This window comes from Camelina sativa, chromosome 7 (assembly GCF_030686135.1).
Source record: "Camelina sativa cultivar CO46 ecotype springtype chromosome 7, ASM3068613v1".
NCBI classification, from domain to species: domain Eukaryota; kingdom Viridiplantae; phylum Streptophyta; class Magnoliopsida; order Brassicales; family Brassicaceae; genus Camelina; species Camelina sativa.
The window spans coordinates 12,133,741-12,205,829 of NC_141886.1; positions in this window are offsets into that span (position 1 = coordinate 12,133,741).

Genomic DNA, 72,089 nt, shown 5'->3' on the forward strand with positions numbered 1-72,089 from the left:
AATTGTAAGAGTTCGGGATAAATTTGGAGTGTTTAGAATTATACCCATTTTGTCCCGAAACAGGCTAAACCCGAGAAAACATTGATTTATAGCAGTAAACAGCTATGTTACTCTTTCTAGGGTGAAAATATGTAACAATCTAATGCGTTTGACTAATTATAAGAGTTCGGGTTTAATTTGAAGTGTTTAGACAACACTTATACCAATTTTGTTCCAAAACAGGCATAAAACGAGAAAAGAGGCTAAAACCGAGTAAACATTAATTCGAAGTAGTAAACAGATTTGTTTGTGTTTCTAGTGTAAAAATGTGTGACAATCCAATGCATTTAACTATTTGTAAGAGTTCGGAAGGAATTTGGAGTGTTTAGACAACAATTATACCCATTTTGTCCCAAAACAGTCTAAAACAGAGAAAACATTGATTTAAAGCAGTAAGCAGCTATGTTACTCTTTCTAGGGTAAAAGTATGCAACAATCTAATGCGTTTGACTAATTATAAGAGTTCGGGTTTAATTTGGAGTGTTTAGACAACACTTATACCTATTTTGTTCCAAAACAGGCTTAAACCGAGAAAACCGGCTAAAACCGCGAAAACATTGATTAAAAGAAGTAAACAGCTTTGTTTGTGTTTCTGGGGTCAACATGTGTGACAATCGAATGCATTTGACTAATTGTAAGAGTTCGGGATGAATTTGGAGTGTTTAGACAACAATTATACCCATTTTGTCCCGAAACACGCTAAACCCAAGAAAACATTGATTTAAAGCAGTAAACAGCTATGTTACTCTTTCTAGGGTGAAAATATGCAACAATCTAATGCGTTTGACTAATTATAAGAGTTCAGGTTTAATTTGGAGTGTTTAGACAACACTAATACCTATTTTGTTCCAAAAACAGGCTTAAAACGAGAAAACAGGCTAAAACCGCAAAAACATTGATTAAAAGCAGTAAACAGCTTTGTTTGTGTTTCTGGGATCAACATGTGTGACAATCGAATGCATTTGACTAATTGTAAGAGTTCGGGATGAATTTGGAGTGTTTAGACAACAATTATACTCATTTTGTCCCGAAACAGGCTTAAAACAAGAAAACAGGCGAAAAACAAGAAAACATTAATTCGACGAAATATACAGCTTTGTTTACTGTTCCTAGGGTCAAAATATGTAATAATCCAATGCATTTGACTAATTGTAAGAGCTCGGGATGAAGTTGGAGTGTTTAGACAACAATTATACCAATTTTGTCCCAAAACAGGCTAAACCCGAGAAAACATTGATTTAAAGCAGTAAACAGCTATGTTACTCTTTCTATGGTCAAAATATGTAACAATCCAATGCATTTGACTAATTATAAGAGTTCGGGTTGAATTTGGAGTGTTTAGACAACACTTATACCTATTTCGTTCCAAAACAGGCATAAAACGAGAAAACAGGCTAAAACCGAGTAAACATTAATTCGAAGCAGTTAAAAGCTTTGTTTGTGTGTCTAGTGTCAAAATGTGTGACAATCCAATGCCTTTAACTATTTGTAAGAGTTCGGGAGGAATTTGGAGTGTTTACACAACAATTATACCCATTTTGTCTCAAAACAGGCTAAAACCGAGAAAACATTGATTTAAAGCAGTAAACAGTTATGTTACTCTTTCTAGGGTGAAAATATGCAACAATCTTATGCGTTTGACTAATTATAAGAGTTCGGGTTTAATTTGGAGTGTTTAGACAACACTTATACCCATTTTGTCCCAAAACAGGCTAAACCCGAGAAAACAGGCTAAAACCAAGTAAACATTAATTCGAAGTAGTAAACAGATTTTTTTGTGTTTCTAGTGTAAAAATGTGTGACAATCCAATGCATTTAACTATTTGTAAGAGTTCGGAAGGAATTTGGAGTGTTTAGACAACAATTATACCCATTTTGTCCCAAAACAGGCTAAAACAGAGAAAACATTGGTTTAAAGCAGTAAACAGCTATGTTACTCTTTCTAGGGTGAAAGTATGCAACAATCTAATGCGTTTGACTAATTATAAGAGTTCGGGTTTAATTTGGAGTGTTTAGACAACACTTATACCTATTTTGTTCCAAAAAAGGCTTAAACCGAGAAAACAGGCTAATACCGCGAAAACATTGATTAAAAGCAGTAAACAGCTTTGTTTGTGTTTCTGGGGTCAACATGTGTGACAATCGAATGCATTTGACTAATTGTAAGAGTTCGGGATGAATTTGTAGTGTTTAGACAACAATTATACTCATTTTGTCCCGAAACAGGCTAAACCCAAGAAAACATTGATTTAAAGCATTAAACAGCTATGTTACTCTTTCTAGGGTGAAAATATGAAACAATCTAATGTGTTTGACTAATTATAAGAGTTCAGGTTTAATTTGGAGTTTTTAGACAACACTAATACCTATTTTGTTCCAAAAACAGGCTTAAAACGAGAAAACAGGCTAAAATCGCAAAAACATTGATTAAAAGCAGTAAATATTAGTATATATGAAGGAGAAGAGAGAGTGAGGCCGGTGAGGCCGAGCTGCACAAGGAAGAAGAGAGTGGCCGGTAAGGCTGCTAGTACAAGAAGTGTGGCCGGTAAGGCCATGAGTGGTGTGGGAGCGGCCAGTAAGGCCGTGAGCACAATAAGAGTGGCCAATAAGGCCATGTGGGCCGTGAGCACAATGAGAGTGGTTAGCAAGGCCATAGGTGCAATGTGAGAAGAATTGTGAAGTAAAGGCCTTATAAGAAGAAGAGGCCCAAGAAGAAGTTAAATATCTCACAAGGAAAAGGAAGAAGGATCTAATGGCCACAAAGAAAGGAAAGAAGGGAGGATCTAACGGTCACAAGGAATGGAAGGGAAGGAGAATCTCGTGCCTTTGGTAGGAGAAAGAAAGAAGGAGTCGCTTTCACCATCCTTTACTCGAGACAAACGGCTACAAGTCTCTATCACCTTCTTCTTCTCTCTAACGGTCATATGACCTTGTATTCTCCTATATTAAGCTTTGTATTTCACCTCATATGTAACACAACACAACATTATTCAATAAGAGAAACCGATTCCCTCTCTACACCTCTTGTTCTTGTTCTTATCAACAATGTAGAGTGGTGTAGGATTAGCGGTTAGAGGCTGCCCTTAAGGCAGCCTATTCTCTTATCAAATCCCACCTAAACTCTTCTTATTTACTCTTTACTAAGCCTAGATTATGGGGAGTTCATCACAAGTTGATGTCCTCTCCTCCCCCTTGATAATGAGTTAGTTTGTTGTGGGTAAAGGGGGATTCATTCACCAAGTGTTTGTCTACCCTCTCTTATGAGCTTTGTCTCATAAATCCCAACATGGTATCAGAGCAGGCTCTGTTCTTGGTGACTCAAACTCGTTCTCAAGTTGGTTCTCTTAGGAGTTAGCTTAATTAAAGTTTTAATCCTAGCCTAGGTGTTAAATCGCTTAGCTTAGTTTCTTTAAAACTTTAATTTTGCCTTTGTTGTTAAATCGATTCTCTAGCAGCTCAATGTTGAGTAAGCTTGGTCTTGGGTCTTTGTAGAGTTCATAGACCAAGTGTGTGAAAGAAATCGATTTTAAAACCTCATCCTTAGGCTTCACCGATTGGGTAAAAGCTTGGGTTTAAATTGAGGTGGTGATGAACCAAGGAGCAAATTGTTCTTGTTCTTGGTAAGGATTCACGTGTTTTTAGGCTTGTATAGAGCCACGAAATCCTTAGGATTTTTCCTAGGATTCTCTTAAGATTTAGTTAATTTTCCTTTAAAGGTTTAATTTTGCTTTTGTTAAATTTCCTTTAAAGTTTAATTACTAAATCACTTCTTCTTCTTCTCAAGGTTGAGAAAGCTTTGTTTCTGGTCATATGGTGTGTCCAGGTTCGAGTTTGAGGAAGAGAGAGACTTTATTTTAGCATGTAGAGCCCGCTTGGTCAAATAGATTCAAGTTGGTCCAAGATGCATTCTTTTAACCGTTGGACAATAGGCTGTTCCAAAGGCTTTTGTTGTTTCTTCTTTGCTTGGGACCACGAAAAACATCTTCTATATGTTATCTTCGTGGATCTAAAGCCTTAATCTCTTGAAGAACACTTGTTTAAGTGATTCTACAAGGAGTTTTGTTGTTAAACCTTTGGAGAAACTAATTTTCCATAAGGTCCATTGTGTTTCAGCCATTAAAGCACCAAAAAAGATTGTCTTCTTGGATGTTCTTGGCTGTCAAAGCTTCTTTCAACTCAAGAAAACAGAGTTAAACTCTGTCCATAAGAATTCTTGAGCAGATTCTCTATTCTACTCTCCATTCATCTTATACTACCGCCAATACTCTCCCTTATACTCTCACTTTCTATTCTCCATATATACTCTTATTAATTCTCTAAATTCTCTATTTAATTTCAGTATTATTCTCTATACTCTAATCTCTAACAATCTCTTGTTTAGAATCTGTTCCATTGATTTTTGGTTTCAGTTTCAGCATTGAAGATTGTGTGGAGCTCGCTCACTATCTCAAGGAGAAGAAGTGGCGAGGTTGAAGGCTACAAGATAGCCATGTAAGAGCGCAGCACAATGCCTGGAGTTAGAACCAAGGGCCACCAAGTCTTTGTTAAGCTGGTGGAAGGTGATGAATCAGTCCAAGAGCATGTGTGTTAGTGCCAAGTTGTTGATCGGATGTGCACAATGGTCTTTAGGAAAGGTGATGCACAAGGTTTCAACTGTTGATTGGATGTGCACAAGAACGGTGATGCACAAGGCTTCAACTGAGGTGATGAGGTTTCAGCCCATCATCATGTAAAGGTTACGGGGGAGATCAAGTGACTTCAGACCGTACCTCACAGATTCTGCTCGGCCACAAGCAAAAGTCTTTACTTAAAGCTCAGCCGAAGCGTCTCAAAGATCGACTCGGACGAAACCCTTCCACTGCGATTCGGCTTCCGCGTTCTTCATTAAAGTTCGAGACCACAGAGTCATCTTGCCAGTGGAAGTGGAATCATACCAATCCGAGCAGCCGTTCGAAAGTTATGTCCGATTCAGTGGGCATGTGTCAGTCTGACAAATAAAACTGACCGGGTTTAAAACCATGGTTAGAGGAGCGGTCTCAAGGAGGAATTCCAAACCGCAACTGTGATCAACTCTCTCCTTCCTATCCATCAAAACACCATAAAGGCTGTGCTCTAAACCCTTCTCTATTTTAATTCATAAATTCATTACCTTAGCTTCATTACTAGTCTTTAGTCTTTAATATGATTCTTCTTAAATTGTCACACTTTTAGAATTTTTCTTTGATATTCCTCATAGCAAACACTTATTCTTTTCTTCTTTATCACTTGTTTAAGGGTAAAGGAGACTATGAGAGCCTCAAAGGAATTCTAAAGGAACAAGGATGGAGATCATAAGGAATGTGCTAAAGGCAAGGAGGGCTAAGGAAGTGTAGCGGTTCAAAGGCTTAAAGAGAAGAGAGCTGGTTCTTGACAAACCAAGATCATTGCGACATCAAGGAACGTGGAGACTACACTCTTTTTACTTAACAAAGTTTTCTCCCAAGTGGTTTTCTTTGTTAAGGTTTTTAATGAGGTAGTCTCACGTGTCCACGCTTGATCTTTGGTCCCCATGGTGCCCTGCAGATCAAACGTGCGGGGGAGTATTAGTATATATGAAGGAGAAGAGAGAGTGAGGCCGGTGAGGCCGAGCTGCACAAGGAAGAAGAGAGTGGCCGGTAAGGCTGCTAGTACAAGAAGTGTGGCCGGTAAGGCCATGAGTGGTGTGGGAGCGGCCAGTAAGGCCGTGAGCACAATAAGAGTGGCCAATAAGGCCATGTGGGCCGTGAGCACAATGAGAGTGGTTAGCAAGGCCATAGGTGCAATGTGAGAAGAATTGTGAAGTAAAGGCCTTATAAGAAGAAGAGGCCCAAGAAGAAGTTAAATATCTCACAAGGAAAAGGAAGAAGGATCTAATGGCCACAAAGAAAGGAAAGAAGGGAGGATCTAACGGTCACAAGGAATGGAAGGGAAGGAGAATCTCGTGCCTTTGGTAGGAGAAAGAAAGAAGGAGTCGCTTTCACCATCCTTTACTCGAGACAAACGGCTACAAGTCTCTATCACCTTCTTCTTCTCTCTAACGGTCATATGACCTTGTATTCTCCTATATTAAGCTTTGTATTTCACCTCATATGTAACACAACACAACATTATTCAATAAGAGAAACCGATTCCCTCTCTACACCTCTTGTTCTTGTTCTTATCAACAATGTAGAGTGGTGTAGGATTAGCGGTTAGAGGCTGCCCTTAAGGCAGCCTATTCTCTTATCAAATCCCACCTAAACTCTTCTTATTTACTCTTTACTAAGCCTAGATTATGGGGAGTTCATCACAAGTTGATGTCCTCTCCTCCCCCTTGATAATGAGTTAGTTTGTTGTGGGTAAAGGGGGATTCATTCACCAAGTGTTTGTCTACCCTCTCTTATGAGCTTTGTCTCATAAATCCCAACAGTAAACAGCTTTGTTTGTGTTTCTGGGGTCAACATGTGTGACAATCGAATGCATTTGACTAATTGTAAGAGTTCGGGATGAATTTGGAGTGTTTAGACAACAATTATACTCATTTTGTCCCGAAACAGGCTTAAAACAAGAAAACAGGCTAAAAACAAGAAAACATTAATTCGAAGAAATAGACAGCTTTGTTTACTGTTCCTAGGGTCAAAATATGTAATAATCCAATACATTTGACTAATTGTAAGAGCTCGGGATGAATTTGGAGTGTTTAGACAACAATTATACCAATTTTGTCCCGAAACAGGCTAAACCCGAGAAAACATTGATTTTAAGCAGTAAACAGCTATGTTACTCTTTCTATGGTCAAAATATGTAACAATCCAATGCATTTGACTAATTATAAGAGTTCGGGTTGAATTTGGAGTGTTTAGACAACACTTATACCTATTTCGTTCCAAAACAGGCATAAAACGAGAAAACAGGCTAAAACCGAGTAAACATTAATTCGAAGCAGTTAAAAGCTTTGTTTGTGTGTCTAGTGTCAAAATGTGTGACAATCCAATGCCTTTAACTATTTGTAAGAGTTCGGGAGGAATTTGGAGTGTTTACACAACAATTATACCCATTTTGTCCCAAAACAGGCTAAAACCGAGAAAACATTGATTTAAAGCAGTAAACAGTTATGTTACTCTTTCTAGGGTGAAAATATGCAACAATCTTATGCGTTTGACTAATTATAAGAGTTCGGGTTTAATTTGGAGTGTTTAGACAACACTTATGTTAGAATTTAGAGAGAGTGAGCTGCAAGATACACTCTACTCCAATATAAACTCACAAGAACACTTAAAGTGGAATTTGTGTGTTCATGTGTAAAGCCTTTAAGATACAACTAAATGAGAGTGTTCTTAAGGTAAAGAAGGAGTTATACACGCCAATATAAGCTGTGCATACTCAAGAATAAGTATGAGAGGCAACAGCACTCTCACATCAAAGATAACCCAATAACCCTTTAGAATAGTTTAGAGAATAGTGTAGAGAATGGAATGAAAGAAAGGTGGAGACCAAGCATTGCCAAAGCTTGGTCTCTCCATGAGATTATCAAGACTAGATTCTACCCATTTGAGTGTAAAGAGACGAGTTTAGTAAAGCGAAAAACTCCCCATTGGAGAGCTTAATATTATTAGTGATATGTGTTACATATTTATATAAGGAGTGAATGGAGTATGTGTCTCCCTTCTAAACCTAATTGAAACGGCCACATATACATACACATATACACATTTGGTAGTGTGGAAAGTGACATGAAGAGAGAGGGGAGCTGGTCCCAAGCATGTAGATAGTGACAGCTCCAAAGTGACCTCTTAAGCCAACATGTGGCTCTTCCACTTGTTGCTTCTCTCTCTAATACCAACTTGTGATCTTTGAATGTTGTTGGACGCCCAAGAGTGATAGGGACACCTCCTAAACGGATCTTTAGGTCACATGTGACTCCTTGCAACTTGCATTGACTCCAAACTCACATGGGACCACCTTTTGCCGCCCAAACTCTATTTGAATCCTAGGGCCTTCTTCACTCCATTCATTGGCCCTAGGTTTGTACATCTTTATCAGCATATCTTGACCCTATATTTGCACAACTTCATCTTCGATACTGACCCGAGGTTTGCACATTCTTCTTTGGTAGTTTAACCTCGGTTTAGCACAACTTGATCTTGATAACTTATGACCCGGATTATGCACACGCTGTGGTCTTGATAACTTGACCCGGACTTTGCACATGTGTTTCTTGATGGAGAGTGGCGAGTGAACTCCCGGGTGTGTGACTTCTTCATCCGGTTCAATACTCCCCCTCAAGCTTAAGTGTAGAGAGATCGGAGGTTAAGCTTGAAGCTTCATGAGCCTTCTTTGAACTCCATCATTCCCATTGCATCTTCCTCTCTAATACTCCCCCTCAAGCTTGGGCGGTGGGGACCAAAGACCAAGCTTGCAACACACAAAGAACTACCTCATTAAAAACCTTAGCAAAGAAAACCACTTGGGATAAAACTTTGCCAAGGGAAAAAGAGTATAGCCTTTATGGTTGAATGGTGTAGCTTTGGCCTTGGTTTGAATGTGGGATGGCTTTGGCTTCTTGCTTATTTTGCTCACACACCATTGCTTCATTATCGAAGTGAACCTCTTCTTCTCATCTAGCTTACAAATGGCTTTGTTTCTTTTACACCTTCAACAAAAGATGTAAAGAGATTCTTAAGTATATTTGCCATGAGAATAATATTAAGCTTAGATTGAGACATGAGAAAATAAATTGGAAAATGAGCTAGCAATTACCCAGTCTAAATTCATTTTAATATATATCTAAAACTCAGATTTTAAACATGAAATAAATTCCAAATTTCAATTCTTAAAATGACAAATTAAACATTAATAAACTGTTTTAACACAAGGCAATTCTCTAAAACCACAACCTAATATTTGTTCTCTAAATTCAGATTCTAAGAATGACAAATTCACTATATGCATGACTAATCTGATTCAAATGAGGTTAATGAATTAGATATATTGAAAAAGTTTAAGGGTTTAGAGATAGCCTTTGATCTTCTTTGTTGGTTGAGACAGTCTTTGCACCACCACTTGAGTTTCTGCCCCATGGGTCTCCTCTTTATGGTTCTCTTGATCCCAATTATCTTTATCTTCAAACTGCTTCTATAGCTCCATGAGGGAATTTTACACCTTTCCCCCCCTCAATATTGACTTGAATGGTGAATGAAAGCCAATCTTGAAGGGTTTTGTAAATCCTACTTCAGCTCAAACAATGGACCGACCAGTCCAGTAAGCACTTCAATGTAGCTTCTTTTGAAGCTTTGTTCGTGTCCATTCAATGGCCACTCGACCCTCAAATTATCTCAATGGTCGAGTGCTTCTTCTCAGTCGCGCCAGACTGATATATCTCCATTTAATCGAGTATAACTCGTGAACGGTTGCTCCGATTGGAATGATCTCACCTCCGGTGAACAGACAACTCAATTGTCTACAATATTTGTGAAGAGCGCGGAAGCTGGAAAAGAGTGGAAGACCTCCGTATGTGTCGAGAACCAATCCTGAACATTTGTCCACACCCTTCTTGTCACTTCTTTACTGCTCATAAGAACCAAACGTTTTGGAGCTTCTTTGTAGTATCCTTAGAGCTTCTCCACAGCTCCACACACTTCATAAAAAAAAATTGGCTCCTTCCTCTAAGTGTTTCTATTCATTGTAGTCCTTCATGACTTGATTTCTTTTCTTATGGATCCCTTTGCTTTATCTTGTGTTTCTCATTAGAGTGTTCACACATGTCTCCTCTCCTTTAAACCTTCATCATAAGATTTAAAGAAAAATTTTAAAGCACATGTTGTGGGGTTTTAAGAAAACACTTAACAAAACTTGAGAAACCAAATAAAGAATTAAGATAACTAAGGTAATGAAAAATACTATATTTATTAGAAAAATATTTAAAAACGAATTTAAAATATTTTTAAAAATATTTTTAAAAAAACGAATTTAAAATATTTTTAGATAAATATAGATATAAATAAATTCAAACATGAAATTCAAATTTTAAAACTTGAATTAAGATGAATTTAAATAAACTAAAAGATAAGAGTTTAGAGGGTAGCCTTTTAAAGTAGAGATGTGGTTTGAATCATCTTTGGGACCACTATCTTGACTTGGTCATGGCTTGGGCCATGTCTTGAGTCTTGAGTCTTGAAACCTTGTGCCTAGAAGATCTCAACTAATGCACATTCAATCAGCTCTTAACAACTTTGACACTACCACACATGCTTTGGAGCTGATTCATCACCTTCCACCAGCTTTCCTCTCCACTAGATCTTCCACCATAGTCAACTCCGGTCTGCTTCCTCCGGTCAGCCTCTCTGGACTGCCATTTTCAAGTCATCCGGCTTAGTACTATGGTTGGGCTTGTCTGTGGTCTCTGAAGCTTGATGGTCATTGGTTCTAACTCCAAGCATTGATGATGCGCCGGAATGATATATGCCCACTGAATCGGGCATAACTTTTTATCGGTTGCTCGGATTGATAAGATTTCACTTCCACTGTAACGATGACTCTATCGTCTAGAACTTTTGTGAAGAAAGCGGAAGCTGAATCGCAGTGGAAGGCTTTCGTAGGAGTCGATCTTTGAGACGTTTCGGCAGAGATTTTACTTGTTGCCGAGAATGGAGTAACCAGAACTTGTAACTTAGTAACCGAAAGTATTTGTAACCAGAATGAGAGTTTAGTAACCAGAATGAGAGTTTAGTAACCAGAATGAGAGTTTTAGTAACCAAGAGTGAAAGATTTTAGTAACCAAGAATAAGAGTTTAGTAACCAAGAAGAGTGTATGAGTGTTTGAGTGTTTAGTGTTTAGTAAACAGAATGAGCAAAGGAATTGAAGCAGCTTTAAGGACTGACTTCAAGACACCATAAACCTCCAACAAGTAGATTCACTGTTCTCCCTTGTGGATTTCATGGCTTCTCCAAACTGAAACTTCAAACTGCCTTGATAACCTCCATATAGAGTATCTACTCCAATGGCTCCAAGAACAGCTTCAAAACGCCATCTTTGTGGCTTCTTTTGCAGAATTCAAAACTAGCAGCTCAGATCTTGAGCCTGCTCTGATACCATGTTAGAATTTAGAGAGAGTGAGCTGCAAGATACATTCTACTCCAATATAAACTCACAAGAACACTTAAAGTGGAATTTGTGTGTTCATGTGTAAAGCCTTTAAGATACAACTCAATGAGAGTGTTCTTAAGGTAAAGAAGGAGTTATACACGCCAATATAAGCTGTGCATACTCAAGAATAAGTATGAGAGGCAATAGCACTCTCACATCAAAGATAACCCAATAACCCTTTAGAATAGTTTAGAGAATAGTGTAGAGAATGGAATGAAAGAAAGGTGGAGACCAAGCATTGCCAAAGCTTGGTCTCTCCATGAGATTATCAAGACTAGATTCTACCCATTTGAGTGTAAAAAGACGAGTTTAGTAAAGGGAAAAACTCCCCATTGGAGAGCTTAATATTATTAGTGATATGTGTTACATATTTATATAAGGAGTGAATGGAGTATGTGTCTCCCTTCTAAACCTAATTGAAACGGCCACATATACATACACATATACACATTTGGTAGTGTGGAAAGTGACATGAAGAGAGAGGGGAGCTGGTCCCAAGCATGTAGATAGTGACAACTCCAAAGTGACCTCTTAAGCCAACATGTGACTCTTCCACTTGTTGCTTCTCTCTCTAATACCAACTTGTGATCTTTGAATGTTGTTGGACGCCCAAGAGTGATAGGGACACCTCCTAAACGGATCTTTAGGTCACATGTGACTCCTTGCAACTTGCATTGACTCCAAACTCACATGGGACCACCTTTTGCCGCCCAAACTCTATTTGAATCCTAGGGCCTTCTTCACTCCATTCATTGGCCCTAGGTTTGTACATCTTTATCAGCATATCTTGACCCTATATTTGCACAACTTCATCTTCGATACTGACCCGAGGTTTGCACATTCTTCTTTGGTAGTTTAACCTCGGTTTAGCACAACTTGATCTTGATAACTTATGATCCGGATTATGCACACGCTATGGTCTTGATAACTTGACCCGGACTTTGCACATGTGTTTCTTGATGGAGAGTGGCGAGTGAACTCCCGGGTGTGTGACTTTTTCATCCGGTTCAATAACTTATACCTATTTTGTTCCAAAATAGGCTTAAAACGAGAAAACAGGCTAAAATCGAGAAAACATTAATTCAAAGCAGAAAAAAGCTTTGTTTGTGTTTCTAGTGTCAAAATGTGTGACAATCCAATGCATTTAACTAATTGTAAAGGTTCGGGAGGAATTTGGAGTGTTTAGACAACAATTATACCCATTTTATCCCAAAACAAGCTAAAACTGAGAAAACATTGATTTAAAGCAGTAAACAGCTATGTTACTCTTTCTAGGGTGAAAATATGCAACAATCTAATGCGTTTGACTAATGATAAGAGTTCGGGTTTAATTTGGAGTGTTTAGACAACACTTATACCTATTTTGTTCCAAAACAGGCATAAAACGAGAAAACAGGCTAAAACCGCGAAAACATTGATTAAAAGCAATAAACAGCTTTGTTTGTGTTTCTGGGGTCAACATGTGTGACAATCGAATGCATTTGACTAATTGTAAGAGTTCGGGATGAATTTGGAGTGTTTAGACAACAATTATACCCATTTTGTCCCGAAACAGGCTAAACCCGAGAAAACATTGATTTATAGCAGTAAACAGCTATGTTACTCTTTCTAGGGTGAAAATATGTAACAATCTAATGCGTTTGAATAATTATAAGAGTTCGGGTTTAATTTGGAGTGTTTAGACAACACTTATACCAATTTTGTTCCAAAACAGGCATAAAACGAGAAAAGAGGCTAAAACCGAGTAAACATTAATTCGAAGTAGTAAACAGATTTGTTTGTGTTTCTAGTGTAAAAATGTGTGACAATCCAATGCATTTAACTATTTGTAAGAGTTCGGAAGGAATTTGGAGTGTTTAGACAACAATTATACCCATTTTGTCCCAAAACAGGCTAAAACAGAGAAAACATTGATTTAAAGCAGTAAACAGCTATGTTACTCTTTCTAGGGTGAAAGTATGCAACAATCTAATGCGTTTGACTAATTATAAGAGTTCGGGTTTAATTTGGAGTGTTTAGACAACACTTATACCTATTTTGTTCCAAAACAGGCTTAAACCGAGAAAACAGGCTAAAACCGCGAAAACATTGATTAAAAGCAGTAAACAGCTTTGATTGTGTTTCTGGGGTCAACATGTGTGACAATCGAATGCATTTGACTAATTGTAAGAGTTCGGGATGAATTTGTAGTGTTTAGACAACAATTATACTCATTTTGTCCCGAAACAGGCTAAACCCAAGAAAACATTGATTTAAAGCAGTAAACAGCTATGTTACTCTTTCTAGAGTGAAAATATGCAACAATCTAATGCGTTTGACTAATTATAAGAGTTCAGGTTTAATTTGGAGTGTTTAGACAACACTAATACCTATTTTGTTCCAAAAACAGGCTAAAACCGCAAAAACATTGATTAAAAGCAGTAAACAGCTTTGTTTGTGTTTCTGGGGTCAACATGTGTGACAATCGAATGCATTTGACTAATTGTAAGAGTTCGGGATGAATTTGGAGTGTTTAGACAACAATTATACTCATTTTGTCCCGAAACAGGCTTAAAACAAGAAAACAGGCTAAAAACAAGAAAACATTAATTCGACGAAGTAGACAGCTTTATTTACTGTTCCTAGGGTCAAAATATGTAATAATTCAATGCATTTGACTAATTGTAAGAGCTCGGGATGAATTTTATGAGAACTCACACACACAAGCACCATCCGTACCATACCGTCTGTACAAGCACCGTCCGTACAATGAGATGGGCCGTCCGTACCATGAGGCGCCTAAACAAGTCCAGCCCATGTTGAGAAGCTTTCCAAAGCAAAGGAACATCTAGATCCTTCTCCTATTAGCCGTTGGCGAGTTTGAGGCAAGTGGGAGGTGTTAAGTCAAACATATATCACATGTATAGGTTAAGGAAGGAGATGTCACTATCCTTGTGTAAAATCGTGTACAGCATCTTAGTAGAATATCCCCTTTGTAAATGACTATAAGTAGGTTGTATCTAGGTACCATATCAAGTAAGAAGCTATTTTCTTCTTCTATACTTCTTTCTCTACTCTCTTACACTCCTATCCAATTACTAAACCTAAAACCGCAAACTAACTTACTCTCAATACACTTTGTCTCTCTCTCTCACTTCTTGAACCTAAAACTTACATGGTATCAGAGCAAGGTGGCTCCTAGTTCTCAATCTCTCACCCATTCATCACTTCCGCTCCTAATACTTCCCTTCATTTCTGTTTCAATCGCAAGAAGCGATTTCTTTTAACCGTTGGATAAAGCTATTGACCAGCGGACAAAACACCATGGAAGGTACCAAGACCTTGATCGTTCCAGTTACTCTCAAAGGAGAGAACTACCTGTTGTGGGCAAGGACCACAAAGACGACGCTATGCGGCCGAGGGCTTTGGACCCATATTACCACGAGTGAGGCTCCAAAGGAAGAGTCCACCATAGACGGCAAAGAAGCGGTCACAAGTGGTGGAGACAAATGATTTCAAGAAGACCAAAGTGTTCTTGCCATCATTCAAAACTCTCTTGATGCTCCAATACTAGAAGCCTATTCATACTGCGAGACGGCCAAGGATCTGTGGGACACATTACAAAATGTGTTCGGCAACACCACCAACTTAAACCGAGTATTTGAAATCAAGAGGGCCATTAGCAACCTAAGCCAAAAAGACATGGAGTTCACCAAACACTTTGGGAAGTTTAGGTCCCTTTGGGCTGAGCTTGAGATGCTTAGGCCGGCCACACTTGATCCTGCCATACTAAACGAGAGGCGAGAGCAGGACAAGGTGTTCGGCCTACTTCTCACACTAAATCCTTCTTACAATGATCTCATCAAACACATCTTGAGGTTAGATAAGCTCCCTAGTCTAGATGATGTGTGTAGCCAGATCCAAAAGGAGCATGGCTCCATGGGGTTGTTTGGGAGCAAAGGAGAGCTTGTAACGGCCAACAAAGTGGAGATAGCTTCCGCAAATAAAGGTTACTTCAAACATGATGACAAAAACCCACCTATTTGTGACCACTGTAAGAAGGTTGGCCACTTCAAGAGCAGGTGCTGGATCCTCCACCCTCGTCTCTGAGTCAATCGGTCAATGAACAACCGAGGAGGGCCACCACGAGCGCATCAAGCAACAATGGTGGGAGAAGCAACGACCTCCGATTCAGGCCACCAAGTCTCCGGAGGTAATGGAGTTGCTCTTGCTGCCTCCTCTGAATTGGTAAAGAAATCAGACCTTGATGCTCTCATCAAAACCCTCAAGGAGGCCTCCGGTAACTCATTTCTTGCTCTTAAACCGAATAAACCTCTCATTGTAGATTCTGGTGCATCACATCATATGATTAGTGACCCTAAGTTAATTAGTGACATTAAATCTGCCATAGGGAATGTGACTATAGCTAATGGTGAGAAGGTACCTGTTAGGGGAATAGAAAACTTAAAATTATTTAATAAATCCTCTAATGCATTTTATATGCCTAACTTTACCTCCAATCTATTATCAGTTAAAAGAGCCACCACTGATTTAAATTGTTATGCTATATTTGGTCCTAATAATGTGTATTTTCAGGATATTGAAACAAGTAAAGTTCTTGGCCAAGGAGTCACTCAAGATGACCTCTACTTGCTTAAAGACCTAAATCTATCTTCAAATTCTTCCTGTTTTAGTTCAGTTAATGTTCAAGAAAACAATGTTATGTGGCATGCTAGACTAGGACATCCTCACTCTAGAGCTCTAGAATTAATATTTCCAAATATTTCTTTTAAAAATGATGAGTGTGAGGCTTGTATCCTTGGTAAACATTGCAAATCTGTTTTTCCTAAATCATTGACTATTTATGAAAATTGTTTTGATTTGGTTCACTCTGATGTGTGGACATCACCTTGCTTGTCTAGAGAAAATCAAAAGTATTTTGTTACACTCATTGATGAGAAATCTAAATATACATGGCTCACACTTCTTCCTACTAAAGATAGAGTTCTTGAAGCATTTATTAGCTTTCAAAATTATGTAACTAACCACTATAATGCAAAAATAAAGATTTTGAGATCAGATAATGGTGGAGAATACACAAGCCATACCTTCAAACAACACCTCACCAACCATGGCATAATTCATCAAACAAGCTGCCCATATACTCCACAACAAAATGGTGTAGCTGAACGAAAGAATAGACACTTAATGGAGGTGGCTCGCTCAATGATGTTTCATACAAATGTTCCAAAATGCTTTTGGGGAGATGCAGTTCTTGCGGCATGTTACCTCATCAACCGCATTCCAACAAAAATCCTACAAGATCAATCACCGTTTGAGGTACTAAACAAAGAGAAACCCATTGTTGATCACTTACGTGTGTTTGGTTGTGTGTGTTTTGTGTTAAAACCAGGAGAATTACGCAACAAGCTTGACACCAAGAGTACCAAGAGCATGTTTCTTGGTTACTCTACCACACAAAAGGGCTATAAATGCTATGATCCTGAGACTAGACGAGTGCTGGTGTCTCATGATGTGAAGTTTGTGGAAACTCGAGGATATTATGACCAGAAAAATTGGGATGAACTTAGAGAAATATCAACCTCACCGTCCGATCGTGCCAAGAACCTTCGGATCATACTTGAAAGGCTAGGGGTCGAAACCAATCGGGACGGTGACAATCCCTCCGGGCCAAACGCACCAGAAGAAGGTGTTCCACCTACTGACTCCACCCCAACTGGTTCAGATACAGTCCCTACTCAGCCCACGTCAGGTAACCCGTCCGCACCCAATGACGAACTCTCACAAAGCCTCGAGGAGGAAATGCATCGTGAGGAACCAACCGGCCAAAACGAGGACGCCCATGAAGATAATGATCATGAGGAAGTCATACCACTACGACGGAGCCAGCGTCTCAAGTTTGACCCATCTCACTGGAAGAAAACTCGAGTGTAATACAACAACATGGCCGTTGCCCATCCCATTCAAGCAGTGTGCACTCTTACTCATTTTCCTATGGAACACCAAGCCTTTCTTGGCCAAATTGATAAGCATTGGGTTCCACAAACTTATGATGAGGCTAAGGAACACAAGGTATGGCGCGATGCGGTACATGCGGAGAAACTGGCCATGGAGAAAAATCACACATGGGATGAAGCTGACTTACCCAAAGGGAAGAAGGCAGTCACATCACGCTGGATCTTTACTATCAAATACAAGAGTGATGGGGAGATTGAACGCCATAAGGCCCGCCTAGTCGCACGTGGGTTCACGCAAACGTACGGGGAGGACTATCTTGATACGTTTGCTCCGGTGGCCAAACTACACACTGTTCGAGTTGTTCTATCACTGGCCACCAACTTGGACTGGGAGCTTTGGCAAATGGACGTTAAAAATGCGTTCTTACAAGGGGAACTTGAAGATGAGGTCTACATGCGACCACCACCTGGTCTGGAAGACACCATTGGCCCGGGAAAAGTCTTTAAGCTCCACAAGGCCATCTACGGTTTAAAACAGTCACCAAGAGCATGGTACCACAAACTGAGCACTACCCTACTTAGAAGAGGTTTTTGCAAATCGGAAGCTGACCATACTCTCTTCACACTACCAAGTGATAAAGGTATTGTAGTCATTCTAGTATATGTTGATGATATCATCATAACTGGAAATGACAAGGTAGTATTAAAGAGACTAAAGATTTCCTTAAATCAGTTTTTGACATTAAAGACCTTGGAGAGCTCAAATATTTTCTTGGGATAGAGGTATATAGGACTAATGAGGGATTATTCTTATCACAAAGAAAATATGCACTTGATCTTTTAAGTGAAGCAGGAAAGCTTGGTTCAAAGGCTGTGACAACACCACTTGAAGAAAACTATAAGGCAGGAGGCAAGGGGGAGCTTGAGGCGGCTCCATTTGAAGATGTCACGAGATATCGGAGATTAGTGGGTAAGCTTATATACCTTACCATTACTCGACCTGATTTTTATTTTGCTGTGAACCAGGCTAGCCAACACATGCAAAACCCTACTGTCCATCATTGGAACATGGTGAATCGCATCCTCAAATATATCAAAGGAACACCAGGACAAGGAATTTGGATGGGACGCAATGAAAACACGGAGTTGGTGGGATATTGTGATGCGGATTATGCCGGAGACCGTGACGATCGTCGATCAACCACAGGATATTGCACGTTCCTAGGAGGAAACCTTGTCACCTGGAAGAGCAAGAAGCAAAAGGTGGTATCCCTTTCAAGTGCAGAAGCCGAGTATAGGGCCATGAGAAAACTGACTACTGAACTGATGTGGCTTAAAGCTTTACTCAAGGATCTTGGAGTAAAGTCATCAAGACCTATCACAATGCATTGTGATAATGAGGCAGCCATTCACATAGCCACTAATTCTGTGTTTCACGAAAGGACAAAACACATAGAGGTTGATTTTCACAAGGTAAGGGAGCAAATTCAACTTGGTGTCACTCTCCCTTGCCACACTAAAAGTTCTGAACAGCTAGCTGACATTCTCACCAAGGCAGCCAGTCCACAAGTGTGTGAGTATATTCACTCTAAACTTGGTCTTATAGACCTCACTCGGCCATGAGCATTCTCACATGGCACCTACACTCTTTTTCCCTTAAGTATAGTTTTTTTCCCAAGTGGTTTTCTATACTAAGGTTTTTAATGAGGTAGGTGTTCGTGATCTTCAAGCTTTATCGACAATAAGTCGCTTAAGCTTGAGGGGGAGTATGAGAACTCACACACACAAGCACCATCCGTACCACACCGGCCGTACAAGCACCATCCGTACCATACCGTCCGTACAAGCACCGTCTGTACAATGAGATGGGCCGTCCGTACCATGAGGCGCCTAAACAAGTCCAGCCCATGTTGAGAAGCCTTCCAAAGCAAAGGAACATCTAGATCCTTCTCCTATTAGCCGTTGGCGAGTTTGAGGCAAGTGGGAGGTCTTAAGTCAAACATATATCACATGTATAGGTTAAGGAAGGAGATTTCACTATCCTTGTGTAAAATCGTGTACAGCATCTTAGTAGAATATCCCCTTTGTAAATGACTATAAGTAGGTTGTATCTAGGTACCATATCAAGTAAGAAGCTATTTTCTTCTTCTATACTTCTTTCTCTACTCTCTTACACTCCTATCCAATTACTAAACCTAAAACCGCAAACTAACTTACTCTCAATACACTTTGTCTCTCTCTCTCTCACTTCTTGAACCTAAAACTTACAAATTTGGAGTGTTTAGACAACAATTATACCAATTTTGTCCCGAAACAGGCTAAACCCGAGAAAACATTGATTTAAAACAGTAAACAGCTATGTTACTCTTTCTATGGTCAAAATATGTAACAATCCAATGCATTTGACTAATTATAAGAGTTCGGGTTGAAATTGGAGTGTTTAGACAACACTTATACCTATTTCGTTCCAAAACAGGCATAAAACGAGAAAACAGGCTAAAATCGAGAAAACATTAATTCAAAGCAGAAAAAAGCTTTGTTTGTGTTTCTAGTGTCAACATGTGTGACAATCCAATGCATTTAACTAATTGTAAAGGTTCGGGAGGAATTTGGAGTGTTTAGACAACAATTATACCCATTTTATCCCAAAACAAGCTAAAACTGAGAAAACATTGATTTAAAGCAGTAAACAGCTATGTTACTCTTTCTAGGGTGAAAATATGCAACAATCTAATGCGTATGACTAATTATAAGAGTTCGGGTTTAATTTGGAGTGTTTAGACAACACTTATACCTATTTTGTTCCAAAACAGGCATAAAACGAGAAAACAGGCTAAAACCGAGTAAACATTAATTCGAAGCAGTAAACAGATTTGTTTGTGTTTCTAGTGTCAACATGTGTGACAATCCAATGCATTTAACTATTTGTAAGAGTTCGGAAGGAATTTGGAGTGTTTAGACAACAATTATACCCATTTTGTCCCAAAACAGGCTAAAACCGAGAAAACATTGATTTAAAGCAGTAAACAGTTATGTTACTCTTTCTAGGGTGAAAATATGCAACAATCTAATGCGTTTGACTAATTATAAGAGTTCGGGTTTAATTTGGAGTGTTTAGACAACACTTATACCTATTTTGTTCCAAAACAGGCATAAAACGAGAAAACAGGCTAAAACCGAGTAAACATTAATTCGAAGCAGTAAACAGATTTGTTTGTGTTTCTAGTGTCAACATGTGTGACAATCCAATGCATTTAACTATTTGTAAGAGTTCGGAAGGAATTTGGAGTGTTTAGACAACAATTATACCCATTTTGTCCCAAAACAAGCTAAAACTGAGAAAACATTGATTTAAAGCAGTAAACAGCTATGTTACTCTTTCTAGGGTGAAAGTGTAAGTTTGAGAGTAGAGTAATCAAGAGATTATGGAAGAGAGTGAAATCGTGTAAAGAGTGAGGAGAGTGAACGATTGAGAGAGAGAGTGTTGGAGAAAGAGAATAAACTCTCTTCTTGCTTCAATTAGAACATACTTACAAACCATATATAGAGCTATACAAAGAGGATATTCTTTCCTAGGGTTCTATGTGCACATTAATGGGAGATAGCGACATCTCCTTATTCCTACATGTGACTAAACCTTTGACTTCCCACTTGCAAGTTGCCTAACGGCTATAATAGAAGGATCTCGATGAAGGGAGATCGTTGGAAGCTCTCCTTAGTGGATTGGGCTTATGAGATACGAGATGGCTTGGTCAGCCCATAGGTTGTCGATCGTACGGACGTCCGTACGGTTGTACGGACGGTGGTGGCCAAGGTGGTGTGCCAAACTCATACTCCCCCTCAAGCTTGACTTAGATGATCAGGCAAGCTTGACAGTCTAGGCACCCACCTCATTAAAAAAACCTTAGTATAGAAAAACCTCATGGGAAAAACTATACATAAGGGAAAAAGAGTGTAGGTGCCTTGTGAAAGACTCATGGCCGAGTGAGGTCTATAAGGCCGAGCTTCGAGTGAATATATTCGCACACTTGGGGACTTGCAGCTTTGGTGAGGATGTCAGCGAGTTGTTCCTTGCTCTCGGTGTGACATGGTAGGACAACTCCAAGCTTGATTTGCTCTCGCACCTTATGACAGTCCACCTCAATATGTTTGGTCCTCTCATGAAACACTGAATTGGTTGCTATGTGAATGGCAGCTTCATTGTCACAATGCATGGTGATAGGACTTGTGATTTCCACTCCTAAATCCTTGAGGAGTGCTTTGAGCCACATTAGTTCAGTTGTGAGTTTGCGCATGGCCCTATACTCGGATTCGGCACTTGAAAGCGATACGACCTTTTGTTTCTTGCTCTTCCATGTGATCAGGTTGCCTCCAAGGAATGTGCAATAGCCAGTTGTGGAGCGACGGTCTCCACGGTCTCCAGCATAGTCAGCGTCGCAATATCCTACCAACTCGGTGTTCTTGTTGCGGCCCATCCAAATGCCTTGTCCCGGTGAGCCCTTGATGTATTTAAGGATTCGGTCGACCATGTTCCAATGATGGACAGTTGGATTGTTCATGTGCTGGCTCACCTGGTTCACAGCAAAGCAAATATCAGGCCGTGTTATAGTTAAATAGATTAACTTACCTACTAGGCGCCGGTAGCGACCAACGTCCTTGTATGGTGCCTGCTCAAGCTCCCCCTGTCCTCCGGCCTTGTAGTTCTCTTCAAGAGGTGATGCCACTGCCTTTGAACCTAATTTTCCTGTCTCATTTAACAAGTCAAGAGCATATTTTCTTTGTGATAGAAATAAACCTTCCTTTGATCTACATATTTCTATCCCAAGAAAATATTTCAACTCTCCAAGGTCCTTAATATCAAAGACTGATTTCAAGAAGGTTTTAGTGTTTTGAATACCTACCGAGTCACTCCCAGTGATGATGATATCATCAACATACACTAGGATGACTACTATACCTTTGGTGCTTGGTGAGGTAAATAGTGTGTGATCAGCCTCGGATTTGCGAAAGCCTTTGTCAAGGAGGATTGTGCTCAGCTTGTGGTACCATGCCCTTGGCGACTGCTTTAGTCCATAGATGGCTTTGTTGAGCTTGAGAACCTTCCCCGGACCAATGGTGTCTTCTAGGCCCGGTGGTGGCCGCATATACACTTCATCTTCGAGCTCGCCTTGTAGGAAGGCGTTCTTCACATCCATTTGCCATAGCTCCCAATCAAGATTTATGGCAAGAGAGAGAACCACTCGAACAGTGTGAAGTTTGGCCACCGGAGCAAACGTATCAAGATAGTCCTCCCCATACGTTTGCGTGAATCCCCGGGCTACAAGGCGTGCCTTATACCGTTCTATCTCCCCATTGCTCTTATATTTGATTGTGAAGATATACCGAGATGTGACAGCCTTCTTGCCCTTGGGTAAGTCAGCCTCGTCCCATGTGTGATTTTGCACCATGGCCGTATTCTCGGCGTCCACCGCATCTCTCCATACCTTGTGCTGCTTAGCCTCATCATAGGTCTTGGGGATCCAATGCTCATCAATATGGCCAAGAAACACTTGATGCTCTATCGGAAAATGAGCTAAGGTGCACACGGCCTGAATCGGATGAGCAACGGCCATGTTGTTGTAGTACACACGGGTGTTCTTCCAATGACTAGGAGGATACGTGATACGTTGGCTGCGCCTAAGAGGAACTACAGCCCCAGCTTCGGAGTTGGCCCGTCCCGGAGTTATGATTTCCTCAAGCTGTTCGGCCGACTCCTCGGTTGTTTCGGCCGTGATGTCCGCGGGTGACTCCTCATGCTGCTCAGTATGGTCATCGGCATGTATATCAGGATCAGGCTCAGTGAATGGCTCAGATTGTTCTGGTGATGTTGGTCTGGCTGACTCGGTAGAGATCCTATCATTTTCAAGACCTAGCCGCTCAAGAATTACTCGGAGGTTGCGCGTCCGATCAGATGGAGAGTCGGAGAGATTACGGAGCTCATCCCAATTCTTCTCGTCATAAAAGCCGTGTGTCTCCATGAACTTGACATCACGAGATACTAGAATTCTCCTTGTTGTAGGTTCATAGCACTTATACCCCTTTTGTGTAGTAGAATAGCCAAGAAACATAGCCTTTGTACTCTTTGCATCAAGCTTGTCTCTTAGCTCACCTGGTCGCAAAACATAGCACACACAACCAAACACTCGTAAGTGATCAAATGTAGGTTTGTCATTAGTTAATACCTCAAATGGAGACACATCCTTTAGAATTTTTGTTGGTGTGCGGTTAATAAGATAACAAGCGGCTAGCACAGCATCTCCCCAAAACCTCTTTGGAACCCTTGTGTGAAACATCATAGACCTTGCTACCTCCATCAGATGCCTATTCTTCCTCTCAGCCACTCCATTTTGTTGTGGTGTGTAAGGACAACTAGTTTGGTGAAGAATTCCATGTTTGGCTAGATATTGCTTAAAGGCATGGCTTGTGTACTCTCCACCATTATCTGATCTCAAAATTTTAATCTTGGCATGAAAGTGGTTAGTGACATAATTTTGAAAATTAGTAAAGGCCTCAAGAACTCTATCCTTAGAGGGAAGCAAAGTTATCCAAGTATATTTTGATTTTTCATCAATAAAAGTCACAAAATATTTTTGATTATCTCTAGATAAGCAAGGAGATGTCCAAACATCAGAATGAATTAAATCAAAACATTTTTCATAAATAGTAATAGATTTAGGAAAAACAGCCTTGCAATGTTTACCAAGAATACAAGCCTCACACTCATCATTTTGAAAAGAAACATTAGGAAATATTAAAGATAAAGCTCTTGTGTGAGGGTGTCCTAGCCTAGCATGTAAAATAGAATCACTAGGTTTCATAATAACCGAATTAAAACAAGATACATTAGAAGATAAGTTCAAGTCCTCAAGCACATAGAGGTCATCCTTGGATCCTCCTTGACCAAGAACCTTACTTGTCTCAATATCCTGAAAATGAACATTGTTAGGACCAAATATAGCATAACAATTTAAATCAGTAGTGGCTCTCTTAACTGATAGCAAGTTAGAAGTAAAGTTTGGCATATAAAATGCCTTAGTCTCCTTATCAAATAGTTTCAAGTTTCCAATGCCTTTAACTGGTACTTTCTCACCATTTGCTATTATCACATTACCATTAGCAGGTTTAATATCACTAATTAGCCTAGAATCACTAATCATGTGATGGGATGCACCAGAATCAACTATGAGGGGTTTAATTTTGTTTGAGGCAAGAAACGCCTTACCGGTGGCCTCTTTGATGGCTTTGATGAGCGCATCAAGGTCGGACCGCCTTACCAGCTCGGACGATGATGCAGCAAGAGCAGTTCCACTGGTCACTTGTTGAGGTTGCTCAGAGATTGATGACTCCCCCATGGCTACTGCTTGATGAGCTCTCGGTGGTCCTCCGCGGTTTGGTCGTCCACCTCGGATGGTACCCGGCGGTGGTGCTAGATGAGGGTGTAGAATCCAGCAGCGGCTCTTGAAGTGACCAAGCTTCTTACAATGCTCACAAAATGGCGGGTTGTTCTTGTCCTCCGGCTTGTAGTAGCCCTTGTTTGCTGATGCCGTCTCAGCTTTGTTAGCGGTCACAAGTTCTCCCTTGCCGCCAAACAATCCCATGGAGCCATGCTCCTTTTGAATTTGGTTACAGACATCATCAAGGCTAGGGAGCTTGTCCGACCGTAGAATATGCTTGATAAGGTCATTGTAGGAGGGGTTCAAGGTCAAGAGAAGGCCGAACACCTTATCTTGTTCACGCCTCTCATTCAGAATGGCCGGATCTATAGTCGCCGGCCGGAGCATCTCTAGTTCAGCCCAAAGGGACCTAAACTTCCCAAAGTGCTTGGTGAACTCCATGTCTTCTTGGTTGAGGTTGTTGATGGCCCTCTTAATCTCAAAAATTCGGTTTACATTTGTAACATTCCCAAAAACATTCTTGAGAGTGTCCCACAAGTCTTTTGCTGTCTCGCAATAAGAGTAAGCTTCAAGTATAGGTGCATCTAGGGAGTTTTGAATGATAGCTAGGACTCCCTGATCTTCTTGAAACCACTTGTTCTTCTCATCGACAAGATCCTTGCCGTCTTTGGTGGTCTCGCCACTAGGAGCTTCGCTCGTCTCAACATGGGACCAAAGTCCTCGGCCGCATAGGGCTGTCTTTGTGGTTCTAGCCCACAGTAAGTAATTCTCTCCCTTGAGAGTAACTGGAACAATGAGAGTTTTGGTAGTTTCCATAAAAAAAAGGATGAAGAGACCGTTGGTTAAAGCTATTGTCCAACGGTTAAAGAAAGAAGATTCAAGAACAAGAAATTTCAAGAACAAGAAAGAGAATGCGGAAGGGAGTGATGGAGATTTGAGGCAAGAACAGAATCAAATCTGCTCTGATACCATGTAAGTTTGAGAGTAGAGTAATCAAGAGATTATGGAAGAGAGTGAAATCGTGTAAAGAGTGAGGAGAGTGAACGATTGAGAGAGAGAGTGTTGGAGAAAGAGAATAAACTCTCTTCTTGCTTCAATTAGAACATACTTACAAACCATATATAGAGCTATACAAAGAGGATATTCTTTCCTAGGGTTCTATGTGCACATTAATGGGAGATAGCGACATCTCCTTATTCCTACATGTGACTAAACCTTTGACTTCCCACTTGCAAGTTGCCTAACGGCTATAATAGAAGGATCTCGATGAAGGGAGATCGTTGGAAGCTCTCCTTAGTGGATTGGGCTTATGAGATACGAGATGGCTTGGTCAGCCCATAGGTTGTCGATCGTACGGACGTCCGTACGGTTGTACGGACGGTGGTGGCCAAGGTGGTGTGCCAAACTCATAGAAAGTATGTAAAAATCTAATGTGTTTGACTAATTATAAGAGTTCGGGTTTAATTTGGAGTGTTTAGACAACACTTATACCTATTTCGTTCCAAAACAGGCATAAAACGAGAAAACAGGCTAAAATCGAGAAAACATTAATTCAAAGCAGAAAAAAGCTTTGTTTGTGTTTCTAGTGTCAACATGTATGACAATCCAATGCATTTAACTAATTGTAAAGGTTCGGGAGGAATTTGGAGTGTTTAGACAACAATTATACCCATTTTATCCCAAAACAAGCTAAAACTGAGAAAACATTGATTTAAAGCAGTAAACAGCTATGTTACTCTTTCTAGGGTGAAAATATGCAACAATCTAATGCGTTTGACTAATTATAAGAGTTCGGGTTTAATTTGGAGTGTTTAGACAACACTTATACCTATTTTGTTCCAAAATAGGCTTAAAACGAGAAAACAGGCTAAAATCGAGAAAACATTAATTCGAAGCAGTAAACAGTTTTGTTTGTGTTTCTAGTGTCAAAATGTGTGACAATCCAATGAATTTAACTAATTGTAAGAGTTCGGGAGGAATTTGGAGTGTTTAGACAACAATTATACCCATTTTGTCCCAAAACAGGCTAAACCCGAGAAAACATTGATTTAAAGCAGTAAACAGTTATGTTACTCTTTCTAGGGTGAAAATATGCAACAATCTAATGCGTTTGACTAATTATAAGTGTTCGGGTTTAATTTGGAGTGTTTAGACAACACTTATACCTATTTTGTTCCAAAACAGGCTTAAAAGAAGAAAACAGGCTAAAACCGAGTAAACATTAATTCGAAGCAGTAAACAGATTTGTTTGTGTTTCTAGTGTCAACATGTGTGACAATCCAATGCATTTAACTATTTGTAAGAGTTCGGAAGGAATTTGGAGTGTTTAGACAACAATTATACCCATTTTGTCCCAAAACAGGCTAAAACCGAGAAAACATTGATTTAAAGCAGTAAACTGTTATGTTACTCTTTCTAGGGTGAAAATATGCAACAATCTAATGCGTTTGACTAATTATAAGAGTTCGGGTTTAATTTGGAGTGTTTAGACAACACTTATACCAATTTTGTCCCGAAACAGGCTAAACCCGAGAAAACATTGATTTAAAACAGTAAACAGCTATGTTACTCTTTCTATGGTCAAAATATGTAACAATCCAATGCATTTGACTAATTATAAGAGTTCGGGTTGAAATTGGAGTGTTTAGACAACACTTATACCTATTTCGTTCCAAAACAGGCATAAAACGAGAAAACAGGCTAAAATCGAGAAAACATTAATTCAAAGCAGAAAAAAGCTTTGTTTGTGTTTCTAGTGTCAACATGTGTGACAATCCAATGCATTTAACTAATTGTAAAGGTTCGGGAGGAATTTGGAGTGTTTAGACAACAATTATACCCATTTTATCCCAAAACAAGCTAAAACTGAGAAAACATTGATTTAAAGCAGTAAACAGCTATGTTACTCTTTCTAGGGTGAAAATATGCAACAATCTAATGCGTATGACTAATTATAAGAGTTCGGGTTTAATTTGGAGTGTTTAGACAACACTTATACCTATTTTGTTCCAAAACAGGCATAAAACGAGAAAACAGGCTAAAACCGAGTAAACATTAATTCGAAGCAGTAAACAGATTTGTTTGTGTTTCTAGTGTCAACATGTGTGACAATCCAATGCATTTAACTATTTGTAAGAGTTCGGAAGGAATTTGGAGTGTTTAGACAACAATTATACCCATTTTGTCCCAAAACAGGCTAAAACCGAGAAAACATTGATTTAAAGCAGTAAACAGTTATGTTACTCTTTCTAGGGTGAAAATATGCAACAATCTAATGCGTTTGACTAATTATAAGAGTTCGGGTTTAATTTGGAGTGTTTAGACAACACTTATACCTATTTTGTTCCAAAACAGGCATAAAACGAGAAAACAGGCTAAAACCGAGTAAACATTAATTCGAAGCAGTAAACAGATTTGTTTGTGTTTCTAGTGTCAACATGTGTGACAATCCAATGCATTTAACTATTTGTAAGAGTTCGGAAGGAATTTGGAGTGTTTAGACAACAATTATACCCATTTTGTCCCAAAACAAGCTAAAACTGAGAAAACATTGATTTAAAGCAGTAAACAGCTATGTTACTCTTTCTAGGGTGAAAGTATGTAAAAATCTAATGTGTTTGACTAATTATAAGAGTTCGGGTTTAATTTGGAGTGTTTAGACAACACTTATACCTATTTCGTTCCAAAACAGGCATAAAACGAGAAAACAGGCTAAAATCGAGAAAACATTAATTCAAAGCAGAAAAAAGCTTTGTTTGTGTTTCTAGTGTCAACATGTATGACAATCCAATGCATTTAACTAATTGTAAAGGTTCGGGAGGAATTTGGAGTGTTTAGACAACAATTATACCCATTTTATCCCAAAACAAGCTAAAACTGAGAAAACATTGATTTAAAGCAGTAAACAGCTATGTTACTCTTTCTAGGGTGAAAATATGCAACAATCTAATGCGTTTGACTAATTATAAGAGTTCGGGTTTAATTTGGAGTGTTTAGACAACACTTATACCTATTTTGTTCCAAAATAGGCTTAAAACGAGAAAACAGGCTAAAATCGAGAAAACATTAATTCGAAGCAGTAAACAGTTTTGTTTGTGTTTCTAGTGTCAAAATGTGTGACAATCCAATGAATTTAACTAATTGTAAGAGTTCGGGAGGAATTTGGAGTGTTTAGACAACAATTATACCCATTTTGTCCCAAAACAGGCTAAACCCGAGAAAACATTGATTTAAAGCAGTAAACAGCTATGTTACTCTTTCTAGGGTGAAAATATGCAACAATCTAATGCGTTTGACTAATTATAAGTGTTCGGGTTTAATTTGGAGTGTTTAGACAACACTTATACCTATTTTGTTCCAAAACAGGCTTAAAAGGAGAAAACAGGCTAAAACCGAGTAAACATTAATTCGAAGCAGTAAACAGATTTGTTTGTGTTTCTAGTGTCAACATGTGTGACAATCCAATGCATTTAACTATTTGTAAGAGTTCGGAAGGAATTTGGAGTGTTTAGACAACAATTATACCCATTTTGTCCCAAAACAGGCTAAAACCGAGAAAACATTGATTTAAAGCAGTAAACTGTTATGTTACTCTTTCTAGGGTGAAAATATGCAACAATCTAATGCGTTTGACTAATTATAAGAGTTCGGGTTTAATTTGGAGTGTTTAGACAACACTTATACCTATTTTGTTCCAAAATAGGCTTAAAACGAGAAAACAGGCTAAAATCGAGAAAACATTAATTCAAAGCAGAAAAAAGCTTTGTTTGTGTTTCTAGTGTCAAAATGTGTGACAATCCAATGCATTTAACTAATTGTAAAGGTTCGGGAGGAATTTGGAGTGTTTAGACAACAATTATACCCATTTTATCCCAAAACAAGCTAAAACTGAGAAAACATTGATTTAAAGCAGTAAACAGCTATGGTTCTCTTTCTAGGGTGAAAGTATGCAACAATCTAATGCGTTTGACTAATTATAAGAGTTCGGGTTTAATTTGGAGTGTTTAGACAACACTTATACCTATTTTGTTCCAAAACATGCATAAAACGAGAAAACAGGCTAAAACCGAGAAAACATTAATTCGAAGCAGTAAACAGTTTTGTTTGTGTTTCTAGTGTCAAAATGTGTGACAATCCAATGAATTTAACTAATTGTAAGAGTTCGGGAGGAATTTGGAGTGTTTAGACAACAATTATACCCATTTTGTCCCAAAACAGGCTAAACCCGAGAAAACATTGATTTAAAGCAGTAAACAGCTATGTTACTCTTTCTAGGGTGAAAATATGCAACAATCTAATGCGTTTGACTAATTATAAGTGTTCGGGTTTAATTTGGAGTGTTTAGACAACACTTATACCTATTTTGTTCCAAAACAGGCATAAAACGAGAAAACAGGCTAAAACCGAGTAAACATTAATTCGAAGCAGTAAACAGATTTGTTTGTGTTTCTAGTGTCAACATGTGTGACAATCCAATGCATTTAACTATTTGTAAGAGTTCGGAAGGAATTTGGAGTGTTTAGACAACAATTATACCCATTTTGTCCCAAAACAGGCTAAAACCGAGAAAACATTGATTTAAAGCAGTAAACAGTTATGTTACTCTTTCTAGGGTGAAAATATGCAACAATCTAATGCGTTTGACTAATTATAAGAGTTCGGGTTTAATTTGGAGTGTTTAGACAAGACTTATACCTATTTTGTTCCAAAACATGCATAAAACGAGAAAACAGGCTAAAACCGAGTAAACATTATTTCGAAGCAGTAAACAGATTTGTTTGTGTTTCTAGTGTCAACATGTGTGACAATCCAATGCATTTAACTATTTGTAAGAGTTCGGAAGGAATTTGGAGTGTTTAGACAACAATTATACCCATTTTGTCCCAAAACAAGCTAAAACTGAGAAAACATTGATTTAAAGCAGTAAACAGCTATGTTACTCTTTCTAGGGTGAAAGTATGTAAAAATCTAATGTGTTTGACTAATTATAAGAGTTCGGGTTTAATTTGGAGTGTTTAGACAACACTTATACCTATTTCGTTCCAAAACAGGCATAAAACAAGAAAACAGGCTAAAACCGAGAAAACATTAATTCGAAGCAGTAAACAGTTTTGTTTGTGTTTCTAGTGTCAACATGTGTGACAATCCAATGCATTTAACTATTTGTAAGAGTTCGGAAGGAATTTGGAGTGTTTAGACAACAATTATACCCATTTTATCCCAAAACAAGCTAAAACTGAGAAAACATTGATTTAAAGCAGTAAACAGCTATGTTGCTCTTTCTAGGTGAAAGTATGCAACAATCTAATGCGTTTGACTAATTATAAGAGTTCGGGTTTAATTTGGAGTGTTTAGACAACACTTATACCTATTTTGTTCCAAAACAGGCTTAAAAGGAGAAAACAGGCTAAAACCGCGAAAACATTGATGAAAAGCAGTAAACAGCTTTGTTTGTGTTTCTAGTGTCAAAATGTGTGACAATCCAATGAATTTAACTAATTGTAAGAGTTCGGGAGGAATTTGGAGTGTTTAGACAACAATTATACCCATTTTGTCCCAAAACAGGCTAAACCCAAGAAAACATTGATTTAAAGCAGTAAACAGCTATGTTACTCTTTCTAGGGTGAAAATATGCAACAATCTAATGCGTTTGACTAATTATAAGTGTTCGGGTTTAATTTGGAGTGTTTAGACAACACTTATACCTATTTTGTTCCAAAACAGGCATAAAACGAGAAAACAGGCTAAAACCGAGTAAACATTAATTCGAAGCAGTAAACAGATTTCTTTGTGTTTCTAGTGTCAACATGTGTGACAATCCAATGCATTTAACTATTTGTAAGAGTTCGGAAGGAATTTGGAGTGTTTAGACAACAATTATACCCATTTTGTCCCAAAACAGGCTAAAACCGAGAAAACATTGATTTAAAGCAGTAAACTGTTATGTTACTCTTTCTAGGGTGAAAATATGCAACAATCTAATGCGTTTGACTAATTATAAGAGTTCGGGTTTAATTTGGAGTGTTTAGACAACACTTATACCTATTTTGTTCCAAAATAGGCTTAAAACGAGAAAACAGGCTAAAATCGAGAAAACATTAATTCAAAGCAGAAAAAAGCTTTGTTTGTGTTTCTAGTGTCAAAATGTGTGACAATCCAATGCATTTAACTAATTGTAAAGGTTCGGGAGGAATTTGGAGTGTTTAGACAACAATTATACCCATTTTATCCCAAAACAAGCTAAATCTGAGAAAACATTGATTGAAAGCAGTAAACAGCTATGTTGCTCTTTCTAGGGTGAAAGTATGCAACAATCTAATGCGTTTGACTAATTATAAGAGTTCGGGTTTAATTTGGAGTGTTTAGACAACACTTATACCTATTTTGTTCCAAAATAGGCTTAAAACGAGAAAACAGGCTAAAACCGAGAAAACATTAATTCGAAGCAGTAAACAGTTTTGTTTGTGTTTCTAGTGTCAAAATGTGTGACAATCCAATGAATTTAACTAATTGTAAGAGTTCGGGAGGAATTTGGAGTGTTTAGACAACAATTATACCCATTTTGTCCCAAAACAGGCTAAACCAGAGAAAACATTGATTTAAAGCAGTAAACAGCTATGTTGCTCTTTCTAGGGTGAAAGTATGCAACAATCTTATGCGTTTGACTAATTATAAGAGTTCGGGTTTAATTTGGAGTGTTTAGACAACACTTATACCTATTTTGTTCCAAAATAGGCTTAAAACGAGAAAACAGGCTAAAACCGAGAAAACATTAATTCGAAGCAGTAAACAGTTTTGTTTGTGTTTCTAGTGTCAAAATGTGTGACAATCCAATGAATTTAACTAATTGTAAGAGTTCGGGAGGAATTTGGAGTGTTTAGACAACAATTATACCCATTTTGTCCCAAAACAGGCTAAACCCGAGAAAACATTGATTTAAAGCAGTAAACAGCTATGTTACTCTTTCTAGGGTGAAAATATGCAACAATCTAATGCGTTTGACTAATTATAAGTGTTCGGGTTTAATTTGGAGTGTTTAGACAACACTTATACCTATTTTGTTCCAAAACAGGCATAAAACGAGAAAACAGGCTAAAACCGAGTAAACATTAATTCGAAGCAGTAAACAGATTTGTTTGTGTTTCTAGTGTTAACATGTGTGACAATCCAATGCATTTAACTATTTGTAAGAGTTCGGAAGGAATTTGGAGTGTTTAGACAACAATTATACCCATTTTGTCCCAAAACAGGCTAAAACCGAGAAAACATTGATTTAAAGCAGTAAACAGTTATGTTACTCTTTCTAGGGTGAAAATATGCAACAATCTAATGCGTTTGACTAATTATAAGAGTTCGGGTTTAATTTGGAGTGTTTAGACAACACTTATACCTATTTTGTTCCAAAACAGGCATAAAACGAGAAAACAGGCTAAAACCGAGTAAACATTAATTCGAAGCAGTAAACAGATTTGTTTGTGTTTCTAGTGTCAACATGTGTGACAATCCAATGCATTTAACTAATTGTAAAGGTTCGGAAGGAATTTGGAGTGTTTAGACAACAATTATACCCATTTTGTCCCAAAACAGGCTAAAACCGAGAAAACATTGATTTAAAGCAGTAAACTGTTATGTTACTCTTTCTAGGGTGAAAATATGCAACAATCTAATGCGTTTGACTAATTATAAGAGTTCGGGTTTAATTTGGAGTGTTTAGACAACACTTATACCTATTTTGTTCCAAAACAGGCTTAAAAGGAGAAAACAGGCTAAAACCGCGAAAACATTGATGAAAAGCAGTAAACAGCTTTGTTTGTGTTTCTAGTGTCAAAATGTGTGACAATCCAATGAATTTAACTAATTGTAAGAGTTCGGGAGGAATTTGGAGTGTTTAGACAACAATTATACCCATTTTGTCCCAAAACAGGCTAAACCCGAGAAAACATTGATTTAAAGCAGTAAACAGCTATGTTACTCTTTCTAGGGTGAAAATATGCAACAATCTAATGCGTTTGACTAATTATAAGTGTTCGGGTTTAATTTGGAGTGTTTAGACAACACTTATACCTATTTTGTTCCAAAACAGGCATAAAACGAGAAAACAGGCTAAAACCGAGTAAACATTAATTCGAAGCAGTAAACAGATTTCTTTGTGTTTCTAGTGTCAACATGTGTGACAATCCAATGCATTTAACTATTTGTAAGAGTTCGGAAGGAATTTGGAGTGTTTAGACAACAATTATACCCATTTTGTCCCAAAACAGGCTAAAACCGAGAAAACATTGATTTAAAGCAGTAAACAGTTATGTTACTCTTTCTAGGGTGAAAATATGCAACAATCTAATGCGTTTGACTAATTATAAGAGTTCGGGTTTAATTTGGAGTGTTTAGACAACACTTATACCAATTTTGTTCCAAAACAGGCTTAAAACGAGAAAACATGCTAAAATCGAGAAAACATCAATTCAAAGCAGAAAAAAGCTTTGTTTGTGTTTCTAGTGTCAAAATGTGTGACAATCCAATGCATTTAACTAATTGTAAAGGTTCGGAAGGAATTTGGAGTGTTTAGACAACAATTATACCCATTTTATCCCAAAACAGGCTAAAACCGAGAAAACATTGATTTAAAGCAGTAAACAGCTATGTTGCTCTTTCTAGGGTGAAAGTATGCAACAATCTAATGCGTTTGACTAATTATAAGAGTTCGGGTTTAATTTGGAGTGTTTAGACAACACTTATACCTATTTTGTTCCAAAACATGCATAAAACGAGAAAACAGGCTAAAACAGAGAAAACATTAATTCGAAGCAGTAAACAGTTTTGTTTGTGTTTCTAGTGTCAAAATGTGTGACAATCCAATGAATTTAACTAATTGTAAGAGTTCGGGAGGAATTTGGAGTGTTTAGACAACAATTATACCCATTTTGTCCCAAAACAGGCTAAACCAGAGAAAACATTGATTTAAAGCAGTAAACAGCTATGTTGCTCTTTCTAGGGTGAAAGTATGCAACAATCTAATGCGTTTGACTAATTATAAGAGTTCGGATTTAATTTGGAGTGTTTAGACAACACTTATACCTATTTTGTTCCAAAATAGGCTTAAAACGAGAAAACAGGCTAAAATCGAGAAAACATTAATTCAAAGCAGAAAAAAGCTTTGTTTGTGTTTCTAGTGTCAAAATGTGTGACAATCCAATGCATTTAACTAATTGTAAAGGTTCGGGAGGAATTTGGAGTGTTTAGACAACAATTATACCCATTTTATCCCAAAACAAGCTAAATCTGAGAAAACATTGATTTAAAGCAGTAAACAGCTATGTTGCTCTTTCTAGGGTGAAAGTATGCAACAATCTAATGCGTTTGACTAATTATAAGAGTTCGGGTTTAATTTGGAGTGTTTAGACAACACTTATACCTATTTTGTTCCAAAATAGGCTTAAAACGAGAAAACAGGCTAAAACCGAGAAAACATTAATTCGAAGCAGTAAACAGTTTTGTTTGTGTTTCTAGTGTCAAAATGTGTGACAATCCAATGAATTTAACTAATTGTAAGAGTTCGGGAGGAATTTGGAGTGTTTAGACAACAATTATACCCATTTTGTCCCAAAACAGGCTAAACCCGAGAAAACATTGATTTAAAGCAGTAAACAGCTATGTTACTCTTTCTAGGGTGAAAATATGCAACAATCTAATGCGTTTGACTAATTATAAGTGTTCGGGTTTAATTTGGAGTGTTTAGACAACACTTATACCTATTTTGTTCCAAAACAGGCATAAAACGAGAAAACAGGCTAAAACCGAGTAAACATTAATTCGAAGCAGTAAACAGATTTGTTTGTGTTTCTAGTGTTAACATGTGTGACAATCCAATGCATTTAACTATTTGTAAGAGTTCGGAAGGAATTTGGAGTGTTTAGACAACAATTATACCCATTTTGTCCCAAAACAGGCTAAAACCGAGAAAACATTGATTTAAAGCAGTAAACAGTTATGTTACTCTTTCTAGGGTGAAAATATGCAACAATCTAATGCGTTTGACTAATTATAAGAGTTCGGGTTTAATTTGGAGTGTTTAGACAACACTTAAGCCTATTTTGGAACGAGAAAACAGGCTAAAACCGAGAAAACATTATTTTGAAGCAGTAAACAGTTTTGTTTGTGTTTCTAGTGTCAAAATGTGTGACAATCCAATGAATTTAACTAATTGTAAGAGTTCGGGAGGAATTTGGAGTGTTTAGACAACAATTATACCCATTTTGTCCCAAAACAGGCTAAACCAGAGAAAACATTGATTTAAAGCAGTAAACAGCTATGTTGCTCTTTCTAGGGTGAAAGTATGCAACAATCTAATGCGTTTGACTAATTATAAGAGTTCGGATTTAATTTGGAGTGTTTAGACAACACTTATACCTATTTTGTTCCAAAATAGGCTTAAAACGAGAAAACAGGCTAAAATCGAGAAAACATTAATTCAAAGCAGAAAAAAGCTTTGTTTGTGTTTCTAGTGTCAAAATGTGTGACAATCCAATGCATTTAACTAATTGTAAAGGTTCGGGAGGAATTTGGAGTGTTTAGACAACAATTATACCCATTTTATCCCAAAACAAGCTAAATCTGAGAAAACATTGATTTAAAGCAGTAAACAGCTATGTTGCTCTTTCTAGGGTGAAAGTATGCAACAATCTAATGCGTTTGACTAATTATAAGAGTTCGGGTTTAATTTGGAGTGTTTAGACAACACTTATACCTATTTTGTTCCAGAATAGGCTTAAAACGAGAAAACAGGCTAAAATCGAGAAAACATTAATTCAAAGCAGAAAAAAGCTTTGTTTGTGTTTCTAGTGTCAAAATGTGTGACAATCCAATGCATTTAACTAATTGTAAAGGTTCGGGAGGAATTTGGAGTGTTTAGACAACAATTATACCCATTTTGTCCCAAAACAGGCTAAACCCGAGAAAACATTGATTTAAAGCAGTAAACAGCGCTCTTTCTAGGGTGAAAGTATGCAACAATCTAATGCGTTTGACTAATTAAAAGAGTTCGGGTTTAATTTGGAGTGTTTAGACAACACTTATACCTATTTTGTTCCAAAACAGGCATAAAACGAGAAAACAGGCTAAAACCGAGAAAACATTAATTCGAAGCAGTAAACAGTTTTGTTTGTGTTTCTAGTGTCAAAATGTGTGACAATCCAATGAATTGAACTAATTGTAAGAGTTCGGGAGGAATTTGGAGTGTTTAGACAACAATTATACCCATTTTGTCCCAAAACAGGCTAAACCAGAGAAAACATTGATTTAAAGCAGTAAACAGCTATGTTGCTCTTTCTAGGGTGAAAGTATGCAACAATCTAATGCGTTTGACTAATTATAAGAGTTCGGATTTAATTTGGAGTGTTTAGACAACACTTATACCTATTTTGTTCCAAAATAGGCTTAAAACGAGAAAACAGGCTAAAATCGAGAAAACATTAATTCAAAGCAGAAAAAAGCTTTGTTTGTGTTTCTAGTGTCAAAATGTGTGACAATCCAATGCATTTAACTAATTGTAAAGGTTCGGGAGGAATTTGGAGTGTTTAGACAACAATTATACCCATTTTATCCCAAAACAAGCTAAATCTGAGAAAACATTGATTTAAAGCAGTAAACAGCTATGTTGCTCTTTCTAGGGTGAAAGTATGCAACAATCTAATGCGTTTGACTAATTATAAGAGTTCGGGTTTAATTTGGAGTGTTTAGACAACACTTATACCTATTTTGTTCCAAAATAGGCTTAAAACGAGAAAACAGGCTAAAACCGAGAAAACATTAATTCGAAGCAGTAAACAGTTTTGTTTGTGTTTTTAGTGTCAAAATGTGTGACAATCCAATGAATTTAACTAATTGTAAGAATCCGGGAGGAATTTGGAGTGTTTAGACAACAATTATACCCATTTTGTCCCAAAACAGGCTAAACCCGAGAAAACATTGATTTAAAGCAGTAAACAGCTATGTTACTCTTTCTAGGGTGAAAATATGCAACAATCTAATGCGTTTGACTAATTATAAGTGTTCGGGTTTAATTTGGAGTGTTTAGACAACACTTATACCTATTTTGTTCCAAAACAGGCATAAAACGAGAAAACAGGCTAAAACCGAGTAAACATTAATTCGAAGCAGTAAACAGATTTGTTTGTGTTTCTAGTGTTAACATGTGTGACAATCCAATGCATTTAACTATTTGTAAGAGTTCGGAAGGAATTTGGAGTGTTTAGACAACAATTATACCCATTTTGTCCCAAAACAGGCTAAAACCGAGAAAACATTGATTTAAAGCAGTAAACAGTTATGTTACTCTTTCTAGGGTGAAAATATGCAACAATCTAATGCGTTTGACTAATTATAAGAGTTCGGGTTTAATTTGGAGTGTTTAGACAACATTTATACCTATTTTGTTCCAAAACAGGCATAAAACGAGAAAACAGGCTAAACCCGAGTAAACATTAATTCGAAGCAGTAAACAGATTTGTTTGTGTTTCTAGTGTCAACATTTGTGACAATCCAATGCATTTAACTATTTGTAAGAGTTCGGAAGGAATTTGGAGTGTTTAGACAACAATTATACCCATTTTGTCCCAAAACAGGCTAAAACCAAGAAAACATTGATTTAAAGCAGTAAACAGTTATGTTACTCTTTCTAGGGTGAAAATATGCAACAATCTAATGCGTTTGACTAATTATAAGAGTTCGGGTTTAATTTGGAGTGTTTAGACAACACTTATACCTATTTTGTTCCAAAATAGGCTTAAAACGAGAAAACAGGCTAAAATCGAGAAAACATTAATTCAAAGCAGAAAAAAGCTTTGTTTGTGTTTCTAGTGTCAAAATGTGTGACAATCCAATGCATTTAACTAATTGTAAAGGTTCGGAAGGAATTTGGAGTGTTTAGACAACAATTATACCCATTTTGTCCCAAAACAGGCTAAAACCGAGAAAACATTGATTTAAAGCAGTAAACAGTTATGTTACTCTTTCTAGGGTGAAAATATGCAACAATCTAATGCTCTTGACTAATTATAAGAGTTCGGGTTTAATTTGGAGTGTTTAGACAACACTTATACCTATTTTGTTCCAAAACAGGCATAAAACGAGAAAACAGGCTAAAACCGAGTAAACATTAATTCCAAGCAGTAAACAGATTTGTTTGTGTTTCTAGTGTCAACATGTGTGACAATCCAATGCATTTAACTATTTGTAAGAGTTCGGAAGGAATTTGGAGTGTTTAGACAACAATTATACCCATTTTGTCCCAAAACAGGCTAAAACCGAGAAAACATTGATTTAAAGCAGTAAACAGTTATGTTACTCTTTCTAGGGTGAAAATATGCAACAATCTAATGCGTTTGACTAATTATAAGAGTTCGGGTTTAATTTGGAGTGTTTAGACAACACTTATACCTATTTTGTTCCAAAATAGGCTTAAAACGAGAAAACAGGCTAAAATCGAGAAAACATTAATTCAAAGCAGAAAAAGCTTTGTTTGTGTTTCTAGTGTCAAAATGTGTGACAATCCAATGCATTTAACTAATTGTAAAGGTTCGGAAGGAATTTGGAGTGTTTAGACAACAATTATACCCATTTTGTCCCAAAACAGGCTAAAACCGAGAAAACATTGATTTAAAGCAGTAAACAGTTATGTTACTCTTTCTAGGGTGAAAATATGCAACAATCTAATGCGCTTGACTAATTATAAGAGTTCGGGTTTAATTTGGAGTGTTTAGACAACACTTATACCTATTTTGTTCCAAAACAGGCATAAAACGAGAAAACAGGCTAAAACCGAGTAAACATTAATTCGAAGCAGTAAACAGATTTGTTTGTGTTTCTAGTGTCAACATGTGTGACAATCCAATGCATTTAACTATTTGTAAGAGTTCGGAAGGAATTTGGAGTGTTTAGACAACAATTATACCCATTTTGTCCCAAAACAGGCTAAAACCGAGAAAACATTGATTTAAAGGAGTAAACAGTTATGTTACTCTTTCTAGGGTGAAAATATGCAACAATCTAATGCGTTTGACTAATTATAAGAGTTCGGGTTTAATTTGGAGTGTTTAGACAACACTTATACCTATTTTGTTCCAAAATAGGCATAAAACGAGAAAACAGGCTAAAATCGAGAAAACATTAATTCAAAGCAGAAAAAAGCTTTGTTTGTGTTTCTAGTGTCAAAATGTGTGACAATCCAATGCATTTAACTAATTGTAAAGGTTCGGGAGGAATTTGGAGTGTTTAGACAACAATTATACCCATTTTGTCCCAAAACAGGCTAAAACCGAGAAAACATTGATTTAAAGGAGTAAACAGTTATGTTACTCTTTCTAGGGTGAAAATATGCAACAATCTAATGCGTTTGACTAATTATAAGAGTTCGGGTTTAATTTGGAGTGTTTAGACAACACTTATACCTATTTTGTTCCAAAATAGGCATAAAACGAGAAAACAGGCTAAAATCGAGAAAACATTAATTCAAAGCAGAAAAAAGCTTTGTTTGTGTTTCTAGTGTCAAAATGTGTGACAATCCAATGCATTTAACTAATTGTAAAGGTTCGGGAGGAATTTGGAGTGTTTAGACAACAATTATACCCATTTTATCCCAAAACAAGCTAAAACTGAGAAAACATTGATTTAAAGCAGTAAACAGCTATGTTGCTCTTTCTAGGTGAAAGTATGCAACAATCTAATGCGTTTGACTAATTATAAGAGTTCGGGTTTAATTTGGAGTGTTTAGACAACACTTATACCTATTTTGTTCCAAAATAGGCTTAAAACGAGAAAACAGGCTAAAACCGAGAAAACATTAATTCGAAGCAGTAAACAGTTTTGTTTGTGTTTCTAGTGTCAAAATGTGTGACAATCCAATGAATTTAACTAATTGTAAGAGTTCGGGAGGAATTTGGAGTGTTTAGACAACAATTATACCCATTTTGTCCCAAAACAGGCTAAACCAGAGAAAACATTGATTTAAAGCAGTAAACAGCTATGTTGCTCTTTCTAGGGTGAAAGTATGCAACAATCTAATGCGTTTGACTAATTATATGAGTTCGGGTTTAATTTGGAGTGTTTAGACAACACTTATACCTATTTTGTTCCAAAATAGGCTTAAAACGAGAAAACAGGCTAAAACCGAGTAAACATTAATTCGAAGCAGTAAACAGATTTGTTTGTGTTTCTAGTGTTAACATGTGTGACAATCCAATGCATTTAACTATTTGTAAGAGTTCGGAAGGAATTTGGAGTGTTTAGACAACAATTATACCCATTTTGTCCCAAAACAGGCTAAAACCGAGAAAACATTGATTTAAAGCAGTAAACAGTTATGTTACTCTTTCTAGGGTGAAAATATGCAACAATCTAATGCGTTTGACTAATTATAAGAGTTCGGGTTTAATTTGGAGTGTTTAGACAACATTTATACCTATTTTGTTCCAAAACAGGCATAAAACGAGAAAACAGGCTAAACCCGAGTAAACATTAATTCGAAGCAGTAAACAGATTTGTTTGTGTTTCTAGTGTCAACATGTGTGACAATCCAATGCATTTAACTATTTGTAAGAGTTCGGAAGGAATTTGGAGTGTTTAGACAACAATTATACCCATTTTGTCCCAAAACAGGCTAAAACCAAGAAAACATTGATTTAAAGCAGTAAACAGTTATGTTACTCTTTCTAGGGTGAAAATATGCAACAATCTAATGCGTTTGACTAATTATAAGAGTTCGGGTTTAATTTGGAGTGTTTAGACAACACTTATACCTATTTTGTTCCAAAATAGGCTTAAAACGAGAAAACAGGCTAAAATCGAGAAAACATTAATTCAAAGCAGAAAAAAGCTTTGTTTGTGTTTCTAGTGTCAAAATGTGTGACAATCCAATGCATTTAACTAATTGTAAAGGTTCGGAAGGAATTTGGAGTGTTTAGACAACAATTATACCCATTTTGTCCCAAAACAGGCTAAAACCGAGAAAACATTGATTTAAAGCAGTAAACAGTTATGTTACTCTTTCTAGGGTGAAAATATGCAACAATCTAATGCTCTTGACTAATTATAAGAGTTCGGGTTTAATTTGGAGTGTTTAGACAACACTTATACCTATTTTGTTCCAAAACAGGCATAAAACGAGAAAACAGGCTAAAACCGAGTAAACATTAATTCCAAGCAGTAAACAGATTTGTTTGTGTTTCTAGTGTCAACATGTGTGACAATCCAATGCATTTAACTATTTGTAAGAGTTCGGAAGGAATTTGGAGTGTTTAGACAACAATTATACCCATTTTGTCCCAAAACAGGCTAAAACCGAGAAAACATTGATTTAAAGCAGTAAACAGTTATGTTACTCTTTCTAGGGTGAAAATATGCAACAATCTAATGCGTTTGACTAATTATAAGAGTTCGGGTTTAATTTGGAGTGTTTAGACAACACTTATACCTATTTTGTTCCAAAATAGGCTTAAAACGAGAAAACAGGCTAAAATCGAGAAAACATTAATTCAAAGCAGAAAAAGCTTTGTTTGTGTTTCTAGTGTCAAAATGTGTGACAATCCAATGCATTTAACTAATTGTAAAGGTTCGGAAGGAATTTGGAGTGTTTAGACAACAATTATACCCATTTTGTCCCAAAACAGGCTAAAACCGAGAAAACATTGATTTAAAGCAGTAAACAGTTATGTTACTCTTTCTAGGGTGAAAATATGCAACAATCTAATGCGCTTGACTAATTATAAGAGTTCGGGATTAATTTGGAGTGTTTAGACAACACTTATACCTATTTTGTTCCAAAACAGGCATAAAACGAGAAAACAGGCTAAAACCGAGTAAACATTAATTCGAAGCAGTAAACATATTTGTTTGTGTTTCTAGTGTCAACATGTGTGACAATCCAATGCATTTAACTATTTGTAAGAGTTCGGAAGGAATTTGGAGTGTTTAGACAACAATTATACCCATTTTGTCCCAAAACAGGCTAAAACCGAGAAAACATTGATTTAAAGGAGTAAACAGTTATGTTACTCTTTCTAGGGTGAAAATATGCAACAATCTAATGCGTTTGACTAATTATAAGAGTTCGGGTTTAATTTGGAGTGTTTAGACAACACTTATACCTATTTTGTTCCAAAATAGGCATAAAACGAGAAAACAGGCTAAAATCGAGAAAACATTAATTCAAAGCAGAAAAAAGCTTTGTTTGTGTTTCTAGTGTCAAAATGTGTGACAATCCAATGCATTTAACTAATTGTAAAGGTTCGGGAGGAATTTGGAGTGTTTAGACAACAATTATACCCATTTTGTCCCAAAACAGGCTAAAACCGAGAAAACATTGATTTAAAGGAGTAAACAGTTATGTTACTCTTTCTAGGGTGAAAATATGCAACAATCTAATGCGTTTGACTAATTATAAGAGTTCGGGTTTAATTTGGAGTGTTTAGACAACACTTATACCTATTTTGTTCCAAAATAGGCATAAAACGAGAAAACAGGCTAAAATCGAGAAAACATTAATTCAAAGCAGAAAAAAGCTTTGTTTGTGTTTCTAGTGTCAAAATGTGTGACAATCCAATGCATTTAACTAATTGTAAAGGTTCGGGAGGAATTTGGAGTGTTTAGACAACAATTATACCCATTTTATCCCAAAACAAGCTAAAACCGAGAAAACATTGATTTAAAGCAGTAAACAGTTATGTTACTCTTTCTAGGGTGAAAATATGCAACAATCTAATGCGTTTGACTAATTATAAGAGTTCGGGTTTAATTTGGAGTGTTTAGACAACACTTATACCTATTTTGTTCCAAAATAGGCATAAAACGAGAAAACAGGCTAAAATCGAGAAAACATTAATTCAAAGCAGAAAAAGCTTTGTTTGTGTTTCTAGTGTCAAAATGTGTGACAATCCAATGCATTTAACTAATTGTAAAGGTTCGGAAGGAATTTGGAGTGTTTAGACAACAATTATACCCATTTTGTCCCAAAACAGGCTAAAACCGAGAAAACATTGATTTAAAGCAGTAAACAGTTATGTTACTCTTTCTAGGGTGAAAATATGCAACAATCTAATGCGTTTGACTAATTATAAGAGTTTGGGTTTAATTTGGAGTGTTTAGACAACACTTATACCTATTTTGTTCCAAAACAGGCATAAAACGAGAAAACAGGCTAAAACCGAGTAAACATTAATTCGAAGCAGTAAACAGATTTGTTTGTGTTTCTAGTGTCAACATGTGTGACAATCCAATGCATTTAACTATTTGTAAGAGTTCGGAAGGAATTTGGAGTGTTTAGACAACAATTATACCCATTTTGTCCCAAAACAGGCTAAAACCGAGAAAACATTGATTTAAAGCAGTAAACAGTTATGTTACTCTTTCTAGGGTGAAAATATGCAACAATCTAATGCGTTTGACTAATTATAAGAGTTCGGGTTTAATTTGGAGTGTTTAGACAACACTTATACCTATTTTGTTCCAAAATAGGCATAAAACGAGAAAACAGGCTAAAATCGAGAAAACATTAATTCAAAGCAGAAAAAGCTTTGTTTGTGTTTCTAGTGTCAAAATGTGTGACAATCCAATGCATTTAACTAATTGTAAAGGTTCGGAAGGAATTTGGAGTGTTTAGACAACAATTATACCCATTTTGTCCCAAAACAGGCTAAAACCGAGAAAACATTGATTTAAAGCAGTAAACAGTTATGTTACTCTTTCTAGTGTGAAAATATGCAACAATCTAATGCGCTTGACTAATTATAAGAGTTCGGGTTTAATTTGGAGTGTTTAGACAACACTTATACCTATTTTGTTCCAAAACAGGCATAAAACGAGAAAACAGGCTAAACCCGAGTAAACATTAATTCGAAGCAGTAAACAGATTTGTTTGTGTTTCTAGTGTCAACATGTGTGACAATCCAATGCATTTAACTATTTGTAAGAGTTCGGAAGGAATTTGGAGTGTTTAGACAACAATTATACCCATTTTGTCCCAAAACAGGCTAAAACCGAGAAAACATTGATTTAAAGGAGTAAACAGTTATGTTACTCTTTCTAGGGTGAAAATATGCAACAATCTAATGCGTTTGACTAATTATAAGAGTTCGGGTTTAATTTGGAGTGTTTAGACAACACTTATACCTATTTTGTTCCAAAATAGGCATAAAACGAGAAAACAGGCTAAAATCGAGAAAACATTAATTCAAAGCAGAAAAAAGCTTTGTTTGTGTTTCTAGTGTCAAAATGTGTGACAATCCAATGCATTTAACTAATTGTAAAGGTTCGGGAGGAATTTGGAGTGTTTAGACAACAATTATACCCATTTTATCCCAAAACAAGCTAAAACTGAGAAAACATTGATTTAAAGCAGTAAACAGCTATGTTGCTCTTTCTAGGTGAAAGTATGCAACAATCTAATGCGTTTGACTAATTATAAGAGTTCGGGTTTAATTTGGAGTGTTTAGACAACACTTATACCTATTTTGTTCCAAAATAGGCTTAAAACGAGAAAACAGGCTAAAACCGAGAAAACATTAATTCGAAGCAGTAAACAGTTTTTTTTGTGTTTCTAGTGTCAAAATGTGTAATAATCCAATGAATTTAACTAATTGTAAGAGTTCGGGAGGAATTTGGAGTGTTTAGACAACAATTATACCCATTTTGTCCCAAAACAGGCTAAACCAGAGAAAACATTGATTTAAAGCAGTAAACAGCTATGTTGCTCTTTCTAGGGTGAAAGTATGCAACAATCTAATGCGTTTGACTAATTATATGAGTTCGGGTTTAATTTGGAGTGTTTAGACAACACTTATACCTATTTTGTTCCAAAATAGGCTTAAAACGAGAAAACAGGCTAAAACCGAGAAAACATTAATTCGAAGCAGTAAACAGTTTTGTTTGTGTTTCTAGTGTCAAAATGTGTGACAATCCAATGAATTTAACTAATTGTAAGAGTTCGGGAGGAATTTGGAGTGTTTAGACAACAATTATACCCATTTTGTCCCAAAACAGGCTAAACCCGAGAAAACATTGATTTAAAGCAGTAAACAGCTATGTTACTCTTTCTAGGGTGAAAATATGCAACAATCTAATGCGTTTGACTAATTATAAGTGTTCGGGTTTAATTTGGAGTGTTTAGACAACACTTATACCTATTTTGTTCCAAAACAGGCATAAAACGAGAAAACAGGCTAAAACCGAGTAAACATTAATTCGAAGCAGTAAACAGATTTGTTTGTGTTTCTAGTGTCAACATGTGTGACAATCCAATGCATTTAACTATTTGTAAGAGTTCGGAAGGAATTTGGAGTGTTTAGACAACAATTATACCCATTTTGTCCCAAAACAGGCTAAAACCGAGAAAACATTGATTTAAAGCAGTAAACAGCTATGTTACTCTTTCTAGGGTGAAAATATGCAACAATCTAATGCGTTTGACTAATTATAAGAGTTCGGGTTTAATTTAGAGTGTTTAGACAACACTTATACCTATTTTGTTCCAAAACAGGCATAAAACGAGAAAACAGGCTAAAACCGAGTAAACATTAATTCGAAGCAGTAAACAGATTTGTTTGTGTTTCTAGTGTCAACATGTGTGACAATCCAATGCATTTAACTATTTGTAAGAGTTCAGAAGGAATTTGGAGTGTTTAGACAACAATTATACCCATTTTGTCCCAAAACAGGCTAAAACCGAGAAAACATTGATTTAAAGCAGTAAACAGTTATGTTACTCTTTCTAGGGTGAAAATATGCAACAATCTAATGCGTTTGACTAATTATAAGAGTTCGGGTTTAATTTGGAGTGTTTAGACAACACTTATACCTATTTTGTTCCAAAACAGGCAGAAAACGAGAAAACAGGCTAAAACCGAGTAAACATTAATTCGAAGCAGTAAACAGATTTGTTTGTGTTTCTAGTGTCAACATGTGTGACAATCCAATGCATTTAACTATTTGTAAGAGTTCGGAAGGAATTTGGAGTGTTTAGACAATAATTATACCCATTTTGTCCCAAAACAGGCTAAAACCGAGAAAACATTGATTTAAAGCAGTAAACAGTTATGTTAATCTTTCTAGGGTGAAAATATGCAACAATCTAATGCGCTTGACTAATTATAAGAGTTCGGGTTTAATTTGGAGTGTTTAGACAACACTTATACCTATTTTGTTCCAAAACAGGCATAAAACGAGAAAACAGGCTAAAACCGAGTAAACATTAATTCGAAGCAGTAAACAGATTTGTTTGTGTTTCTAGTGTCAACATGTGTGACAATCCAATGCATTTAACTATTTGTAAGAGTTCGGAAGGAATTTGGAGTGTTTAGACAACAATTATACCCATTTTGTCCCAAAACAGGCTAAAACCGAGAAAACATTGATTTAAAGCAGTAAACAGTTATGTTACTCTTTCTAGGGTGAAAATATGCAACAATCTAATGCGTTTGACTAATTATAAGAGTTCGGGTTTAATTTGGAGTGTTTAGACAACACTTATACCTATTTTGTTCCAAAACAGGCATAAAACGAGAAAACAGGCTAAAACCGAGTAAACATTAATTCGAAGCAGTAAACAGATTTGTTTGTGTTTCTAGTGTCAACATGTGTGACAATCCAATGCATTTAACTATTTGTAAGAGTTCGGAAGGAATTTGGAGTGTTTAGACAACAATTATACCCATTTTGTCCCAAAACAGGCTAAAACCGAGAAAACATTGATTTAAAGCAGTAAACAGTTATGTTACTCTTTCTAGGGTGAAAATATGCAACAATCTAATGCGCTTGACTAATTATAAGAGTTCGGGTTTAATTTGGAGTGTTTAGACAACACTTATACCTATTTTGTTCCAAAACAGGCATAAAACGAGAAAACAGGCTAAAACCGAGTAAACATTAATTCGAAGCAGTAAACAGATTTGTTTGTGTTTCTAGTGTCAACATGTGTGACAATCCAATGCATTTAACTATTTGTAAGAGTTCGGAAGGAATTTGGAGTGTTTAGACAACAATTATACCCATTTTGTCCCAAAACAGGCTAAAACCGAGAAAACATTGATTTAAAGCAGTAAACTGTTATGTTACTCTTTCTAGGGTGAAAATATGCAACAATCTAATGCGTTTGACTAATTATAAGAGTTCAGGTTTAATTTGGAGTGTTTAGACAACACTTATACCTATTTTGTTCCAAAATAGGCTTAAAACGAGAAAACAGGCTAAAATCGAGAAAACATTAATTCAAAGCAGAAAAAAGCTTTGTTTGTGTTTCTAGTGTCAAAATGTGTGACAATCCAATGCATTTAACTAATTGTAAAGGTTCGGAAGGAATTTGGAGTGTTTAGACAACAATTATACCCATTTTATCCCAAAACAAGCTAAAACTGAGAAAACATTGATTTAAAGCAGTAAACAGCTATGTTGCTCTTTCTAGGGTGAAAGTATGTAACAATCTAATGTGTTTGACTAATTGTAAGAGTTCGGGTTTAATTTGGAGTGTTTAGACAACACTTATACCTATTTTGTTCCAAAACAGGCATAAAACGAGAAAACAGGCTAAAACCGAGTAAACATTAATTCGAAGTAGTAAACAGATTTGTTTGTGTTTCTAATGTAAAAATGTGTGACAATGGAATGCATTTAACTATTTGTAAGAGTTTGGAAGGAATTTGGAGTGTTTAGACAACAATTATACCCATTTTGTCCCAAAACAGGCTAAACCAGAGAAAACATTGATTTAAAGCAGTAAACAGCTATGTTGCTCTTTCTAGGGTGAAAGTATGCAACAATCTAATGCGTTTGACTAATTATAAGAGTTCGGGTTTAATTTGGAGTGTTTAGACAACACTTATACCTATTTTGTTCCAAAATAGGCTTAAAACGAGAAAACAGGCTAAAACCGAGAAAACACTAATTCGAAGCAGTAAACAGTTTTGTTTGTGTTTCTAGTGTCAAAATGTGTGACAATCCAATGAATTTAACTAATTGTAAGAGTTCGGGAGGAACTTGGAGTGTTTAGACAACAATTATACCCATTTTGTCCCAAAACAGGCTAAACCCGAGAAAACATTGATTTAAAGCAGTAAACAGCTATGTTACTCTTTCTAGGGTGAAAATATGCAACAATCTAATGCGTTTGACTAATTATAAGTGTTCGGGTTTAATTTGGAGTTGTTAGACAACACTTATACCTATTTTGTTCCAAAACAGGCATAAAACGAGAAAACAGGCTAAAACCGAGTAAACATTAATTCGAAGCAGTAAACAGATTTGTTTGTGTTTCTAGTGTCAACATGTGTGACAATCCAATGCATTTAACTATTTGTAAGAGTTCGGAAGGAATTTGGAGTGTTTAGACAACAATTATACCCATTTTGTCCCAAAACAGGCTAAAACCTAGAAAACATTGATTTAAAGCAGTAAACAGTTATGTTACTCTTTCTAGGGTGAAAATATGCAACAATCTAATGCGCTTGACTAATTATAAGAGTTCGGGTTTAATTTGGAGTGTTTAGACAACACTTATACCTATTTTGTTCCAAAACAGGCATAAAACGAGAAAACAGGCTAAAACCGAGTAAACATTAATTCGAAGCAGTAAACAGATTTGTTTGTGTTTCTAGTGTCAACATGTGTGACAATCCAATGCATTTAACTATTTGTAAGAGTTCGGAAGGAATTTGGAGTGTTTAGACAACAATTATACCCATTTTGTCCCAAAACAGGCTAAAACCGAGAAAACATTGATTTAAAGCAGTAAACTGTTATGTTACTCTTTCTAGGGTGAAAATATGCAACAATCTAATGCGTTTGACTAATTATAAGAGTTCGGGTTTAATTTGGAGTGTTTAGACAACACTTATACCTATTTTGTTCCAAAATAGGCTTAAAACGAGAAAACAGGATAAAACCGACAAAACATTAATTCGAAGCAGTAAACAGTTTTGTTTGTGTTTTTAGTGTCAAAATGTGTGACAATCCAATGAATTTAACTAATTGTAAGAGTTCGGGAGGAATTTGGAGTGTTTAGACAACAATTATACCCATTTTGTCCCAAAACAGGCTAAACCCGAGAAAACATTGATTTAAAGCAGTAAACAGCTATGTTACTCTTTCTAGGGTGAAAATATGCAACAATCTAATGCGTTTGACTAATTATAAGTGTTCGGGTTTAATTTGGAGTGTTTAGACAACACTTATACCTATTTTGTTCCAAAACAGGCATAAAACGAGAAAACAGGCTAAAACCGAGTAAACATTAATTCGAAGTAGTAAACAGATTTGTTTGTGTTTCTAGTGTAAAAATGTGTGACAATCCAATGCATTTAACTATTTGTAAGAGTTCGGAAGGAATTTGGAGTGTTTAGACAACAATTATACCCATTTTGTCCCAAAACAGGCTAAACCAGAGAAAACATTGATTTAAAGCAGTAAATATTAGAATATAAGAAGGAGAAGAGAGAGAGAGGCCGGTAAGGCCGAGCTATGGAAGAAGAAGAGAAGTGTCCGGTAAGGCTGCCAACACAAGAAGAGTGGCCGGTAAGGCCATGAGTGGAATGAGAGCGGCTGGTAAGACCGCGAACACAATGAGAGTGGCCGGTAAGGTCGTGTGGGCCGTGTGAAGAATGAGAGAGGTCAGGAAGGCCTTGAGTGCAATGTGGGAAGAGGTGTGTAGCAAAGGCCTTATAAGAAGAAGAGGCCCAAGAAGAAGTTAAATGTCTCACAAAGAAAGGAAGGGAAGGAAGAAGCATGTGAGTCCTTGGTTGGTGAAGCATAGCGAGACAACCAAGGGAAGGAGCTGTCCCTTTCACTATGCACCAACTTGTGCCCAACGGCTATATGTGTCCCTTTCAGCTCTCATTTATGTCCAACGGTCATATGCAATTTGTATTCCTATATTAAGCTGTGTAATTGAGCTCTTATGTAATCGACGAAAATATATCAATAAGAAGTGTTCTTTCTCTTATCTCTCTCTCTCTAACCTTGTGTTTAATCAATAAGCACAATGTAGACTTGGAAGAGGAATCGATTTAGAGGCTGCCCTTAAGGCAGCCTAATCACTTCTTAAATCACCTTAAACTCTTCTTTATTTACTTCTTATTCTCTAGCTTACTGATTCTAAATCCTCTTTATCTAAAGTACACAAACTCTAAGTGTTGTGATACTTTAACAAGGATTAGTCTCAAACTAGATTGTTTCTCCTTCATAGATCGGATTTACTCTCTAGTATATTTGGATATATTGTTGGTTCTTTGTGTGGATTCCATCACAAGTTGATGGTCTCTTCCTCTTGAGAACGAGTTCCCTTTGTGTGGATAAAGGGAGATTCATTCACCAAGTGTTTGTCTACTCTCTCTTATGAGATTTGTCTCATAAATCCCAACATGGTATCAGAGCCAGGTTCCTCAACATGGTATCAGAGCCAGGTTGCTCTCTTGGTTCCTCAAGAACTTATGAACTCGTTCTTAAAGCTTTAATTTTGCCTTTGTTGTTAAATTGATTCTCTAGCAGCTCAATGTTGAGAAAGCTTGGTCTCTGGTCTTGTTAGAGTTTGTAGACCGAGTATGTGAAGAGAAATCGATTTTTAAAGCCTCATCTTTATGCTTTGCTGATTTGGTAAAAGCTTGTTTCAAATGAGGTGGTGATGAACCAATGAGCAAATTGTTTGTGTTCATGGTAAGGATTCACGTGTTTAAGCTTGTATGAGCCACGGAAATCTTATCCTCTCAGCTGAATCAATTAGATTAAAGCTATTTCAGAGATGCATTCTTTTAACCGATGGACAAAAGGTTGTTCCAAAGGCTCTTTTTATTTCTTATTTGCTTTTGAACATGGAAAGCATCTTCTATATGCTATTTTGTGGTTCTTAAGGCCTTAAGCTCTTGGAGAACACTCTTTAGGTGATTCTACTATGAGTACAATGTCTTGACCGTTGGATAAACATTTTTTCCAAGTGGTCCATGAGTTTCAGCCATTAAAGCACCGAATTCTCAAAGATTTTTGGATGCTCTTGGTTGTTAAAGCTTCCGCAAAACTCAAGAAAACAGAGCAAAACTCTGTCCATTTGAACTCTTGAGAAAATTCTCTATTCTATATTCTCTATTCTCCCTTATACTCTTGCCCATACTCTCTTATACTCTATATTCTCTGGTTACTAATTCTTTGGTTACTTATACTTGGTTACTTATTCTCTAAATTCTCCATTTACTTTCAGTAATATACTCTATTCTCTAATCTCTCACAATCTCTTGTTTAGAATCTGTCCCATTGTATTTGGTTTCAGTTTCAACCTTGAAGATTGTGTTGAGCTCGCTTGCTATCTCAAGAAGAAGTAGCGAGGTTTAAGGCTACAAGAAAGCCACAAGAAGGCGCAGCACAATGCCTGGAAGTTAGAACCAATGGCCATAAAGCTTCAGAGACCGCAGACAAGCCCAACCATAGTACTAAGCCGGATGACTTGAACATGGCAGTCCAGAGAGGCTGACCGGAGGAAGCAGACCGGAACTGACTATGGTGGAAGATCTAGTGGAGAAGAAAGCTGGTGGAAGGTGATGAATCAGCTTCAAAAGCATGTGTGTTAGTGCCAAGTTATTGATCGGATGTGCACAAGACTTTAAGGAAGGTCATGCACAAGGTTTCAAGTGAAATGATGAGGTTTCAGCCCATCATCAAGTAAAGGTTGCGGGGGAGATCAACTTTCAAATGACTTCACCGCACCTCACAGAATCGGGTTTCAAATTCTCGGCAACAAGCAAAATCTCTGCCGAAGCGTCTCAAAGATCGACTCGGACGAAACCCTTCCACTGTGATTCAGCTTCCGCGTTCTTCACAAAAGTTCTAGACCATAGAGTCCTGCCAGTGGAAGTGAAATCATATCAATCCGAGCAGCCATTCAAAAGTTATGCCCGAATCAGTGGGCATATATCATTCTGACGCGACTTTAAAGAAGCGGTCTCAAGAAGAGAGTTCAAACCGCAACAAAGATCAACTCTCTCTTTTCCATCAAAGACACCAAAAAGGCTGTGCTCTAAACCCTACTCTATTTAAATTATTTCCTCAAATTCATTATCTTAGCTCCATCACTAGTCTTTACCCTTTAATATGTTCTCTTAAATTGTCACATTTTCTTTAAAATTTTCTTTGATATTCCTCATAGCATACACTTATACTTTCTTCTTTATCACTTGTTAAAGGGTAAAGGAGACTATGAGAGCCTCAAAGAGATTCGAAAAGTGCAAGATTGGAGATCATAAGAAGTGTGTTAAAGGCAAGACGGGCTAAGGAAGTGTAGCGGTTCAAAGACCTGAAGAGAAGAGAGCTGGTTCTTTACAAACCAAGATCATTGCGACATTAAGGACAGTGAAGGCTATACTCTTTTTCCCTTAACAAAGTTTTATCCCAAGTGGTTTTCTTTGTTAAGGTTTTTAATGAGGTAGTCGACACGAGTCCACGCTTGATCTTTGGTCCTCATGGTGTCCCGACGATCAAGCGTGCGGGGGAGTATTAGAATATAAGAAGGAGAAGAGAGAGAGAGGCCGGTAAGGCCGAGCTATGGAAGAAGAAGAGAAGCGGCCGGTAAGGCTGCCAACACAAGAAGAGTGGCCGGTAAGGCCATGAGTGGAATGAGAGCGGCTGGTAAGGCCGCGAACACAATGAGAGTGGCCGGTAAGGTCGTGTGGGCCGTGTGAAGAATGAGAGAGGTCAGGAAGGCCTTGAGTGCAATGTGGGAAGAGGTGTGTAGCAAAGGCCTTATAAGAAGAAGAGGCCCAAGAAGAAGTTAAATGTCTCACAAAGAAAGGAAGGGAAGGAAGAAGCATGTGAGTCCTTGGTTGGTGAAGCATAGCGAAACAACCAAGGGAAGGAGCTGTCCCTTTCACTATGCACCAACTTGTGCCCAACGGCTATATGTGTCCCTTTCAGCTCTCATTTATGTCCAACGGTCATATGCAATTTGTATTCCTATATTAAGCTGTGTAATTGAGCTCTTATGTAATCGACGAAAATATATCAATAAGAAGTGTTCTTTCTCTTATCTCTCTCTCTCTAACCTTGTGTTTAATCAATAAGCACAATGTAGACTTGGAAGAGGAAACGATTTAGAGGCTGCCCTTAAGGCAGCCTAATCACTTCTTAAATCACCTTAAACTCTTCTTTATTTACTTCTTATTCTCTAGCTTACTGATTCTAAATCCTCTTTATCTAAAGTACACAAACTCTAAGTGTTGTGATACTTTAACAAGGATTAGTCTCAAACTAGATTGTTTCTCCTTCACAGATCCGATTTACTCTCTAGTATATTTGGATATATTGTTGGTTCTTTGTGTGGATTCCATCACAAGTTGATGGTCTCTTCCTCTTGAGAACGAGTTCCCTTTGTGTGGATAAAGGGAGATTCATTCACCAAGTGTTTGTCTACTCTCTCTTATGAGATTTGTCTCATAAATCCCAACAGTAAACAGCTATGTTGCTCTTTCTAGGGTGAAAGTATGCAACAATCTAATGCATTTGACTAATTATAAGAGTTCGGGTTTAATTTGGAGTGTTTAGACAACACTTATACCTATTTTGTTCCAAAATAGGCTTAAAACGAGAAAACAGGCTAAAACCGAGAAAACATTAATTCGAAGCAGTAAACAGTTTTGTTTGTGTTTCTAGTGTCAAAATGTGTGACAATCCAATGAATTTAACTAATTGTAAGAGTTCGGGAGGAATTTGGAGTGTTTAGACAACAATTATACCCATTTTGTCCCAAAACAGGCTAAACCCGAGAAAACATTGATTTAAAGCAGTAAACAGCTATGTTACTCTTTCTAGGGTGAAAATATGCAACAATCTAATGCGTTTGACTAATTATAAGTGTTCGGGTTTAATTTGGAGTGTTTAGACAACACTTATACCTATTTTGTTCCAAAACAGGCTTAAAACGAGAAAACAGGCTAAAACCGCGAAAACATTGATTAAAAGCAGTAAACAGCTTTGTTTGTGTTTCTGGGGTCAACATGTGTGACAATCGAATGCATTTGACTAACTGTAAGAGTTCGGGATGAATTTGGAGTGTTTAGACAACAATTATACTTATTTTGTCCCAAAACAGGCTAAACCCAAGAAAACATTGATTTAAAGCAGTAAACAGCTATGTTACTCTTTCTAGGGTAAAAATATGCAACAATCTAATGCGTTTGACTAATTATAAGAGTTCGGGTTTAATTTGGAGTGTTTAGACAACACTTATACCTATTTTGTTCCAAAATAGGCTTAAAACGAGAAAACAGGCTAAAATCGAGAAAACATTAATTCAAAGCAGAAAAAAGCTTTGTTTGTGTTTCTAGTTTCAAAATGTGTGACAATCCAATGCATGTAACTAATTGTAAAGGTTCGGGAGGAATTTGGAGTGTTTAGACAACAATTATACCCATTTTATCCCAAAACAAGCTAAAACTGAGAAAACATTGATTTAAAGCAGTAAACAGCTATGTTACTCTTTCTAGGGTGAAAGTATGTAACAATCTAATGTGTTTGACTAATTATAAGAGTTCGGGTTTAATTTGGAGTGTTTAGACAACACTTATACCTATTTTGTTCCAAAACAGGCATAAAACGAGAAAACAGGCTAAAACCGAGTAAACATTAATTCAAAGTAGTAAACAGATTTGTTTGTGTTTCTAGTGTAAAAATGTGTGACAATCCAATGCATTTAACTATTTGTAAGAGTTCGGAAGGAATTTGGAGTGTCTAGACAACAATTATACCCATTTTGTCCCAAAACAGGCTAAACCAGAGAAAACATTGATTTAAAGCAGTAAACAGCTATGTTGCTCTTTCTAGGGTGAAAGTATGCAACAATCTAATGCGTTTGACTAATTATAAGAGTTCAGGTTTAATTTGGAGTGTTTAGACAACACTTATACCTATTTTGTTCCAAAACAGGCATAAAACGAGAAAACAGGCTAAAACCGCGAAAACATTGATTAAAAGCAGTAAACAGCTTTGTTTGTGTTTCTGGGATCAACATGTGTGACAATCGAATGCATTTGACTAATTGTAAGAGTTCGGGATAAATTTGGAGTGTTTAGACAACAATTATACCCATTTTGTCCCAAAACAGGCTAAACCAGAGAAAACATTGATTTAAAGCAGTAAACAGCTATGTTGGTCTTTCTAAGGTGAAAGTATGCAACAATCTAATGCGTTTGACTAATTATAAGAGTTCGGGTTTAATTTGGAGTGTTTAGACAACACTTATACCTATTTTGTTCCAAAATAGGCTTAAAACGAGAAAACAGGCTAAAACCGAGAAAACATTAATTCGAAGCAGTAAACAGTTTTGTTTGTGTTTCTAGTGTCAAAATGTGTGACAATCCAATGAATTTAACTAATTGTCAGAGTTCGGGAGGAATTTGGAGTGTTTAGACAACAATTATACCCATTTTGTCCCAAAACAGGCTAAACCAAAGAAAACATTGATTTAAAGCAGTAAACAGCTATGTTACTCTTTCTAGGGTGAAAATATGCAACAATCTAATGCGTTTGACTAATTATAAATGTTCGGGTTTAATTTGGAGTGTTTAGACAACACTTATACCTATTTTGTTCCAAAACAGGCATAAAACGAGAAAACAGGCTAAAACCGAGTAAACATTAATTCAAAGTAGTAAACAGATTTGTTTGTGTTTCTAGTGTAAAACTGTGTGACAATCCAATGCATTTCACTATTTGTAAGAGTTCGGAAGGAATTTGGAGTGTTTAGACAACAATTATACCCATTTTGTCCCAAAACAGGCTAAACCAGAGAAAACATTGATTTAAAGCAGTAAACAGCTATGTTGCTCTTTCTAGGGTGAAAGTATGCAACAATCTAATGCGTTTGACTAATTATAAGTGTTCGGGTTTAATTTGGAGTGTTTAGACAACACTTATACCTATTTTGTTCCAAAATAGGCTTAAAACAAGAAAACAGGCTAAAATCGAGAAAACATTAATTCAAAGCAGAAAAAAGCTTTGTTTGTGTTTCTAGTGTCAAAATGTATGACAATCCAATGCATTTAACTATTTGTAAGAGTTCGGAAGGAATTTGGAGTGTTTAGACAACAATTATACCCATTTTGTCACAAAACAGGCTAAACCAGAGAAAACATTGATTTAAAGCAGTAAACAGCTATGTTGGTCTTTCTAAGGTGAAAGTATGCAACAATCTAATGCGATTGACTAATTATAAGAGTTCGGGTTTAATTTGGAGTGTTTAGACAACACTTATACCTATTTTGTTCCAAAATAGGCTTAAAACGAGAAAACAGGCTAAAACCGAGAAAACATTAATTCGAAGCAGTAAACAGTTTTGTTTGTGTTTCTAGTGTCAAAATGTGTGACAATCCAATGAATTTAACTAATTGTAAGAGTTCGGGAGGAATTTGGAGTGTTTAGACAACAATTATACCCATTTTGTCCCAAAACAGGCTAAACCCAAGAAAACATTGATTTAAAGCAGTAAACAGCTATGTTACTCTTTCTAGGGTGAAAATATGCAACAATCTAATGCGTTTGACTAATTATAAGTGTTCGGGTTTAATTTGGAGTGTTTAGACAACACTTATACCTATTTTGTTCCAAAACAGGCATAAAACGAGAAAACAGGCTAAAACCGAGTAAACATTAATTCGAAGTAGTAAACAGATTTGTTTGTGTTTCTAGTGTAAAACTGTGTGACAATCCAATGTATTTCACTATTTGTAAGAGTTCGGAAGGAATTTGGAGTGTTTAGACAACAATTATACCCATTTTGTCCCAAAACAGGCTAAACCAGAGAAAACATTGATTTAAAGCAGTAAACAGCTATGTTGCTCTTTCTAGGGTGAAAGTATGCAACAATCTAATGCGTTTGACTAATTATAAGAGTTCGGGTTTAATTTGGAGTGTTTAGACAACACTTATACCTATTTTGTTCCAAAACAGGCTTAAAACGAGAAAACAGGCTAAAACCGAGAAAACAGGCTAAAACCGAGAAAACATTATTTCGAAGCAGTAAACAGTTTTGTTTGTGTTTCTAGTGTCAAAATGTGTGACAATCCAATGAATTTAACTAATTGTAAGAGTTCGGGAGGAATTTGGAGTGTTTAGACAACAATTATACCCATTTTGTCCCGAAACAGGCTAAACCCGAGAAAACATTGATTTAAAGCAGTAAACAGCTATGTTACTCTTTCTAGGGTGAAAATATGCAACAATCTAATGCGTTTGACTAATTATAAGTGTTCGGGTTTAATTTGGAGTGTTTAGACAACACTTATACCTATTTTGTTCCAAAACAGGCTTAAAACGAGAAAGCAGGCTAAAACCGCGAAAACATTGATTAAAAGCAGTAAACAGCTTTGTTTGTGTTTCTGGGGTCAACATGTGTGACAATCGAACGCATTTGACTAATTGTAAGAGTTCGGGATGAATTTGGAGTGTTTAGACAACAATTATACTCATTTTGTCCCGAAACAGGCTAAACCCAAGAAAACATTGATTTAAAGCAGTAAACAGTTATGTTACTCTTTCTAGAGTGAAAATATGCAACAATCTAATGCGTTTGACTAGTTATAAGTGTTCGGGTTTAATTTGGAGTGTTTAGACAACACTTATACCTATTTTGTTCCAAAACAGGCATAAAACGAGAAAACAGGCTAAAACCGAGTAAACATTAATTCGAAGTAGTAAACAGATTTGTTTGTGTTTCTAGTGTAAAATGTGTGACAATCCAATGCATTTAACTATTTGTAAGAGTTCGGAAGGAATTTGGAGTGTTTAGACAACAGTTATACCCATTTTGTCCCAAAACAGGCTAAACCAGAGAAAACATTGATTTAAAGCAGTAAACAGCTATGTTGCTCTTTCTAGGGTGAAAGTATGCAACAATCTAATGCGTTTGACTAATTATAAGAGTTCGGGTTTAATTTGGAGTGTTTAGACAACACTTATACCTATTTTGTTCCAAAATAGGCTTAAAACGAGAAAACAGGCTAAAACCGAGAAAACATTAATTCGAAGCAGTAAACAGTTTTGTTTGTGTTTCTAGTGTCAAAATGTGTGACAATCCAATGAATTTAACTAATTGTAAGAGTTTGGGAGGAACTTGGAGTGTTTAGACAACAATTATACCCATTTTGTCCCAAAACAGGCTAAACCCAAGAAAACATTGATTTAAAGCAGTAAACAGCTATGTTACTCTTTCTAGGGTGAAAATATGCAACAATCTAATGCGTTTGACTAATTATCAGTGTTCGGGTTTAATTTGGAGTGTTTAGACAACACTTATACCTATTTTGTTCGAAAACAAGCTTAAAACGAGAAACAGGCTAAAACCGCGAAAACATTGATTAAAAGCAGTAAACAGCTTTGTTTGTGTTTCTGGGGTCAACATGTGTGACAATCGAATGCATTTGACTAATTGTAAGAGTTCGGGATGAATTTGGAGTGTTTAGACAACAATTATACTCATTTTGTCCCGAAACAGGCTAAACCCAAGAAAACATTGATTTAAAGCAGTAAACAGTTATGTTACTCTTTCTAGGGTGAAAATATGCAACAATCTAATGCGTTTGACTAATTATAAGAGTTCGGGTTTAATTTGGAGTGTTTAGACAACACTTATACCTATTTTGTTCCAAAATAGGCTTAAAACGAGAAAACAGGCTAAAATCGAGAAAACATTAATTCAAAGCAGAAAAAAGCTTTGTTTGTGTTTCTAGTGACCTTATCCTCCAACGGCTCCATAACTTCTTCGAGATCCTTCTAATGGGCCTTGGTATGTAATCCAACCTCATCTCTTCTCATTGCACTTGATAGGCCTTGGCCTTAATGGTATGTGTACGGACGGCCTCAATGGTATGTGTACGGACGGCCGTACGGACACCTAAAGACTCTAGTGTACCATGGGCAATACTCCCCCTCAAGCTTAGCCAAGTGGAACGGCTAAGCTTGGAACCCGCAAGGAATCACCTCGTTAAAAACCTTAACATAGAAAACCACATGGGACAAAACCATATTAAGGAAAAGAGTATGATCCCTACGGATTAGAGGAGTTTCTCATGGGTGTGTAGGATCTACTAGTCCAAGCTTGCTAGTGATGTATTCGCAAATTTGTGGACTAGTGGCCTTTGTGAAGATGTCCGCCAATTGGTCTTTGCTTGGCGTGTAACACGGTAAGACTACACCTTCTTCAATCTTCTCTCGCACCTTATGGCAATCTACCTCGATATGCTTCGTTCTTTCATGGAAGACCGAGTTGGTTGCTATGTGTATTGCCGCCTTGTTGTCACAATGCATAGTAATCGGTTGGTCAGTCTCCACTCCAAGGTCCTTGAGGAGGCCTTTGAGCCATGTAAGCTCGTTTGTGAGCTTCTTCATGGCCCTATATTCCGACTCGGCACTTGATTGAGACACAACTTTCTGTTTCTTCGACTTCCAAGTTACTAGGTTCCCTCCAACGAATGTGCAATACCCTGTTGTGGATTTCCTATCGGTTGTATCACCCGCATAGTCCGCGTCACAATAGCCAACGAGATCAGTGTTGTTGTTCTTTCCCATCCAAATGCCTCGGCCAGGGCTCCCTTTAAGGTAACAAAGGATCCTTTCTACCGTGTTCCAATCGAAGTTTGTTGGTGCTTGCATATGTTGACTAACTTGATTCACGGCATAGCAAAGATCCGGTCTTGTGATGGTGAGATAGATCAACTTCCCTACCAACCTACGATATCTCCCCACATCCTCATATGGCTCAGCCAACTTGTTCACCTGAGCATTTGGTGATTTCTTCATCTCCCCCTTTCACTTGACCTGGTAACCCTCTTCAAGTGGCGTAGAGACTGGTTTAGCGCCAAGTTTACCAGTTTCTTTGAGTAAATCCGGCGTATACTTGCGTTGAGAGAGGAACAGCCCTTCTGGAGATCGAGAGATTTCTATCCCAAGGAAATATTTGAGTTCGCCAAGGTCCTTGATGTCAAACGCGGAGTGAAGAAGGGCCTTAGTGGTAGAGATTCCATCTTTATCATCACCGGTGATGATTATATCATCAACATAAACAAGGACCACCACGCGACCACCGGCAGTACGGAGAGTAAACAAGGTGTGGTCCGCTTCTGATCGCCTAAAGCCGTTGGTACGAAGCGTAGAACTAATTTTATGATACCACGCCCGAGGGGATTGTTTCAAGCCGTAGATAGCCTTGCGGAGACGAAGAACGTTGCCCGGAGCGACTATGTTCTCCAAGCCCGGGGGAGGATGCATGTAGACCTCTTCTTCGAGCTCCCCCTGAAGAAAGGCATTTTTGACGTCCATCTGCCACAAGTCCCACGAGAAGTTCGTAGCAAGAGAGAGAACAACACGGACGGTGTGGAGCTTGGCGACCGGAGCAAACGTATCCGTGTAATCATCGCCATAGGTTTGTGTAAAACCGCGAGCAACAAGACAAGCCTTATAGCGCTCCACATCACCATTGCTCATATACTTAATTGTGAAGACCCATTTGGAGCTGACCGCCTTCTTCCCTTGCGGAAGCTCAGCCTCGTCCCAAGGATGATTACGGATCATTGCACCGGTCTCATCATCAACAGCCGCTAGCCACTCCTTGTGTTCTTTAGCCTCATCGTAGGTTTGAGGGACGAACTGAGCATCAATCTTGGTGAGAAATGCGGCATGGTCTTGAGGAACAAGGTCAAGTGAACATATAGCTTGGATTGGGTGAGCCACCGCCTGATTATTGTAGTAAACCCGTTTCTCTTTCCAATTCGACGGATGAAATTTAAGACGTTCACTTCGCCGAGGGAAAACGGCGGTCGATTCATGTGAGGGGGCATCGATGTCAGAATTTGTGTGATCACTATCCACCTGGTTTGGCTCAGCAAGAGGTTCATTGGTTGGAAGAACAAGTGGCTCGGAAGCAGTTCCTTGATCTTCCTCGTTCTCGGTTGGTATAGAACTCACTATCGGTTCATGCGGAATCGGAGCAGGATGAGCCTGGTCCATATGGCTTGATGGTGTTGTGATGCCGAGATGATTCAGGAGAAACCGTAGGTTTGCTGCACGATCAGAGTTGGATTGAGAGAGGTCTTTTAGGCTTTCCCAATCCTTTGTCTCATAGTATCCTTGTTGTTCAAGGAACTTCACGTCTCGGGAGATAAGTACGCGGCCAGTGGTCGGATCATAGCATTTGTAGCCTTTTTGACTCGATGAATAGCCGATGAACATACATTTGGTGCTCTTGGCATCGAGTTTAGTTCTTTGTTCACCTGGAACCAAAACAAAACATACACACCCGAAAACGCGTAAGTGATCCAGTGAGGGTTTAATTTGATTCAGTACCTCATATGGTGATTTGTCTTGTAAGACTTTGGTGGGAGTCCTATTGATCAGGTAACAAGCTGTCATTACGGCGTCTCCCCAGAAGCGTTTGGTGACATTGGTTTGAAACATCATCGATCTCGCCACTTCCATAAGGTGCCGGTTCTTTCTCTCGGCCACACCGTTTTGCTGAGGTGTATAAGGACAACTAGTTTGTTGTAGTATGCCGTGTTTGGACAAATGGGCTTTAAGTTTGTGGCTTGTGTATTCTCCTCCATTGTCTGACCTTAGTACCTTTATTTTAGTATTGAAATGGTTAGTAACATAGTTCTGAAAGTTAACAAATGCATCATAGACTCTATCTTTAGATGGTAACATGGTAAGCCAAGTGTACTTTGATTTTTCATCAATAAAGGTCACAAAATACTTGTTATTGTCTCTAGATAGGCAAGGTGAAGTCCAAACATCAGAATGTACTAAATCAAAGCAATGTTCATAAATAGTAGTTGATTTAGGAAAAATAGACTTGCAATGTTTACCAAGAATACAAGGTTCACAACTTGAATTATCAAAGGAAACATTAGGCAACATTAATTCAAATGCTCTAGAGTGAGGATGGCCTAGTCTAGCATGCCACACATCACTAGAAATACTACTAAGATTTGAACTAAGGGAAAACAAATTAGATGGACTTGATGAGGTTTTCTTTAGAACATAGAGATCTCCTTTAGCATCTCCTTCTCCAAGAACCTTTCCAGTCTTAATATCCTGCAAAATGCACACTGTTAGGGCCGAAGATAGTATAGCAATTTAAATCAGTTGTAGCTCGCTTAACTGATAAGAGATTAGAAGTGAATGTAGGCATAAAGAAGGCTTTTGAGTCCTTATCAAACAATTTTAAGTCTCCTACACCTTTAACTGGTATTCTATCTCCATTTGCAATAATAACATTCCCTACAGCCGGTTTTATGTTGTGTATAAGACTAGGGTTACTTATCATGTGGTGAGAAGCACCCGAGTCTACAACAAGCGTTTTACTAGGCTGTGAGGCAAAGAAGGTGGTACCGGAATCCTTTAGTGTGGTAATGGATTTGATGAGGGCCTCCAGGTCGGATTTCCTCACAAGATCACCAAGCGAGGCCGCCATAGCCGTAGCCGCCGCGCCGCCTTGGTTTGCTGCACCGGAACCTTGACCGCTTGGCCCTTCATGTGAGAGATGCGCCTTGAACTTGGCTGGCTTGAGGTGAGGGTGAAGGATCCAGCACTTGTCTTTCACATGTCCCTTCTTTTTGCAGTGGTCACATACGGTCACTCTCCGGTCGTCGTGCTTGTAGACACCTTTGTTCACGGTAGCCAAGTCTTCCTTTCCACAAAAGAGACCAAGGGAACCTTGTTCCTTTTGCACTTGAGAACAAACGTCCTCGAGTGTAGGCAGCTTGTCTCCACGGAGGATATGCTTGATTAGGTCATTAAACGCCGGGTTAAGAGTGAGTAGAAGGCCAAACACCTTGTCTTGCTCCTTTCTTTCGTTGAGGATGGCTGGATCGATTGTGCTCGGTCGAAGCATCTCAAGCTCAGCCCATAACGACCTAAACTTCCCAAAATGCTTCGTGAACTCCAAGTCTTCTTGATGGAGACCGTTAATCGCCTTCTTGACTTCAAACACAAGAGTCAAGTTGGTCACGTTCCCATACACGTTCGCCAGCGTCTCCCATAACTCCTTGGCCGTCTCACAATACGAATAGGCCTCAAGGATAGGTGCGTCTAACGAGTTTTGGAGAATGGCAAACACGGTCTGATCTTCTTGGAACCATTTGACTTCCTTCTCTAGATCAGCCTCCTTGTCTTCTTCCTTTTCTTCTTTACCGTCCTCCTTAGTGGCTTTCTTGGGGAGTTGGTCCGTTTCAACGTGGATCCAAAGTCCTCGGCCACTGAGTGCGGTCTTTGTGGTTCTCTTCCACAACAAGTAGTTTGCTCCTTTGAGCACCACCGGAGTAACAATTGGCTTGTTGTTATCCATTGTTAAGTAGAGTAGCGAGTGGAATAGCAAATAGAATAGTGAGTAGAGTGAACGGGTGGAACAAGAGAGTAGAATCAAAGAGAATGATAGAAAAGTAAAGAGAAAGGTTTTATAGAGTCATAGATCGACAAACTTGCTCTGATACCATGTTGGTTTAAGTTGTTTTAGTGGAAGTAAGAGCAAGGTTTGAGAGAAGTAGAGTAGAGAGAGTGTTGTGAAAGATTAGATACTATTAGTGTGTGTGTTTACAATGTCGGCTAAGAGCCTTATAAGGAAGAAAAACTAGGGCAACAACCTATTACACTCGACAACTTGGAGATAGAGACATAAAGAGAGAGAAGGGATTGATCCCAAGGGTGATAGCGACGTGACCTTGTCTCCCTAAGGGAAACTATCTCGTGACCTTATCCTCCAACGGCTCCATAACTTCTTCGAGATCCTTCTAATGGGCCTTGGTATGTAATCCAACCTCATCTCTTCTCATTGCACTTGATAGGCCTTGGCCTTAATGGTATGTGTACGGACGGCCTCAATGGTATGTGTACGGACGGCCGTACGGACACCTCAAGACTCTAGTGTACCATGGGCAATACAAAATGTGTGACAATCCAATGCATTTAACTAATTGTAAAGGTTCGGGAGGAATTTGGAGTGTTTAGACAACAATTATACCCATTTTATCCCAAAACAAGCTAAAACTGAGAAAACATTGATTTAAAGCAGTAAACAGCTATGTTACTCTTTCTAGGGTGAAAGTATGTAACAATCTAATGTGTTTGACTAATTATAAGAGTTCGGGTTTAATTTAGAGTGTTTAGACAACACTTATACCTATTTTGTTCCAAAACAGGCATAAAACGAGAAAACAGGCTAAAACTGAGTAAACATTAATTCAAAGTAGTAAACAGATTTGTTTGTGTTTCTAGTGTAAAAATGTGTGACAATCCAATGCATTTAACTATTTGTAAGAGTTCGGAAGGAATTTGGAGTGTTTAGACAACAATTATACCCATTTTATCCCAAAACAAGCTAAAACTGAGAAAACATTGATTTAAAGCAGTAAACAGCTATGTTACTCTTTCTAGGGTGAAAGTATGTAACAATCTAATGTGTTTGACTAATTATAAGAGTTCGGGTTTAATTTGGAGTGTTTAGACAACACTTATACCTATTTTGTTTCAGAACAGGCATAAAACGAGAAAACAGGCTAAAACCGAGTAAACATTAATTCAAAGTAGTAAACAGATTTGTTTGTGTTTCTAGTGTAAAAATGTGTGACAATCCAATGCATTTAACTATTTGTAAGAGTTCGGAAGGAATTTAGAGTGTTTAGACAACAATTATACCCATTTTGTCCCAAAACAGGCTAAACCAGAGAAAACATTGATTTAAAGCAGTAAACAGCTATGTTGCTCTTTCTAGGGTGAAAGTATGCAACAATCTAATGCGTTTGACTAATTATAAGAATTCGGGTTTAATTTGGAGTGTTTAGACAACACTTATACCTATTTTGTTCCAAAATATGCTTAAAACGAGAAAACAGGCTAAAACCGAGAAAACATTAATTCGAAGCAGTAAACAGTTTTGTTTGTGTTTCTAGTGTCAAAATGTGTGACAATCCAATGAATTTAACTAATTGTAAGAGTTCGGGAGGAATTTAGAGTGTTTAGACAACAATTATACCCATTTTGTCCCAAAACAGGCTAAACCCGAGAAAACATTGATTTAAAGCAGTAAACAGCTATGTTACTCTTTCTAGGGTGAAAATATGCAACAATCTAATGCGTTTGACTAATTATAAGTGTTCGGGTTTAATTTGGAGTGTTTAGACAACACTTATACCTATTTTGTTCCAAAACAGGCATAAAACGAGAAAACAGGCTAAAACCGAGTAAACATTAATTCGAAGTAGTAAACAGATTTGTTTGTGTTTCTAGTGTAAAAATGTGTGACAATCCAATGCATTTAACTATTTGTAAGAGTTCGGAAGGAATTTGGAGTGTTTAGACAACAATTATACCCATTTTGTCCCAAAACAGGCTAAACCAGAGAAAACATTGATTTAAAGTAGTAAACAGCTATGTTGCTCTTTCTAGGGTGAAAGTATGGAACAATCTAATGCGTTTGACTAATGATAAGAGTTCGGGTTTAATTAGGAGTGTTTAGACAACACTTATACCTTTTTGTTCCAAAATAGGCTTAAAACGAGAAAACAGGCTAAAACCGAGAAAACATTAATTCGAAGCAGTAAACAGTTTTGTTTGTGTTTCTAGTGTCAAAATGTGTGACAATCCAATGAATTTAACTAATTGTAAGAGTTCGGGAGGAACTTGGAGTGTTTAGACAACAATTATACCCATTTTGTCCCAAAACAGGCTAAACTCGAGAAAACATTGATTTAAAGCAGTAAACAGCTATGTTACTCTTTCTAGGGTGAAAATATGCAACAATCTAATGCGTTTGACTAATTATAAGTGTTCGGGTTTAATTTGGAGTGTTTAGACAACACTTATACCTATTTTGTTCCAAAACAAGCTTAAAACGAGAAAACAGGGTAAAACCGCGAAAACATTGATTAAAAGCAGTAAACAGCTTTGTTTGTGTTTCTGGGGTCAACATGTGTGACAATCGAATGCATTTGACTAATTGTAAGAGTTCGGGATGAATTTGGAGTGTTTAGACAACAATTATACTCATTTTGTCCCGAAACAGGCTAAACCCAAGAAAACATTGATTTAAAGCAGTAAACAGTTATGTTACTCTTTCTAGGGTGAAAATATGCAACAATCTAATGTGTTTGACTAATTATAAGAGTTCGGGTTTAGTTTGGAGTGTTTAGACAACACTTATACCTATTTTGTTCCAAAACAGTCTTAAAACGAGAAAACAGGCTAAAATCGAGAAAACATTAATTCAAAGCAGAAAAAAGCTTTGTTTGTGTTTCTAGTTTCAAAATATGTGACAATCCAATGCATTTAACTAATTGTAAAGGTTCGGGAGGAATTTGGAGTGTTTAGACAACAATTATACCCATTTTATCCCAAAACAAGCTAAAACTGAGAAAACATTGATTTAAAGCAGTAAATATGAAACCGCACACACACCTTGTCCGTACATCCGTCCGTACAACCATCACCATTGGGCCGTCCGTACAGCTAAAGGCCTACCAAGCTCAACCCATGAGGATCACGAGCCCATTCCATGTTCACCAGCCTCCAACGGTCACAAGAGCTTCTCGATCCTTCCCCTCATAGCCGTTAGTGTAGAGTGCGCAAGTGGGAAGGATCACATGTCTTCTTAAGGACATGTCGCTATCTTTATATGTAAATGTGCCTAGGATCATCTTAGTATATTCTTTTGTATATGTCTATAAGTAGATTGTAATTATGTTCTAAATGAGGTAAGAAGAGATAATATCTCTTTCTCCACAATACTCTCTCTATACTCTCTTACTATACTCTCAACGATTCTCACTCTCTTGTTATTCAAATCTTCTCACTAAACTCATAATCGATCCTATTAATTCTTTCATGGTATCAGAGCCAGGTTGCTCGTCATTCTAAAGTTTTTGATCATCACTTACTTCCGCTTCCCCTTCTCTCTCATTTTCTGTTTTTTGACTTGAAAGTCATTTTCTTTAACCGTTGGATAATAGCTTTACCTAACGGTCTCTACATCATGGAAAGTGTCAAAACCATGGTTGTTCCGGTGACTCTCAAGGGAGAGAACTATCTGCTGTGGGCGAGGACCACGAAAACTGCCCTTTGTGGCCGAGGCCTTTGGTCTCACGTTGAGAAGAGCGAAGCTCCGAGTGGCGAGGCCACCAAGGACGGCAAGGAACTTGCCGGAGATGAAAAGAACAAATGGTTCCAAGAAGACCAAGGGGTCTTAGCCATCATTCAAAACTCTCTAGATGCCCCCATTCTTGAAGCCTACTCCTACTGCGAGACGGCGAAGGACTTGTGGGACACCCTCAAGAACGTTTTTGGTAATATTACCAATGTCAATCGTATCTTCGAGATTAAAAGGGCCATCAATAACCTCAACCAAGAGGATATGGAGTTTACAAAGCATTTTGGGAAGTTTAGGTCCCTCTGGGCTGAACTAGAAATGCTGCGACCGGCGACAATTGATCCGGCCATACTGAACGAGAGGCGTGAACAAGACAAAGTGTTTGGGCTGCTCTTGACCCTAAACCCCTCCTACAATGATCTCATCAAACACATCTTGCGGTCAGATAAACTCCCAAGCCTTGATGATGTTTGTAACCAAATTCAAAAGGAGCATGGCTCCATGGGATTGTTCGGCAGCAAGGGAGAGCTGGTGACCGCTAACAAAGCTGAGATGGCATCAGCAAACAAAGGCTACTACCGACCGGAGGACAAGAACAACCCGCCGGTTTGTGAGCACTGTAAGAAACTTGGCCACTTCAAGAGCCGCTGCTGGATCCTACATCCGCATCTAGCACCACCACCGGGAACAATCCGAGGTGGACGACCAAACCGCGGAGGACAACCGAGAGCTCACCAAGCAACTGCCGTGGGGGAGCCATTGATCTCTGAGCAGCCTCAACAAGTGACCGGTGGAACTGCTCTTGCTGCAGCATCGTCCGAGCTGGTAAGGCGGTCCGACCTTGATGCGCTCATCAAAGCCCTCAAGGAGGCCACCGGTAAGGCGTCTCTTACTTCAAACAAAACTAAGTCTCTTATTGTTGATTCTGGTGCATCTCATCACATGATTAGTGATTCTAGGTTAATGAGTGATATTAAGCCTGCTAATGGTAATGTTGTGATAGCTAATGGTGAGAAAGTTCCAATTAAAGGCATAGGGAATTTAAAGTTATTTAACAAAGAAACTAAAGCTTTCTATATGCCAAATTTCACATCTAATTTGCTATCAGTTAAGAGGGCCACCACTGATTTAAATTGTTATGCAATATTTGGTCCTAACAAGGTTCATTTTCAGGATATTGAGACAAGTAAAGTTCTTGGTCAAGGAGGTTCCAAGGATGATCTATATGTGCTTGAGGACTTGAATCTATCTTCTTCTACTGCATCTTGTTTTAATTCGGTTATTATTAAACCTAGTGATTCTATTTTACATGCTAGGCTAGGACATCCTCATACTAGAGCTTTATCATTAATGTTTCCTAATATTTCTTTTAAAAATGATGAGTGTGAGGCATGTATTCTTGGTAAACATTGCAAGGCTGTTTTTCCTAAATCTATGACTATTTATGAAAATTGTTTTGATTTAATCCATTCAGATGTTTGGACTTCCCCTTGCTTGTCTAGAGAAAATCAAAAATATTTTGTGACTTTTATTGATGAAAAATCAAAATATACTTGGCTGACCTTGCTTCCTTCTAAAGATAGAGTTCTTGAAGCCTTCACTAATTTTCAAAAATATGTGACTAACCATTATAATGCAAAGATTAAAATTTTGAGATCAGATAATGGAGGAGAGTATACAAGCCATGCCTTCAAACAATACCTAGCAAACCATGGGATTATTCATCAAACAAGCTGTCCATATACACCCCAACAAAATGGTGTTGCTGAAAGGAAGAATAGGCACCTCATGGAAGTGGCAAGATCCATGATGTTTCACACCAATGTTCCAAAGAAGTTTTGGGGAGATGCTGTTCTTGCGGCTTGCTACCTCATTAACCGGACACCAACCAAAGTTCTTCAAGACAGTTCACCGTTTGAGGTAATAAACAAGGTAAAACCCTCATTTGATCATTTAAGAGTATTTGGCTGCGTGTGTTATGTGTTGAAGCCAGGAGAACTGCGCGACAAGCTTGATGCTAAGAGTGTTAAGAGCATGTTCCTTGGGTACTCGACGACTCAAAAAGGCTACAAGTGCTACGAGCCGAACATGAAGCGCGTTTTTGTCTCTCGTGATGTTAAGTTCGTGGAGTCTAAAGGCTTCTATGAGGAAAAGAACTGGGAGAGCCTTCGAGACTTGTCCACCTCACCATCTGACCGAGCTAACAACCTTCGCATCCTTCTCGAGAGACTCGGTGTTGACAATGCCCCCGCGTCAACACCTGCACCCCCAGTCAATGCACCGGCCACTTCACCGCCGGAGTCTCTAGACAATGATCCCTCGGCTGCACTTGATGAACACTCGGCTGAACTTGATGAACAATCCGATGATGAAAATGGTTTAAATTCAGTTCCGGTGGACAATGCTTCCGGTGATGAGGATTATGTGCCCACTGAGAAAGACAATGACGATGAGGCCACACCACAGGAAGTTATCCCACTTCGCCGCAGTGAACGCCTCAAGTTTCCCCCCTCCAATTGGCGAAACACTCGGGTCTACTACAACAACGTTGCTGTAGCTCATCCGATTCAAGCGGTATGCACCTTGGCTCATTTTCCTCCACACCATCAAGTGTTTCTTGGCAAGATTGATGCTCATTGGATTCCCAAAGACTATGAAGAAGCCAAGAATCATAAGGAATGGTGTGATGCTGTCAATGCCGAGAAGAATGCAATGGAGGCCAATCATACATGGGACGAGGCTGACTTACCCAAAGGCAAGAAGGCTGTGACATCCAGGTGGATCTTTACCATTAAATATAAGAGTGATGGGGAGATCGAACGCTACAAAGCCAGACTCGTTGCAAGGGGGTTCACTCAAACGTATGGGGAGGACTACCAAGATACGTTTGCACCGGTGGCCAAACTTCACACGGTTCGAGTTGTTCTCTCTCTTGCAACCAACCTTGACTGGGACTTATGGCAAATGGATGTTAAGAACGCCTTCTTACAAGGAGAGCTCGAGGATGAAGTTTATATGAGGCCACCTCCGGGTTTAGAAGACATCATTGGTCCCGGGAAAGTATTAAAACTGAACAAGGCGATTTATGGACTCAAACAGTCCCCTAGGGCTTGGTATCACAAGTTAAGCACCACACTCCTTGAGAAAGGCTTCCGCAAATCAGAGGCTGACCACACTCTATTCACCTTACCAAGTGAAAAAGGTATTATAGTCATTCTAGTTTATGTTGATGATATCATCATAACTGGAAGTGACAAGGTAGGCATTCAAGAGACTAAGGCTTACCTTAAGTCAGTTTTTGATATCAAAGACCTAGGAGAACTTAAATATTTTCTTGGTATAGAAGTATATAGGACTAATGAAGGATTGTTTTTATCACAAAGAAAATATGCTCTTGATTTATTGAGTGAAGCAGGGAAGCTAGGTTCAAAAGCTGTATCTACACCCCTTGATGAAAACTATAAGGCCGGAGGAAAGGGGGAGTTTGATGCAGCTCCATTTCAAGACGTCAAGCGATACCGGCGGCTAGTAGGTAAGCTTATATACCTTACTATCACTAGACCTGATATTTGCTTTGCTGTTAATCAGGTGAGCCAACACATGCAAAGTCCTACCGTGCATCATTGGGGTATGGTGAACCGCATCCTCAAATATCTCAAGGGCTCGCCGGGGCAAGGCATATGGATGGGTCGAAATGAAAGCACGGAGCTAATAGGGTATTGTGATGCGGATTACGCCGGAGACCGTGGAGACCGTCGCTCCACTACAGGCTATTGCACGTTCCTAGGAGGCAACTTGATCACATGGAAGAGCAAGAAACAAAAGGTGGTATCCCTATCAAGTGCTGAATCGGAGTATAGAGCCATGAGAAAGTTAACAACCGAGTTGATGTGGCTCAAGGCACTCATCAAGGACCTTGGAATCGAGTCACCTAAGCCTATTACTATGCATTGCGACAATGAGGCAGCTATTCACATCGCAACAAACTCGGTGTTCCATGAGAGAACCAAGCACATTGAAGTCGACTGCCACAAAGTCCGAGAGCAAATTAAACTTGGAGTTGTTCTACCATGTCACACCGAGAGCTCTGAACAATTGGCTGACGTTTTCACCAAGGCGGCCAGTCCACAAGTGTGTGAGTACATTCACTCCAAACTTGGCCTCAAAGATCTTACTCGGCCATGATTGTCTTCACATGATGCCCACACTCTTTTTCCCTTAAGTATAGTTTTTCCCAAGTGGTTTTCTATACTAAGGTTTTTAATGAGGTGGGTGTGCATGAGTCCAAGCTTGATCAATGCTCATGATCAAGCTTGAGGGGGAGTATGAAACCGCACACACACCTTGTCCGTACATCCGTCCGTACAACCATCACCATT